Source organism: Passer montanus, unplaced genomic scaffold (genome assembly GCF_014805655.1).
Source record: "Passer montanus isolate IOZ18808 unplaced genomic scaffold, ASM1480565v1 scaffold97, whole genome shotgun sequence".
Classification (NCBI taxonomy): Eukaryota; Metazoa; Chordata; class Aves; order Passeriformes; family Passeridae; genus Passer; species Passer montanus.
The window spans coordinates 221517-293605 of record NW_024375145.1 but is presented as its reverse complement, the minus strand read 5'-3'; positions in this window follow the sequence as shown (position 1 = coordinate 293605).

Here is a 72089-nt window from a genome sequence, read left to right as displayed (position 1 = left end):
CCATTATGCAGCTGTGTAACAATAGGTCCACTTCTAAAATTATTATATTTTGCCCTCTGAATGTGAAGAGAAAAGCTAAAGATGAGGGGAGAAAATAAAATGTCATCTCAGCCCCATGTGGTAATCTGTATCAGTATGTTCTGGACTAGATGACAAAGCTGTTGTTAAAAATTCTTTCAAAATTGGACAAATCAGCAAAGCCAACGCCTTCCTGCTTCTTGGGCAAGGAAGGATTTCTGTGATAAAGCAGGTAAATTCCTGTTAGTTGTTTTATTTGACATCTATATGCACGTGATCTCCCAGACAGGCGTCTGCTTTCAGCTGCTCTAAAATACTTGATTCTGATCAACTGCTCTCCACTCTGCAGCTGAGTAGAGGCCCTAAAGAGGAACATTAGGTGGAGATAATCAATTCACAGGCCGTGCACATACTTGAAAAAGACACTCTTCACCACCAAAGCTGGGCTAGAATATTTATGAAATTGCGAGCGCTGTTGCCATGCTCAAGTAGATTTCCTTCTAATACTCAGTAATCCCTGATTCACACTTGGATTGTCAAACCCAGGAAGGTAAAAGCACCTTGAGGGCTGGGGAAATGTCCTCCCCGTGTCTCAGCTGCTTAAGTTTGGTGTCATGGTGCTCAGATTCAGTGAAACTACACACGACTTGGCTGGCTGGCTGTGAGATTTGGTTTTTTGTTTTGGTTTTGGTTTTGGTTTTGTGGTGGGTTTTTTTGGGGATTTTTTGGGGTATGTTTGTTTTGTTTTTCGTTTGCACCCGTGGGCCCAAAAAGAGCCTCTCTGCTTTTCAGAGGTTATTTCCAACAGGCACGTGTGTCATTCTGCTTTCTTTTCATAAAGCAATGCTCTCTTTCTTGGCTTCCTTCTGCCTTTGTCACACCAAAAACTGTCACCATCTCTCACTCATTTGAGCAGCTTCCTCTACTATTTGCTCCAGTGACCTTTTCCCTGAAGCTCTGAGTTCCTCTGTGTCACACCCACATGCTGCTTGTCCTTTCTTACTCCTTAAGCTGCAAAACAAGCAAGTGAACCTCACACTTCTGTCATTCAGATCATAAAAGTGTGAATAAGGCTTAGGGGGAAAAACTAAAAAAGCAATGTTAAGAGCTTGCTCTTAGAGAACAAGAATCTTGGGCTGAGGACAATCACTTTCGTGTCTCCCAGGCCTGAAATTTATTTGGGATTCCAAAAAAAGAGATCTTTAACATCACTGTGTAGCTCTTACGAAGTGTGGGGGCAAGTTTCACTTAAATGATGCTGTAATTCCCAATTCCCATGTGAAACATCTGAAGATCTGGGTTCCTCCTTGTCAAAAATGCAACTGCAACAGGGATGCTTTGGAGCTCTGCATAACTGGAAGACCAAGACAAAGACCAAGATGGGGAAGGACAAAAATAAGCATTCAGTAGGTGACTGGCAAACTGAGGTGGCTGCACAGAAGCCCAAATCAGCTGCCTGTGGGTGTTGTTGTATTCAGAACATGACAGATACCCACTGTTGGCATGACAATAAGGAGGGAGAGTCATTTTTGCTGAGTATGGAGGGAGATCTGAAGGTATTGTTGGTCATAATAATGCACTTGTTAGAAAAAGCCCTTGCAGGTGATTTGACATGAGGACACTTGATCTGTCTCCCATTTTATGTTCACTGTCATACTCAGAGGTTAAAACCCACAAATATGAGCCAGGTTTTGTGCACAGAGAGAGAGCTCCATTCTCTTTCAGGAACAGGGCCCAGGGTGAAGATATCCTGCGTTTACAGACAGATTTTGTGGATTTTGTGATGGAGGAAATAGGATGCCAAGTCTTAGGAATATTCGTATTATATTTTAAGGCAATCACTGGATTAAACCCTGAGAATTCAGCTCTGTTTCTTCTCAGAAGAGTGAGCAACTTTCTCTCACAAGATGTTCTGGTGGAACACAGCTCCTTGCAGCACCTCAGCAGGAAGGGTACAGTACTTATTCAACAATTCTCTCTTCTAATGAACAGCTTCTGCTCATTTAGTCATCTCCCACTGCAGGCAATCCAGCTGACCTGAAAACCTGGATCACAGGCTGCCATGGATGCCTACACAACAGGGCCTGGGGCAAGGCTGTGTCCCAGGATTTAATTTGAGCCTGTCTGCCTGGCTGCTAGCAGGTGTGAAAGCCAAGGTTTAGGCCTGTGGTGGGTGGAAGAGCTCTGGCTCCAGCACGACTGAAACTCTGACACAGCACAAGTGGAGCTCAGGCCTTCCAGCTGACTGTGTGAAAAAGCTCACACAGCTCACCCACCTGGCATGAAACATTTTTTAGGGGATGGATATTCACTTTTTGGATCAAGAGATAGTTAGATATTGCATGTTTGCACAAAGTATTTGAAACTGGATATCATGGAATGGTTTGGGCTGGAAGGGACCTGAAATCAGCAACACAAAAGCAATGTTTATTCTGCTCATAGGTGACTCCCAAAACTGCGTGTCACAGTTGTGGATGGTGGAACCCAGCAGAGAGTGCCCACTGCATGAACACACCATGTTTGTGGATCTTGTTAAGGGGGAAATTGCAATTTCCAGTTGAACAATGTCTATCTGGGTAGCAGCAGAGCATGGGGCATCTTGTGCAGTGTTTCTCCTATGCGAGAAACCTGGGATTCACTGGCAATTTTCCTCTTAGTGCAGCCTCTGGATTTACAGAATATAAACCAAAGCATTTAATTTTCTTGAGATGAAATTTTTTCACAGATGGAATCTGTTACAAGCAAACCAAAGTGAGTATCAGCTATGAAAAGAGAGAGGGAAAACTTTGAGATGGTTAAAGAATCTGAATTTGTTGTGGAGTACAATTGCTTATATACTTATTCTAGGAAGACTAGTAATGTTTTACTACAGTGATTGGGTTAATAATCACATAAACAAATTTACATATTTTAAACTTCTGTTGCTTGCAGAAGCCTGATGTAATTTTCTTTTTCCCTGATAAACCAGTCAGATTTGATCTTCTTGCACTCTTGATTTAATCCTCAAGGTTCTGTTTGCTATTGCCAAGGCATCCTGTTATCAAAACTCTTACATTGATAAGGTCCAAAGTACTCTCTGTTTTGTATACCCCAACAAGTGAGATCTCATCTCTTAATCACTACAGAACATCTGAATAATTTAGATTGGAAAAGACCCCTCAGATCAGTGAATCCAAGCTCAATTAACATTAGAATCAATGACCTTTAAGGTCTTTTTCAGCACAAATGACTCCAGGACTCCAAGGTTCTGTGAATTCTGGCTCTGCATGTGCACTGTGCTTGACTTGAAACATCCCAAGTGTTCCCTCCAAAAATTTTAGGCAATGGGCAATTTAAAGCCACAAAATTATCTGGCCACATGGGGTTTTATATTTGAAGGATCCTGGGTTGTTTCCTTACAAAAATAAAGGCACATTCAGAGGCAGTGGGTCACGCAGCCATTTCCTCCTCCAAGCAATCAAGAAGCAAAACTTAAACTCACCAAATTTTAGAGCATTCTTGTAAAAGCCGGGGAATTGCTTTCACTATTTCTAAATGCCACAGAAAATTTGTTTTAATAGTAGCTTTCCTGGCTGTAGTTTTGTCTCATCCCATTCCATCAGCCGAACAGGAAATCAGCCTAGGAATGGGATGCATTGTTTTGTGTTTTGAAATTCACAGCAAAATCCTATAAACCTGTGAATTATCTTTACATGTCATCCCATTGTGCAGCCAGACACACAGGATGAGTGCCCCTTACAGGTGTTTTGAGCAATGGCATTAATTAAGAGCAAAGGAATAAAATGTTATAACTGTGGGAAATGAGTAGATGCACAAATAAATAACACCTGTTTTTCATTACTGTATTGAATTATTTAAAAATCCCAGCAAAAAACAGAAGAGAATCAGGTGTTTATGACATCCTTTATTGTTAAATGAAAGTGGGAAAGAAAAAAAAAAAAAGGAAAAAAGAAAGGGTTTTCATCCTTCATCTTCAGAATTCATTACAAACATAGGAAGCAGTTCTGGGCTACACCCACTCTCTGTGTAATTTACTACTACAACCCTTTTCTCCCCATCTTAATTAAAGAACTGTTGTGACAATATTTGTTGTATTTCTGCTTCTAATAATGCTACCTCTCTGTACATGAGGCTTAACCCAATACTGATGCAAACAGAGGAACTCTCAGGAAAAAATTAACCAAGAAATTTGGAGGGGCATTTTGCATTTTAGCCTTGTGAAATCACCATGACTTAACTGAAATAAAATTAAACTGTGACATATATGAAAGTCCTAAAAGAAGTTATATTTTATGGTCTCACAAATTAAAAAATACTCTTCAGAGAAGCTTGAATCAGACATTCACATGCAGAACAGTTTACGCAGATGTTAAATAATAAATGCACTGTTGTACCTCAAGAAAACAGATAATAACTACTAATATTTATGGCAGCATACCAACTGCAGGTAAGCTCTTTCCCATTTACTGTTTATGAAGGGGTTTGGACCTTCCACCTCTGCCTGTGTTATTATCCCTGCTCTAAAAGATGGCAAATTGGAAGATGGAGTTTGTGCTTTGTACAGATCTCCCATTGCAACCTTCCAGGTGGCTTTGAAACCACTTTGATTCTGTCCCCTTGGCAAGATTGATTCACTCTCAGACCAAAAGAAAAAAAGTTTCTTGAAACTGCTTGTGTCTAAAAATGTAGGTCTGTATTTTATTAGCACCTCGAATCTAACACTTGAGTTCTTTATTTCCATTCATCCCTGTTGCTTTTTGCACAGGTATGTGAAAGTATTTGGCAACATCACAGTTTCACACCAAGTGAATTAATGTCCTGGAACAGCATGTCAGATCTTTTTTTGAGCTTTGTTATCTAAAAGAAAAAAAAAGAAATTGCCATATTTTTATATGCTTTGCTCCTTCTGCTTTTAGGGTGTTATCAGGACAACTTGTCAGCAGTCTGCTCTGTGGACAGGTGAGGGAAGAAGTCTGCTGATGTGAAGACAGCACTTGCTCTAAAATAGAAATGATATATAAATAGTTATAACCTGAGACACAGCTTGTGTTCAATGGCTCACATGCACGTCACTGTATTAAAATGATTTAGGAAAAATTATAGCATATTATGCCTCTAAGCTTCTAAAATTTTCCCAAGTGCTAAAATCTTAAATAGGGGAGATTAGCATTTTGTATTTTGCCATATACATGTATATAATTGCATGTCTACCCCTTGGCATGTATACCCAATCAGCATTTAAAGCTATAATTTCCCCTGAGAGGTATTGTACTTAGAAACTGCAGAAATAGAGGATGGTCAGCACATCACGAGCAGGAGAGCTGCAGGAAAAAAAAAACAAACCACCAGGTTTACCCAGAAACATCTTGCATACAGAAGAAAAGTCAAGTTTTTTCACATCTTTAAAATAAAAAAGTGACTATGTGGAGACAGAAGAAGGAATATGGACTGCTGGAGGTGGATCTACTGCTTTATTGGCCAATTTGGTGTGGTGTGTGGGCCAAACTGAAATGTGACAAATTAAATAAATGCAAATTAAATAAATTTATCCAGCAAGGATGACGAGAGCAATAAATTGATGCACAGGGCATGACTGAAAGCACTTGGACTTTAGCTGTAAAACCAAGGGGGGAAGGTAGATCTCATCACTGCAAGCACCTCATGGCAAATCAAAGATCAAATATCAGAATGTAGTGGGGAATATACACCTTAGGAGAGGGAAAAAAAGCCATTTGGAGGCATTATTGGGGCAGTTCTTAAGGGGAGTTGCTGAGCAATTCCTTTCACTGGAGTCATCACAAGACACAAGGAAGGCTGAGTCTGCCCCAGACAAAGAGCCAGCTGCCTTCCCTGCTTCCCTGAGTTTCCATAATAATCCTGGGTAGAAAGCCAAGAGGAACAGAGTCTCCTTCCTTGTGATAAATTCCTTAAATTAGCATATGCTCAAAATCATGCTGGATTGCCATATTGTGCAAAGTAAAAAATTATTCTGCAATTTTACAAGAAATAAGATAATTATTTTACTATATATGTGTCAGCATTTCTCTGTCACAGGCTTTCTTCCCAAGCAGTTTTCTTTTTAAAAACACAGTAAAATTTGAAATATATAATGGTAATACAGAAACTGTCAAATTCTGTTATCAAAGGAAGACATTTACACAGGGAAAGCAAAACAAAAATAAAAACCACAGAGCCTTTCTGCATTTGTCATTATAAGTTAGATAAGCTTGGGGTGTACTGTGGATAATCATACTAACCTATTGCATGTCATTATTTAGATAGTTTGGTTATAAATATCTATTTTGTTGTGTGAAAAGAGGCTGAGAAGTCCTAAACCATGTTGCTTTTATGCTTGGGGAGGAAGGAAAACCTTTAGCCTGTCCCCTAAACTGCTCCTGCATATCAGAGTCTGTGCTCTGGGGGTGGTGAATGAGGAGCACATGAGTGATGGACAGGATCCAGGAGAAGCCAACCATGCAAAGGCTGCTGCAAACTCCCACCAGCAATTAAAAAAAACCATAGAAACCACCAGTTATTGCAGATTTTTTTACTGGGAGGCATCAAAACACTCATTTGCCATGCAGATAATTTTCTCTAGAGGAATTTTCTGCCTGCCAGGGGGTTTGATGGTTCCTACAATTCCTAAAATTCCACACAAGGTCCAACAACGTGGCAGTTTAGCACAACTAGAACAGGTTTTGTGTCCCTTTGAGTAAAGTTTTAACAGGATGTGGAGCACTGGGGGTGCTGTCCTCTATCCTTCCAGTCAGAGTCAGGATTTAGGAAGGAGCAGGTGAAAGTGTGCCCAGTGACACACTCCAGGTTTTGCCTCCTACAGTGGTGGATAAACCTTTGGGAGTGATGGGATTCACCTGAGAAGCATTGCTGGGCCTGTTCCAACATGGAAGAATTACTTAGGGATGTCAGTGCTGGTGGCAGCATTTGCTACAGTGGCTGTGGCCAGGTGTAACACAAAATAATGAGGGATATGGTCCTGGAGTACAGTCAGGATCCTGAATTTTAGGGGAGCAAACTTGTTGACTAGTGGATGGCATTCCTTGGGAATCCACTGTCCTTGGTGAAAAAGGAGAAAAAACAAACCAGCAGTTTTTAAGGGCATTTTTTGTAAGTGCAAGAGGTCTCGATTCTGACATGTAAAAAACTGGGCAACAGAGGCAGAAACCAGCATGGCTCAGGAAGGACTTTGGGTCAAATTAAAGTGTAAGAAGGAAATATGCAAGTAATGAGACCAGGGATGTCTGTCCTGGGAAGAATACAGGGATGTGTAGAGATGGTTTCAGGAAAGGTAAAGCACAGCTGGAGCAGAATTTGGGAAGGAATTTGAAGAATAATGAGAGCTTTTACAGAGAACACTGGAGGGAAAATGAGTGTGAAATAAAAGGTGTCCCCCCTGGTGCCCTGTCAATAAGACAGGAAAGCTGGTGACAGCCAACATGAGGAAACACATGGGGAAACAAAGTGCTCAACAAACCTTTTTCCCTCAGTTTTCAACAGCAATCCACCTTCCCACATTGCTCAAGTCCCTGAAAATCAAGACCAGGGCTGGAGGAGTGAAGTTGGTCCCATCACAGGAGAAAGTCAGGCTTGACATGGACATGGACATGCACAAACCTGTGGATCCTAACAAGGTGCATCCTGGACTCCAGAGGGAATGATGCAGTGTCCCAGCCACTCCCCATGGAATCTGACAAGTCGTGACAGACAGGTGATGTCCTTGGTGGCTGGAGAAAGGGAAATGATGCACCCATTGTTGTAAAGGGTAGAAAGGAGATCTCTGGGAACCACAAACCCAAAATTACACATTTTTTACGTACCTCCAGAAATGGTGACTCAGCCACATCCCTGGACAGCCTGCTCCATGCCAAGAGCTCACACCAAAATATCTTCTCCCCCTTTGAGAAAGGTGTACCAGATGTTGATATGTTACTGTCCCCTTCCTCTTCTTGGGAACATGAAGCCTTTAGATACCTATGTAACTCAGGACTCTTCAAAAGTGATTAGAAATTGGGCTGGAATTGGTCTTTTCCTAAAGAAATTTGGAGCCCAGGATACTTGTCTCCATTCCAAAATACCTCTTTCAAAACACAGTCACAGATGTAAAAGTTGTCACTGGCCTGTCTGCCCCTGAAATTACCACATCAGGAGAATCCTTGATTGCCTTTAAGGGTGCCTTCCCATTAGCTTTGGATTGCCTTGCTTAAAAGATTTTTTAATTATTAAATTTTATATATTTATTTTCTACTACTTCTTCTTGCCCTGTTTATTACTGCAATGAAAGACTACAAAGGCTGAAATCATTGCCTTCAAGAAGAACTGGCAAAATCACAGCACTTCTTGAACAGCCTACATGAATGTCTGTAATTAATCACATTTTTTGATGGATCTCATAGTTCTGAGCACTTTGCAATTATGTGTTTAACAAAAAGAATGATACTTACAATTTGTACACAGTGACTAATGTGACGTTTCTCAGATATTTCATTTTACAGCTGATGTAGCTGATTTGAAAAGAAATATTCTTTTCAATATTCTTTTCTCCCAATAAGATTTCCTGCTTTTTGAATACTTTCATAGCTATGTGATTCGAAAGAAAACATCAGATTTCCATTCTTATTAAGTATAGAGCATAGAAAATAGAAAAGGAAAATAAAATAAGCTTCAATTGTCTTTTATATTTGTCTCCTTTGGATGACTATTCTTTTCTCCCAATAAGATTTCCTGCTTTTTGAATACTTTCATAGCTATGTGATTCGAAAGAAAACATCAGATTTCCATTCTTATTAAGTATAAAGCATAGAAAATAGAAAAAGGAAAATAAAATAAGCTTCAATTGTCTTTTATATTTGTCTCCTTTGGATAACTGGTCCAGGAAAAAAAAAAAAAACCCAAAAAAACCCCCAAAACAAAACAAACAAACAAGCAAACAACAAAACTGTGGGAAATACAATTTTTTTTCCTGCATAGTTATAAGGTTGTGAATTAAGATGCAAAATAAGCAATCACCTATTAACATTACTTTAAAATATTATTTTTGTCCACAAACTGTATAGTGTCTTTTTCATCATGGAGAGTAAAATGATCCTGTAGTGGAATGCAGATATTTTCTTCAGTGTCCTGCAATGAGGAAATATTTGAATTGTCAATATTATTTGGGGTAGAGCATCCTGCTTTTCATCCTGTTTTGTGATGGGAAGAGGAACCCACGATGGAGCAGGGTTGATCTCAGGATTTGTGACCTCCCATGAGGGAGCAGCCAGTTCTTGAAGGGGTGACACCACAGAAAGGGACCCACAGAGGGGCAGGATGTGCCTGAAGGACTGATTCCATGGGAGAACCACTCAGCAGCCTTTTCCTGAAGGACTGACCCCATGGAAGTGATCCACGCTGGAGAAATCCATCCCTGAAGGACTGACCCCATAAGAGGGACCCACATGAGGAGCTCAAAGAAAGTTTCTGAAGGACTGACCACATGGAAGTGATCCATGCTGGAGAAATCAGCTCCTGAAGTACCATTGTTGCTGCTTTTAATGAAGGGCTGGGACTATTTTCAGGCTAAGAATGATTTACTGCTCAGATAAATGTCAGTCTCAGAGGCTGTGAGATTTTAAAGGAGCAAGCCCTCAGCCACAGCTCAAGAGTAGTGACAAGTTTCTTCATTACAAGGGAATATAGAATTTTCTAACCCAATAGACAGCTGCCATGGGATTTATTTTGTATTTCTAACCTGTCTAATCTTTACTTACTTCTGCTGCAATGTGGGTACTTTTGTCCAATGGCTTCTGTCTCACATGCACACAGATGCTATTATTAGCTCTTCGCTAATTCTATACAATCACACCCCTACATTGTAAACCCTTCACTGTCTTACCCAATACAGTTTCTTGCTTAAGGCATATTCTTACTTACAACCATAGAAATATAAGCTTATGGTTTTTCTGCTGTGCGTTATACTTTTTTGTTTTCTGTCTATTATATTTTTACAACATTTTACATCATAATACAAACATTCATTTACATTTTTATTTTTTTTCTGTTTTCTGTGTGCTATATTTTTACATCAATCCAAGCTTCTTCCAAGGCTACAAATCAAGCCCTTCCATGTCTGCGGAAGTTTCTGTTTTTCTGATTCCCACACTGAAGGACTGACCCTGTGGAGAACCCTGTTGTGTCAGAACCCAGGGCATCCCTGTGGATGCCCTGGATGGCTCAAGATCCTGGCAGGAGCTCGGAGACCCTGGCAGGAAGCCAAAGACACCTGGAAATTCGATCTCAACCCATGGAGCAAATTGCCAACTTTATATGAAGCATTACAAGTTACAAAATTTTCAGTAGCATAACAGTGGTTGTCACAGGGTGAAAGGTGGAATTTTGAAGAGTTTTACTCTGGGGGTCTAGGGGACAAGACGGAGGGATCTGGGCGTTGTCCTGTTCTTCTCCCTTCTTCTTCCCAGCCTCCATCCTCTTGGTGATGGTGGCACTTTAGGATTGGTTTAGAGTAGAAAGTCACTGTCTAACACAGGTGATGGGTATTGGGACACAACTGTAAATATCAACATGTAGTTTATAGTATAAAAGACAACACCAGCCCCGTGGGAGGGCAGTGTGCCTCGGACTGACCTGCAGAACAGGCAAGCCAGACAGAAAATGTTTTAGATAAAAAATAATAAACAGCTTTGAGAACGACAGCCAAAAATTTCCGAGTTCTTCTTGGACAGCTGGGTTGGAAAAAATGACTTTTGACACACCTCTGAGGATCATGTCAACCAGAGAGAAAACCCCAAGACTGCTGGGCCAGGCTGCTCCTGGAGAGCTGCAGCTCCTGGACAAAGTTCCTGTTGGAGAAGTTCACGGAGCACTCTGTGCCCATGGGAGGGACCCCACAGTGGGGCAGGGCAGACAGTGAGGAGTCCAGCCCCTCAGGAGGAAGGAGCAGCAGGGACACCATGGACTGCCCCCATTCCCTGAAAAACTGCACCACTGCAGGGCAGGGAAAAAGGGAATTCAGCAGTGGGAAGAAGGAAGTGGTGGGAAAAAGGTGTTTTAAGGCTCAGGCTTTTTTCTCATTACTCTACTCTGATCTGATTGGTAAGGAATTAAACTGGTTTCCCAGAGTCCAGTCTGCTCTGCCAATGACAGCAACTGCTGAGGGATCTCTCCCTGCCCTTTTCTTCACCTTTTTGCTGTATATTTTGTCCCCTGTCCAGCTGAGGAATGAGAGAAGCTTTGGTGGGCACCAGGTGTCCAGATGCATTCAAATAATTACACTTTGCCCACTTCTCTCTCATGACCCAAAGCTTTCCTTGTTCAGTACAAATGAATGAAGTGAAACAGGATGACTGAAATTCAAGCATATAATGAAATTATTGAAATTCAAGTGGATATGGTAATTAAATGTTGGACATAATGTTATATATTTCATTTATAGCCTTTCCAGTAGTGATTAAGTAGCAATTTATGCAGCTGATTAACACCTTTCCTATCTCAGCTAAAAAAACTACAGTTTCTCTGTCATCCAGACCTCTCATCCTGTAAGTGAATCATACTAAGACCTTATTCCAAAATGTAACATTATTTCCTAGATTTTTCTTCGGGAAAAAATAAGTCACAATGAAACTTCGGAGTGACTCATGGCTGTGGTTGCTCAGCACTTTTAAGGCTAAAACTTAAGTAGACTAGACAAAATTTTCTACCACACCATTAAGTGTAATTTAACATCAGAAAGGACTGGATTTTCTTCAGAAGTGGGTATGTTCAAGCAATTCCAGGTCCATGACTGACCAGCAGGTTCAGTGGAAATTCCAGTTAAGGACATGACCTTGAGATTTGCTGAACTGCTGAAACAATGTTTTTTATTCTTTCCAAATCAGAAATACTAAATTCAAGACTCTTTGACCTGAGACATTGTTTTGACATCCCACACTTGTCTTTACAGAAATTACACTTTCAGTTCCCTGTGTAAATCTGGAGGCCCTTCTCCAGATAAGTGAAAATGGCTTTTTTTTCCCCTTTTTTTCAAAGAGAACCTCTAAATTTTGAAAAGAACATTTTTCTTCAGCTAGAAAAGATAGTGGCAAAATGATTGAAATGGATAGTGAAAATAATAGAGTAAAAAGGAATTTTTGCTTCACTTTGCTTTCTCCTCTAAAAGTTCTGCTATTCCCATCAATGTTTACATGTGTTAACTGCATAAATGTTCATGTGTTGATATTGCTCTTCACTCATATATCCATCCAAATAATTAATTGACTCTGATAAATTGTTGTAAATCAACTGCACCATCAGCACAGCACTCAAATACATGGCACAACCTTACTAAACCTGCACCTTGAAAACACAAATTGTTGTCTTTCAATATGCATGCTCATAAAGTAATAGGGGCAGTTCTGGGGTCCCAGAACTGATTATCAGCATTTCATTATCCTGAATTACCTCCTCAGAGGTTTTGTACAGTACTACAGACTGCAGACTTTTTTTTCTTAAGGCAACAAGTCAGTTTTCACTCGGTTTATGAACTCTGGGCCATGGAAATCACAGGATTTTGATTTATTTAAATGTCTGGCCACTGGTCTTTTCTTAGATGACTTTGCCACAGTTGTCTCAGTGCAATTCCCAAGGTGCAATTTCCATGCTTTCCTGCTGTCTGCTGTGGTGTGAAACACCCTTGATGCAAAGCTGGTTTGAAGACATTCCTTAATTTTCAAATCTAGATAAGAATTTTCAAATCTAGATAAGTACAGAGAAGTCATTGTTCCCTAAGGATCCACAGATCCTGATAAAACAGTTTGTTGTAAGATAAGTCCAGCTCATAATTTCCTCCCATGAAGCAAAGTAGATTTTTTCTTTTTCTTTGGAAAATAAAAAATTGGTTTTGTTTTCACCATGTTAATAGGAGAAATAAAATGCCTGAAATGTTTGCATGTAGCAGTTACTTTATATTTATGGAAACATGTTTTCTGTGAAGAGACAATATGTGCATATGTGCTGTCTTTTAAATTAGTTCCTTCAGTAAAGCTCTTTTTTCTCCTTTTGTCTCTTTTTTTTCTTAAGGCAACAACTCAGTTTTCACTCGGTTTAGGAACTCTGGGCCATGGAAATCACAGGATTTTGATTTATTTAAATGTCTGGCCACTGGTCTTTTCTTAGATGACTTTGCCACAGTTGTCTCAGTGCAATTCCCAAGGTGCAATTTCCATGCTTTCCTGCTGTCTGCTGTGGTGTCAAACACCCTTGATGCAAAACTGGTTGGAAGACATTCCTTAAGGTGCTGAATTTTCAAATCTAGATAAGTACAGAGAAGTCATTGTTCCCTAAGGATCCACAGATCCTGATAAAACAGTTTGTTGTAAGATAAGTCCAGCTCATAATTTCCTCCCATGAAGCAAAGTAGATTTTTTCTTTTTCTTTGGAAAATAAAAAATTGGTTTTGTTTTCACCATGTTAATAGGAGAAATAAAATGCCTGAAATGTTTGCATGTAGCAGTTACTTTATATTTATGGAAACATGTTTTCTGTGAAGAGACAATATGTGCATATGTGCTGTCTTTTAAATTAGTTCCTTCAGTAAAGCTCTTTTTTCTCCTTTTGTCTCTTTTTTTTATTTTTAGAAGCGATAATTTCTGTGAACTGTGTGATCTTGTGAACACTGCAATTCAGGCAACTACAATGCCATTCTTAATAGCTAAAGTATTGAAAGTGTTGCACTTTTTTCCCCTTTGTTTGGCTTTATTTCAGTGTCTTCATCAGCCAAAAACAAACAAACAAAAAATTACGACTTTGAATTATACATATATTGCAAACCCTATTCCTATTTTAAGCATAATAGCCATAGATAAGTTTTTGAGACTTTAAAACCCCATGAATTTTAAGTATTTAGATGGCAACCTCAAGATAATGCCTTTACTAACAAGACTTAGAGCTAGAAGTATTCAAAGCATAGAAATAAACAGCAATTCAGGCAACTACAATGCCATTCTTAATAGCTAAAGTATTGAAAGTGTTGCACTTTTTTCCCCTTTGTTTGGCTTTATTTCAGTGTCTTCACCAGCCAAAACCAAACAAACAAAAACTTACGACTTTGAATTATACATATATTGCAAACCCTATTCCTATTTTAAGCATAATAGCCATAGATAAGTTTTTGAGACTTTAAAACCCCATGAATTTTAAGTATTTAGATGGCAACCTCAAGATAATGCCTTTACTAACAAGAAAGACTTAGAGCTAGAAGTATTCAAAGCCTAGAAATAAACATGATGTCTTTGAAATAAAACTCTGTTTTAGTGAGGAAGACATTATGTCAAACATCTGTCTACACATTTTCTAGGCATCCATTTTGTGAATCATATAATGACTATCATATAATATATGTGATCATATAATCACTATTATATCCACAGAGGTTTTTTAAGTTTTGGTGGGTTTTTGTTTTTGGGTTTTTTTGCATGTAGTAAAATTAAGTTCTGGTAGATTGTCACCAAATTATTCACAGTCTGTTTTGGTCTGGTTTGCGGCTTTTTAGTTGTTTGTTTGGGGGTTTTGTGTGGTTTGTGGTTTTTTTTTACTTTTGTGAAGATCAGAGGCTTATCTTGATTTACAACCCATGCTAAAAGTCAGTAAAACATTTCTATCTCCATGCAGAGGAAGGGCAAGAGGCAATGGGGAAACAGGGTACAGAGGAACTTCCATTTGGATAGGGATAAAACTTAACTCTGAATGTGACAGAAAACAGAAACAGGCTGCCCAGGTTCCCTGTGGTTTCTTACTTCCCTGGAAATATTCAAAATGTGTCTGGGCCTGATCCTGTACATCCTGCTCTAGGTGAACCTCCTTGATCAGGGATGTTGGACAAGGTGATCTCCAGAGGTCCCTTCCAACCCCAGATGTCCTGGGATTCTGTGATTCAGATACCTCATCATGTTTAAACAAAACCCGCAAACAGAATGAATATAAAAGTGAACATTCATGCTGAAATATTAAAAATTAAAATCAAATTAAATTGCCATGAATATTATTGATACTCTATTTGAATAACAATCCTTCTTTAATCACTTGGATTTCATGGCAGACAGACTTATCATGAAACTTTTATATTCAAACTGCAAGGGGGTTTTTGTTCATTTTGTTTTGTTGGGGTTTTATGTCATTGTTGTTGTTTAAGTTGATCTCAAGTTTATTTCAAAATATTGAGATAGAATATATTGAGATATTTTAAATAGACTGAAGTTAGTCTAAGGAGAAGTGTAGTAAGCCCATCCTGTTATTTAACAGCCTCAGAAAGGCACCATTCCTCTTGTGCATGTTGGTAAAAAGGAGCAGAATTTTGGTAAAAAGGAGCATGTTGGTAAAAAGGAGCAATGTTTCTTGCTCAGGATTCACAAGTGTCATACAGAGAAAACTGGAAATCTTTGCCTTGTGCCCTTTTTACAGATTGTTGCTGACCTGTAGTAAAAAGAATTGATGTCTGTTGCTGAATTTGCATTTATGGCCTGATCCACCAGATTTTTTTCCATTGTCTTTTACTTTGAGTCAAGTTCCCATCATGTGCGTAGAACTCCCACACTAATCAACCCCTAAACTCTTTTATTTTAGCATTGAAATGTTGGATACACATGTTGCAGATAAAAATCTGACACTTGAGTGGATTAGAAGAATTCTGGAAATAAGGAGACAACAAATAAATAATCTTATTTTTTGTGATATTATTTTGTGTTCAACTCTCAGAAAATGAGGGCATTATAATAGAAGAACCTAATCATCCACATGATCTCTGTGTTAAAGACCAAATACTGATCTGCAAATAATTTGCCTAGGAAGTAGCAAAGCCAGAATCAATGTTTTAATTTCTTCCTAGGATGAAATATTTGCCTAGACAACTGTGAGGTAAATTTCTTTCCCTTTCAGAGATGCTTATGAAATTTTACACTGCTCCTTATCTTGCAGATAATGACATGAAAATTTTCTGCATACATTAAAAAAAATATACTGCACAAGACAACAAAGAATGGAAAGCATTAGAGGTGTTATTTGCTCAGCCTGGATCAGGTGGGATAGGAAGCTGTGACTGTTTTATATTACATTTTTATCTGTCATGGTTTAAAGTGCTTTGTGAAATAACATTTATAATTTCTACCCATAAAGAAATACATTGTGTAGAATGATGCCTTCAGAAGAAATGAAAGAGGCTTTTGCCTTCCTTCACAGACTCCTGTCTTTTCAAACCAAGACAGGCAGTTTTCAATTAAGACCAAGTGCCACCAAAGAACTCCTCAGAGACCTCACCAGAAATGTTCTCTTTGTCTTGCTGAGGCACTGCAGATGTCCTGCCCCAGCTGAGGAAAGGGTGTAAAGTGCAGAAAATGTCCAGTAGTGTTGCTATACTTTATTATTATTTTTATTTATTATTATTATTATTATTATTGTTATTGCAGCTGAGAGCCAATATTATCCTCCTAGTACCTGAATTTCCAATGAAGACATAGCGAATGTTTCAAGAGTCTTCTCTTAAGAAAGAAGAGAATACAGAGAGAAAACAAAATTTATCATAAGCAGAGAGGTTTGGTCCCAAGAGGACTTTTATATGTTAAAAGTGGCTGGTATTGCTTTTGAAGTGGATAAAGGCAGCACTGTATTTCAAACTTCATGGCTCATATTATCTCAAAATCCTGGCAAAGGGCAAAAATTCGAAATGAAAGGTCACCACAGAACCTCTGGGAAGAGAATATTTACATTTGTGAAATGGGTATTATGCCTGCTCTGCAGTGGACACCAAATTATTTTTGCAATATCTCCCAAAACAATTCCCTTTCAAAAGGACTGCAAGTGCTTCATCCTCACTCTGGAAACAGCTGCTCTCTACACTAAGCTACTCAAAATACTGTATTTTCTCATCAGAAACCCAAAGTAATCATATATTGGCTTCAAATTTGCCTCCTTCACTTGAGATCCTTGGTGATACATCATTCACAACAAAACCCTCAGCTTGAAAAGTGTAAACTCTCATCTAGACCAACCATTCTGATAAACAAACAAGATTAAATATCTGTTGGTATTTGCTTAGTTATTCAAGCCCAGACTTTGGCCAGTAATTTTATGGGACAAGAAAAATCATGTAGCTGTCCATGCCTCTACCACATAGCATTGAAACATTCCAGCTATTCCAGACTGCCATTAGTTTGGTCCAACAGTTTTTGGACTGTTCTCTCTGAACCCAAACACTTTTCATGGTGGTTGTAAAGACAATTCTCTTATTGCAGATTAAATTTTGTTTGAAGAGGTTCTACCTGCCATATATGTTTTCTTTTGTACATTATTTTTTCACTTTTTTATTTAAGCTTCTATGGTAACCTGTCAAAAGCTGCTGCTAAATTATTATTTTCTCCAAAGTCAGACTATAGAGGGTGTCCCAATCTCTCTGGGACTCTGATCCCAGCAATGCCATAATTATGGTGTGCCCAGGTTTGGCTTTTGCCAGCAGAGAGGTCGTTGATTTTTTGGCCACAGCCTAGAAAAGCTCTTTGAGGGCAATTTCCCTCAGCCCATGCCAGGCAGGGTAGCTCTGAGCTGGAAAAGCAGAGTTCAGACAGAGCCAAAACCAATGCTGTATGTCAGAGCTCACCGAAACAAACCCAGGAATTTCTGCTCCAAGGAAATGAGAGTTTAGGAATTCTGCTGGGTTTGATGGCAGTCGAGCATTCCCAGACACCTGACTGTCCAGATGGAGATGTTGGAACATGGATAATCCTGATAAATTAACCATAGGGGAAGCAGAGATGAGAGATGGATGAACACCTCCTACTGTCTTCAATAAAAAATTAAGGGAAATAAAACTTTAAATCTCTGAATTAAATTAAAAAAAAGAAGCAGAGAACATGAGTGCACCTAACTTTCATGAATATCATGAATGAAAGGAGTGGTGGAAACAGCATTTTCAGGGAAACATTAAACCCATCCTAATGAAGCTAATTCAGAAATTTTAATTTATTTTTGCCTCGGCACAGAAGGCAGAAATTAAATGCCACTTTATCTAATACTAGTTCTACAGTGTCACATTAACACGCAGCTCACTTTTTCTTCCTTTGATCTAACTTTCTTTCACATTTTCTTTCCGTTTTCTCTGTCCTGTGAACTCTTAAGAATCCATGCATTAACCCAAACCCTTTCTACAAAATCTGGGAAAAAACAGAAACCATGTGGCACTTTGAAAGGCAAAACCACAGCCAGATGAAAACTTTTCTCTGATTAGAAATTACATATTCAGGAGTAATGACTAGTGTTGGATTATTAGTTCAGGTAAATAATAAACTAAATAAAATTAATAAACAAGCAAACAAACAAATAAATAAATAAATTTGCTCATATATGTATACATGATACATACATACATACATATATATATAAAAGAGGACTTGGCATTATTTTGGTCTATATTTTATTTTCACAATGAAAATATGGAAAAGATGTTAAGAATTTTTTCATTTAAACCACAAAAAATTTCTTGCATAAGGAGTTTCAATCACCTTTTGAAATTTATTCCACCATCTTGTCCATGTTTTTAACTAAATTTATCCAGATTTTAACTAAACAGGAACACAAAATACAGTCAAAATATTTTACACGAATTTTGAGAAGACTTCATTTGGCCAAACATAAACAATTTACAGCTCGCCACAAACGCAGCTCCCAAGAGACAGAAACTGAGTGTCCAGGGTCAGCTGATGGATTTTATGTTGAGGAACATCCCAAAATGACCATTCCACAAAGACTGAGTGAAAGTTTAAAAATTTATTTTTAAATTTTTTTTTTTTTGATACATAAAGATCATCAAAGCAATGAATGCAGTTGAATGACAGTGACCCATTTACAGATGAGTATCTATATCTTAATTAGCATTTTTAATTAACAGGAAAAGCATAATTTTGATTACCCAGGCCATTCCCCTCTCCACAGGCGCTGCTGACAGATGCCAGAATGAGGACGGGAAGGTATTAGGTGGATTTTTCTTTCATAAGTGAATATAGTCACTTTTCCAGTCCATGCCTACTTCTTTCATCCACAATGTCTTCTTTCAAGGTGATGACCTCTGTACTACCTTAGATATCTCCTTTTTGTGTTCATTAAAAATGTCTATACCTGGTTCCATTTGATAACAATTTTCTAATTAAATAACAAACTAAATTGTAATTTTGTACCCAAAAAGAGGTTATGGATTTATTACTTTCACTAAGGACTTTGTAGAAATAAATTTCTATTTCAGACTGTCTCTTTTACTCTGTAGTGGATCTTTAAAAGTTAGATTTACATATTTGGATTTTTAAAGTACTAGAGTCTATATTAGTTGTGTTGATGGGTTGCTTTTTTCCTTTGACTTATGATAAATTCTTCAAATCAAGATTTAAATTAATTAATTTAAACAATAATAAATCCATGGTATGTTTTATTGTTGCTGTTATGGTTTAACCCAGATGACCCAGACAAGAACCATGCAGCCATTCTGTGTTTTTAGAATTCCCTAAAAATTCTGTTAAGAACAGGTTTTATTGTTGTTAGATTGAATGTGATTAAAGTAATACAACTAAGTATTTCCCTGCTTACTCTGATGTAAGTTATATGTTATATTTAAAACACCAGATAAAATAGAAATACCCGTATTTCCATCCATCAATCCATCCAATTCAACTCAGAAAAGGAAAAAGAAATTACAGAAGGACCCATTTTGATGGAATGATAAAAATTTGTGTCTTCCTTTCACCATTTGAGGAACACTGTGCATGACCTTCCAGCCTGAGGCCGTTCCCTCTGCTCCTGTCCCTGCTCCTGGGAGCACAGCCCGACCCTCTCCTTGTATAATCTCCACTCACTCGCAGAAAACAACATATCTAGGAAATTACAAATGTAGAATGTGATGATTACATGACTAGAAGTTGCCCACTGAGATTCAGAGGAGCCCAGAATGATGTAGAATCCTGGCTCATTTGATCACACGAACCAGATTCACACAGGTCTGGTCAGGCCCTTGGTAGGCTGAAGGCCCAAGTGAAAGAAAAGTCTGGAAAGGCTGAGGCCCTATGTTCATGAGTGAAATGCTCTACACCTTCAAGCAATAACACACCTTTTTCTCATTCCCTCTTCCATACAAAGTCAACAGGTTCATTGCATGCAAACCAGCGTGCAGCTTCCAATTTTTTAATCTCTTATTACCCACACTGCTGCCTGCATTGCCAAGCTGTAAATTATTTTTTCTGTCAAACAGTATTATTTTTGCAAAAGCTTAAAACAACTCTCTTCCTATGTTTCATCCTCCATTATTCCTGTAAGCAAGCATAATAAATGTTTACAATCTTCTTTCTTGAGGAAGAAAAAACCCGCCAAAACACAAATCCATATTCCTGGTGATAACCACACCAACTCGTGTACTCTGTTCCTGCCAATTCCTTGTAACAATATTAGAATCACACTCTTGAGCTCAATCCTACCAAAAATGATAAGATATGCACATAAAATCCCCTCAGTAAGTTTCTTTGATCAGATTTTAGATTATCATTCCTCATCTGAATTAAAATGTGATTATTGCAAATGGCTCCCTTGCCTTTCTGGGCAAAGCAGACAGTGTTTAAAACTTGATTCAGAGTGAAAACAACCGTGGATGCAAAACCTGCTGTAAAAAGGAGGCAGCTGTAAATGCTCAGTGAATATCACCAACAAAATGATGATGGTGCTGTTTTGACAACTTTTGAACTTGATTCAGAGTGAAAACAACCGTGGATGCAAAACCTGCTGTAAAAAGGAGGCAGAACAGCTGTAGATGCTCAGTGAATATCACCAACAAAAATGATGATGGGTGCTGTTTTGACAACTTTTCTTTAACCACCCTGATAACAAATTGTTATAAACTGGCAGTTGGGTCTTTTATAATAGGGGAAATCTTTATTCACACCTTATGTTCATTTTTGGTTTGTTTAAGTTTTACTAGCCATTTGTTACATTTTATTGTATTCCATGTCCACTTTTCAATGGGTTTAGTGAAAAAAAGTGTTGAAAACAGCATTTTATAATGTTTCTAGCAGCAATTCTGAGAAAACATCTAGGGAAGATGGACTGTTAGAAATGCTGGTGGGTTATATTTTAATTTTGTCCTGCTGTCAATGAAAACTGGGCTACCCATGGAAGCAGAAATGCCCTGTGCTCTTGCAGATTATTTAAGTGCAGGAGTGCTCTATATGGTAATGACACAGTTGGTAACTTTGGTCTGGTGAGAGGGAAGGTGTAGTAGGACCCCACATTTATTTTAGAATAGATATATGCTATCATCTTCAAAAGGAAAAAGAAACATTTAAGCATGTGTATATGTGCACTTAATAGTAATTTATATGACTACCTAAAAACCAACATATTAGCCAAAAATCTGTTACCTTTAACATGAAAGCAAAATCTTGCAGGAAAGTTTAAACTGCCTCATACAGAAGTGAGGAAATTCAGCCCATGCTGCAACAACTTATTTTACTCTTCATGAAAAGTCTGTTGAAAAAAAAAATCTTTTAGCATCAGGCTACTCTCTATTTATTGCTGTTCATATTAATATTGCTGGTATTGATATGTAATTAAAAGTGTCTTGCTTCAGTTTAGGCTAAAAATGTAACGCTTGCTTTCTTTCTTAAAGGTTAATATCCACACTTTTTCTTTACTGTTTTATTTTAAAAGTTCACTTCAATAAAACCTGTGAAGTGTTGAAGTGTAACCTAGACTTTTTTTTTTTTTTAATTTTTTTCTTTTTTTACTTTTTCCCTGGAGGAAAGGAAAATATTTTACTCCTCTACTAAATTGAATTGAAAGTGGTTGTATCAAATATATCAGTGAAGGTAATGTCAAGCAACATTCCTCTGTTATATTCACTGAAATCTGTTTAATTGACAGATATTTCAATGTGACCAACCTTCCTGAAGAATCTGACAAAGTTCTTATACAGAGAGGGAACTGGAGATTAGGGTTAGGGTTAGGGTTAGGGTTAGGGTTAGGGTTAGGGGTAGGGTTAGGGTTAGGGTGAGGGTTAGGGTTAGGGTTAGGGGTAGGGTTAGGGTTAGGGGTAGGGTTAGGGTGAGGGTTAGGGTTAGGGTTAGGGTTAGGGTTAGGGTTAGGGTGAGGGTAAGGTGTCTATGAACTGACAGAGGGTGCTGGGGTCAGGAGGGCCAGGGGGAGCCTGGGGTGCCCCGAGAGTGGGAGCAGTGAGGGAGGGGACGCTGCCCCTCTGCCCTGCCCAGCTGAGGCTCCTGAGCACAGCAGACACCAGGAGCTGCTGCAGAGGCTCCAGGGCAGCCCCAGAGAGGATTTGGGCTCTGCAGCAGCTCTGGGCTGGGCTGGGCAGGCTGCAGAAGGGAACACCGAGGGGGATCCCTCCATCCACCCAGCCAGACATCTGCCAGGGCTGCCAGAGCACGGGCAGGCTCTGCTCAGGGCTGCCAGGGGCAGCAGCAGCAGCAGTGGCCATCCCAGGCAGGGCAGGCAGGGGCAGCAGCAGGAGGAAGAACTTGTGTCCATGGAGGGGCAGAGGCCTGGAGCAGCTGCCCAGGGAGGGCCTGGAGTGTCCCTGTGTGGAGCCATGGCAGCCCCAGCTGGGCACGGGGCTGGGCCCCTGCCCAGGGCACCCTGCCTGCCCAGGGCTGGGCTGGGGGAGCTCCAGGGGAACTTTCCAGCCCCCAATATTGTGGGATTCTTTGAAACTGACCTTTGGCTTTTGCCTGTGTCTGAACCCAGGAGATTATTACGCAAAGCTTTATTGGCTGGGTCAAGTTCATCACTCTTCATTCACAGCCAAATTGAATCTGGATTTGTCTCCTCTATATGACATGCCAAGAAATCCAGCTGCTTCACAGGGCCTTAACCTGATGCTGTGGGAGATCTGTAGTTTCATCCTCTGGAGGTTTGTCCTTTTTATGAACTTAAATTATTACTTTAAATGCTAACATTTTTTTGCCTGGAAATGAAAGCCTCTTGAATGTGGCTCTATATGTTCAGTAATATTTTTCAACATACCACAAGGACTACAATGCCAAAGACCTGCACTGTGAATTAAATAAACTCAGCTTTTTCCACGGTGTTTGTTGCATTTTGTGCATGTACACGTGACTCAGACAACTCTCCATGGCTTTAGAAAGGACAGGCTGCTTCAGCAGTACATCAGATCACTGATGTGGGAAGAATTGCTTTGCTAAATTACCTGCAGAACAAATACAGCCTTTCCAAGCATAACTTAGCCTTTGGGTACACTTTAAACATTCAGATGTCACACAAGAATTCCCACTGAAATTTCATTTTTGGTAAAACAAATCAGGAATAAATAAGTAGTGCCCGTGTGGATGTTTAGAAAAGCCAAATTTAAAACAATTGTGTGTTTCTTGTTTTTTTTTTTCTTTTCTATTTATTTTCTCCATCAGCAAAATAAATAAAAATATTTTTGCCTGATTGCATCCGGAACAATTATTTGGGGTTTTTTTTTTTTTTTTTTCTTTTCTATTTATTTTCTCCATCAGCAAAATAAATAAAAATATTTTTGCCTGATTGCATCAGGAACAATTATTTGGGTTTTTTTTTTTAATTTTTTTTTTTTTTTACATATTAAGTTTTTTCAAAATATTTGCTATATATTATTACATGCATTATAGAAAAAAAAATAAAAAACAAAAATTAGGTACTGATGTTGTAAATCTTCCCATCATTATTAACCTGCTTTATATTCCTTTTCATTCTTGAAAGAATTCAAAAGCTGACATATAGGTTACAAAATGGGAAACAGAAAAGTGCTGAGGGATTACATCTGCCCTCGGCAATTTAAAAAAAGATATTTTGAGGCTGGACAGTGCCTGTGGAAAGGTAAAGATCTGGATAAAGTATTGACAATCCTGAGTGTGTTTCTTATATTCCTACCAAGAGAGTCCATCCAGGCAGCAACACGATCAAGATTGCACAAACTGGATCCTCTCATCTCTGGGTGATGTATTTTCTATTCACCATATATCAAATATTGTCAAAAAAAAAGCCTCATGACAGCATTTGAGCACCTCTCAGCATTCAGCACATTACCAGTGACAAAATGACAGCTTTTGGCTTTGTTCACTGAAAGCACTGCAGAAATTTTTTTGTAGAAGGGAGAGTACAGGCGAGAGGAGCACAGAACAAAAAAGATAGAGATAAAGAGGTCATTTATGCTTCCCAGTCAAATATACCCAGGAAGCTAAAACCACATCACCTTTTGTGATAAAAATTCTGCAATATCACAAGCATCCCTTTCTCTGCTCAGACAGGTTCAGCTTAGACAAAGCCACCCTGTGATGGCACTTTCTCTGCCTTAACTTTGAGCATAAAAGAAAATATGTGACAATCATTCCACTTTGAAGGCAGGCACAAAGGAGAAGTTTCTAGGACTGGTGGAAATAAACTGTCTACTCCTTAAAGAAAAATTTTTAAATGTAATTTTAAGTTTCTAGGACTGGTGGAAAGAAACTGTCTCCTTCTTAAAGAAATTTTTTAATTTAAGGAAATATCAAAGCTTAGCCTATAAATGTGCGTATATACATTTTTTATTATTTATTTCTATTTATATATAAAAGTTCTTCAGGTACTCAAAAAAAATCACAGTTTCTTATCTAATTATTAAGACGGGGGTGTTTGTTTCATTTCTGCCAGGCATTTTCACCCTGTCTCTTAATATTCCTTCAAAACCACATTTTTTCTTCTTAATAAAAGCAGGGGGGGAAGAAAACACTGCAGCTATACAAATGGATTCTGTGCTAGAAACTGATGGAAATGGCGCTCAGAGGAAGCTCATGTTGCTCCAGATGTTGAACAGCTGGGATTTACTCTTGAAAATCAAGCAGTGCTTTGGGTGGCATCACAAGCAGTTGGGGCACGGTGACAAAATACTTGTTTTCAGACTCCAGAGATCCCCAGAACCCACTGCAAAGGAGCTTTATAATTTCTTTGATTCACTCCCAGTTCTCCATAAAGGTGTCTGAGAATACCCAAAGGAGCAGCAGGATTAATTTTTCCTGGTGTGAGGCCCAATAATTCACAGCTGATAGGCTGAGCCCACCAGGAAACACATTCTGAAAAGTGTCACTGACTTCAGCTTTGAAAATATGATGGACTTGATGAAGGTGTGCCAGGTGAATTAGAGACATATTAAATAGGAAATTATCTCCATAAATTACATTCTTTCTCAGGAAACTTCACGTACTTTGGGTTTATCTGTGAACATTTGCAGTAAATCTTGGGCCTTTATTAAAGGAAATGTGTTTCAGTTTTAAAATTTAATAAAGAAAGAGTTCTAGAAAGGATTTCTGGGAATTCATTTGGGCCCTAGAAACTACATCATACAAGAGATTTTGCTGAAACAGAAGAAGATCATTAATTAAGATATAAGCATGGGAAAACAAAAAAGTAACAAATTTGTTAGGCTTTTCAAAACAAAACAAAACAAAGGAAATTTAAAAAAAAGAAAAGCCAAGTAAATTCCACAAATAAGTGAACTTATCCAAACTGGAGAGAATGGGAAGATTATTTTTTTTTTTAATCCGTGATGATTGCTGCAGCTTTCATGCAGTCACTCTGTATTGTTCAAAAGCTTTTGGAACACAAAACCTTCATTTCTTGGTATGAGGTATGTAAAGGCATCTGAAACACCTCGTGAAGGCAGTCAAATGTCAGAGAAATTTGACAACCCAGAATCTGGGCTTTGCATAAGTAAAAATATACAAAGAAACACATCTTAAACTATGTTATGTAATAAAAAACTCAGGCTGAAATGCAAAGCAGGCAAATGAAAGTCACAAAAAAACCACCCCCCCCAAAAAAAAAACCAAACCAAACAAACAAACAAACAGACAAAAGCCTCAGCCCTGATTTCTGTCTAAATTTATACCTGTATAACCAGCAAATAATGCTTATATTCAATTGTCTAGTAGTCATTCATTCCCACACTCAGTGAAAGACCAAAGCACTTGATAGAACTTAGAAACTTTATTGTTATGATTTAGCTCATTTGGTTATTTATGTCTATTCAACTATTCCATTAATGGCTTACTAATTTTCATTGCCCTTGAGCCATTTTAGAAATAAAACCATGCTGAGATAGACACATGAACTAACACACATTATCCTGAAAACCAGAATTTATAAACAAATATCTAAAGATCTTCACACAACATGTGAATGGTGGTAGGTAAAGATGGTCAAATAATAAGTGAAATATATAATTATTCTAATATTTACTGTGGTTTGAAGCTATGAGTATCTTCTTTGGTTCATTTGGGGTCTTGTTTTTTGGTTTTGGGTTTTTTTTTTTCACTTAAAATTTAAAGAGAGCAACGTGCTCCAGAATGAAATGGGAAAAAATATCATAACTGTTTCTGTTAGAGTTTAAAGAATTGTGTCAGCATGGGAGGTAGAGCAGAAAAAAGCATCTTTATAACAGATTATGTCTTCTGTAATAATACTTACTATGCATTTTCTTAGCTTAGAGGACTTTGATTGCTATAAAAATATCAGGAAAAATCATTCAACAAGTTTCTGTAGGTGGGTCTTATGCTTGTAAATAGGAGTGAAAAAAAAAAAGAAGAAATAAATTTTTAACCCTGAGTTACTTAAAAGGTATTTTTAACTACATTAGGTTAACAAACATTGTTAAAATTTCCCCTTCCCCACTGCTAGAATTAATGATTCATTAAATGTGTTCCTCAGCAAGAATAATATTAAACAACCAGGGAAACAGAATTTTCTGTAAGAACAAACTGCTTTCATTATTTTTATTGAGAACAGAAACAAATAGGAATTCTTTGAAAATGCCTATATTTAAAATGAAAAAAAAAGTTTAATATTTCTCTGGTGGAACACCTGAAGACATAAATGTATCACTCTGAACCAGTTAAATGTTCAGCACAATGAAAGTTCATATTTTCACAAAATCCTTGGTTTTGCATGCAACATTTTGTGTTCCCAAGCCTTTACCATAAAATTTACATATTTAAGCCCTGGATTGGTAGTTCCACATTATACCCCAGGTATTAAAACCTCCTATGTTTGATGCATTTATTTTATATTCTGAGAGAGTCGGGGCATCTTCTCAGTGACTGTTTTAAAACATTCATTTCTAACTCTAATTCTAATTCCTATGGAAACTGATACATGTAATGACCAAGGGAAAAAATCTTTATTTTTTCTCACTTCCATTGTGAAAGGTATAAGGAGATTTCTGTTTTAATTTCTGGGGTTTTTTGCTTATTTTTTGCCTTTTTTTTTAACGACAAAATCTCCAAAGATCAGTGTCATTTCTTGCTTGACAGATCTGATTTTAAATGCAATTGACTATTACTCAGAGCAATGCAATAGTGTAAGGGATTCACATATTCCATAAAAAAAGTAGCTTGTCTTTCCTCTCCCTTGTTGCTTTGCTGCTGCAATTTTAATGATAATATCTACAGCATTAAGAGTTTCATAGTTTTTTTTTGGTTTTGGAGGGGGTTTTTTGGGTTAATGATAATATCTACAGCATTAAGAGTTTCATAGGTTTTTTTTTGTTTTGGAGGGTTTTTTTTGGGTTTTTTGTTGGGTTTTGTTTGTTTGTTTGTTTGTTTGTTTGTTTGTTTGTGTTTTTTGGGGATTTTTTGTGGCAAATTAAACAGCTGGCTTGCTATAAATATTTCCTTCATTGTTCTTCTGAACAGGAGAACGCATAATTTCTGGAAGTGAACATGCTGCACATTAAAAAAAAAAAAAACCAAAACAACACCAAAACAAAATAGTGGAATTGGTGGAAAAGTAGCTATTGAGATTTCTCACTTTCACCTACACTTACACTCGTCCAGAGGGGAACATTTCCCTGGTTATTTACCTAAATGAAATCCTTGTCTTAGGTCAAAATCACAACGGAACGGGAAAAAAATAAACTTTCAGGTGTGCAGTCATGCCACAGGGCTGACTATGGCTCTGTGAGTTGAACTGCCCCTTTTTTACTCTCTCTGTAGATGGGATCATTAATGTATATCCAATTTCTCATGAACTGGGTAGAAATCTAGACTCCCATGTATCTGCTTTATTCAGTGAAGATAAATTTAAATTACAGCTTTCATGAGAAATTTTGTGCAGGGGAAATGTTCATGTGGTGATGAGCATAAGAGGGATTATGTTCCATGACATGAAATTTTGGAGAAAATTCTGTAAATTAATCCATTTGTTTAAGTCATTGGACTTTCTTAACCTATCTAATATACAGGATTCAAGTTCAAAAATTGACTTTAGAATCCTGAATGTTATATCTGAGAAGCTGTGGCAATCCAGTGAAGGTCCCACTGACTGGAAAAAGGGAAACAAACCCTCCACTTTTAATGGGAAAAAAGGAATAGCCTTGAGACATAATTTTTGCTATCAACAGTGGCAAATAGTCAGGGCTGTACAATCCCAAAAGAATTACTAGAATTTTGAGTCTTGTTATATTATAATAATCCTTGTTATATTTAAAATACATTGAAGTCAAAAGATCTATATCTATTTTGTATTTCAAATTTCTGATTTTTTTTTTTTAACATCACTTTCATTTTGTTCCTTGCCAAAGAAAACCATCTTATAGACAAAAATACTGGCAGGGAGACTACAATAAATGGTTTTATTTATTGTGAATTCAAGAATCTAAGTCAGGACAGAAGTGTGATCAATTCACCATTTGACATTAAAAGTAATCCTAATTATTTTAAAACAAAATAATTACATTTTAAAGGGAATAGAGACATAACTGTGATTGTGTCTTTTGATGGCAAGTATACTCGTTGGTACTCTCTAAACAAAATCACTTGCAAAGGACACTAAATAAATGTATCAAAATCCTTTAGAGATTAAGTATATAAAATGGAATATTAGATAGGAATTACTTTTCCAAAGAATGCAATTTTTTGCACCTAATGGATCTGCCAATTTAGATATTCAAGTCACCATTTCTATTTCCAAGTAAATGAACCTTTAAAGCAGGGAAAAGTCTTTGGTGGACTCTGGGAGGTCGCACAAGTCTCAGTGATAAGTCATTTTTCTCGGGGTCATAACAAGTTGTTGGCATTTATTCTGTATTTTACACGCTGTCCCAGGGAGTATGTGCATACTGTGCATTGAAAGAACGCCCAAAATATTCTGTGAAACTGAAGACAGCAACACAGTGGAAGCAAATAAACACAAAAATATGTAAATGATTTAAGGTATTCCTGTAAAACTATATAGCATTACAATAAGGAAATTGTCAAACTCCAAAACAGTGCAGAGCATTAAAAACAGAAACAAAAAACAACAGTGACAAAAGCAGCAAGAAAGTGCAGAAGAAAGTTAATAATTTTCAGTGCTCCATTTTAATAGCCACAGACTGGATGGCAGGAAAATGGATACCTGTTAGAAATAACAGAGATAAGAAGGTTTAAACTTAACTCAGAAAGCTACAACCTGTATGAGAAATTAGGTTAAAATACACATAAAGGAGATTTATACAAGAATAGGAAATTAGTGCCTGGATCCTTGTCTTAAAGATATCTTTATCTACATTGCAATTACCTGAAAAATCAGGATATACTGAGAAGTGAAACAACATCATGCAGTCCAGCCAATCTGTCAGCAGTTGTACCAATACTTTAAAGCTCAAAAAAACCCCCAAAAATAGGGAAACAGAAGGCAGACTGTGAAGCAACACAGCAAGAAGCAAATTCTCATCAGGTTAAAGGTTCAAGCTGAAAAGTCAAAAATGTATTTGGACTCCTAAGATCTGGTTTACATCTTCTCATGGACTAACTGAAGGTAATTGTAAAAACATTTTGATATTCATTTTATAAAATAAACCTAATTCAACTTTCTCCTTCCATAATTACGAAGTAAAGTAATAAATAATTTTGGTTTGTGTTTTTGTTTTTTTAAAGCAACAGAAAATATATTAAACTGAGGGGGACAATGCTGCTTAAATATATGAACTCCTCTGAACTTCTAAAAACAGTGTTGATCTAACACCTTCAAAGTGCAAAAGCCTTGAATTTGTAAGGAAATATTTCCACTCTTACCATTGTTTTTGAACTGGGTCCAGAGACACCAGTTCTAGGATCTGTCAAACTGGAGGTGTCCAAAATTTCTGAAAAATAGAGTTGTTTCTCCAGGCACTTTTGAACATTCAAGCCATCATTTTTCTGCACTTTTTCTTGGCAGTTTGGAAACTTACATAATTCCAAATTGTCTTGGCAAGCAGGAGACTGCAGAAGGACAGCTCCTTGCTGAGATCCTCTCTCTGCACCACAGGTTTATTTCAGAGTTCTTGGGCTGTTTGCGCACTTGCAAAAATCTGCTCATGTACATTTATTTCCACCATTAAACCCGCTTCCCAATTGATATTTAGCTCCCATAATAGGCATTTTTCAAAGATCATAGTGTGAACAGAACATAATCATATTCTTTCATTGCATTATATAACTTCAATTTCAGGCCTTCTGGCTTTCCTAATTCCTGAGCTATGGAAATTGCTGAGTGAAATTATTTCTTCCATGACCCCATTGCTGAAAGGGAAAGCAGTGCTCCTGCTGCAGACTTTTTCTTGCTAAAATGAAGAATTGGTGGCTAATTTGTTCCTTTATTCTTAGAAATGTTTTATTTACAGGCTAGTTACCTGAAGTATCTCTAAAGAAAGAATAGCTGTAGAAAGAATAATAGTATTTTAAGCTTGCACTTAGAAGAAAAAAAACAAAGGCTAGAGGTTTAAAGGAATGCCTGGAAGCATTTTATTTATATATTTATTAATTCACTCACTCATGTCTTCCTGAGTTGCAGTTTAGAAACATGGAGCTTATATTGGGCCTCCCATAGTTTTCTTCCCAGCGAAAAAAAACAAAGGCTAGAGGTTTAAAGGAATGCCTGGAAGCATTTTATTTATATATTTATTAATTCACTCACTCATTTTTTCCTGAGTTGCAGTTTAGAAACATGGAGCTTATATTGGGCCTCCCATAGTTTTCTTTACAATATTTTACTTATTTTAGTATTACCCTCTGCTCATCTCTTTGTAAGGAATTATGTCTTCAACAACCACAAAAACCACATATTCTGCATATTTATGTATGCCTTGACATGACCACAAATTTTACAAGAATTCATCAAACCATAGCAAAGAAAAAAAAAAACAACCTACTTTTGAAGACCCCACTAACATTTTGTGGCATAAAGTATAGGAAATATAGGAACAGACAAGGCAAAACAATTACTTAGGTGAGCTCAGGGAAGGGCCAGATTAAGTGAGCAGTAAGCATAGCAAAGAGCATAAAAAAAAAAAAAAGAAAAAAAAAAAAAAAAAAAAAAAAAAAAGAAAAAAAGAAAAGAAATGTTTTTAAAAAGTGGATTCTCTAACACAAGTGGTTTGAGCTGCTGGGATAGTATATGGGAGTGCTGTAGCAAAAGATATCTGTTCCAATAAGATTTGATTGATATTCACATCTCAGGAGGCCCAGAAAAGGAGCTAAATTTAGAAGATGTGTATGGAACAGCACTGCTGATGAAAGTGCATGGTTCTGAAGCCTCCAGATTGTGTCTGTCAATGTTTAACCAGCTCAAGTCAGTCAGCCTGGGACTGTCTTTAAGAAGCAGAGAAGTTGAGAACTTGGAGAGATGTCTGCCTTTGGAGTGAACCAACACTTCAAACTTGGTTTGGCACCAAATCGTTAGTGAATGTATTTCAACAGCAATAAAACAGCAGGGAGAAAAATGGCTTTATCCACATGTCCTGAGTACTTGCCTTCAGCATTAATATCTATATCACTGTCACATGTTTCCACAGGAATGTTAGAGATAATCAGTTAGAAAGTCCTGCTGACAGCACACTTGGAAACATGAACCTTGAGCTGCATAAAGCGAGATTAGGATGCCTCAAGTTTTTTGTAGCATATTCAAAAAGATCTAGGACCATGTTCTTGTATATATAAAAAATAAAAATAGATATTTACCAACCCTCCCAAGCAGGAGTAGCCTCTGCACAGCAGGCAGTTTTTTCACCTTGCTCCTGAAAATGCCAATGCAGAGATTATATAAAAGAGAACAAGATGCCCCCCTCTCAGAACACAAAGAGATGTGAGAAGCACACGAGACAGAGAAACTTTTCCACACCAGATAGAATTTTAAAGAATGATTTTGAAATCACAAAATTGTGAAATCACAGAATCTGTGAGGTTGTAAAAGACCTCCAAGATGGTCAATTCCAATTTTGACCAATCTCCACCTTGTCAACAAGAGCAGGGCACCAAATGACAATTTGTTGAACACCTCCAGGTGATCCATCACCTCCCTGAGCCCTCTGCAATCCTTGACATTTATTTCACTGAAGAAATTTCTTCTCCCTTTATCCCCTGCTAAGAGAACTGCAGCTAAGAGGGGAGATAAACCAAAACAGATTTAGATTAGCAAAAAAAGGCACCATTTGATTTTTTGCTAGTGAGCAAACAAATCATATCTATTCAACATGCATCCAGTTTGTGCCTGTCATCTGCAAAAGTAATTACTGGTAGTGGCCACACTGCTGCTTTGAAATGCTACAGTGCACAGGAGCTCCTGTAGGAAAACTCCAGAATATTTTACCTGTCTGCTTCTTGCTCACCTCTTGGGCAGAGTCTCTAAACATAGTTCCAGAGCAATGCAAACAGCAGTATATCAAAGGATTGGAGGAGACTGTGCTGCACATAAAACACAGCTTGGAACTGACAGAGAGAAAAATTGGAAACAACGATTCTCTGAGCAAATAATCTCAACTCATGTTGTTTTCCACCCCTGCAGTTCTCATTTGTGGAGAAGCCAAACAAGCTACTCTAACAGATGTCTGTGCCACTGATTTAAAGTCAAAGGTAGGACACTTTCAATATCCATCTAATTCAAACAGGAAAGCTTTCTCCTGATAGCCACAGAGCAGCACTGAGCCAGTGCTCTCCCTCTATACAGGCAGGTTGGTGTTTATTGCTGTTACTCAGCACTGACTTGTGTGATTCTGAGTGACTGATGATTATTGCCCTCAGCAAAAAAATCCCACTATTAGGGAAAAGCTACAGTTTAATATACAAATATATATATATTTTTTTTTTATGGTTTAAATTTCCATTTTACAAATAAATGGAAACAATAAATGAATATTAATTTTGGTAATCAGCAATTCAGCATTCAGCAAGACTCCTTCAGAGATCGTTTCAGATAGAGTGATATTCATGGTTTAGAGATTCAACACTGGTACAAAAGGATATGCTGACTAAACCTGTCTAGATTTATGGGGGAAAAATAAAGAAAAAACACAAACAACAAACCATATTTTGGTCATATGGCTATGGTTTAAATAAGGTTACCTGGCCAGGTCCTGGCAAACCCTTTCTCTGAATCAAAACTTTCTATTAAAATAGCATAACACTGCAGCACTTCGCTTCTGAGCAAAGCCTTTGGGATGTGAATTAAATATAAACTCACAACTGAGCATGCCCTGGTGACTTCTGTAGCTTGAAATCACAGCTCTGAGGAAAGTGCTCATGTTCACTTTGAAGTGCTACGACTTGAAACGAGGGATAACAATCTAAATAAGATAACCTTTGCTTTCTTGATCAAGGCACACAAGGAAGAAGAAAGATAAATCTGACACAAAGAGAGGAGAACCATTTGATTTTCACTTTGGAATTAGCCACGGCTAAAACAGGCATTCTTTCTGGAGACAGAAGCCACTACTTTCTTACTTATATTCCTCCTCCCCTAGGCACACTGGAAATCCCATTTCTTTGTTTGCCTTGTGTCCTTGATACTCTTATTTATTTAGCCTATTTTTTGGGAGCTCTTTATGCTACACCACTATGTATTTGTCCAGCAGGGATTCTTGCATGGATTTTTTTTTTTTCTCCTCTAGAGTAACTCTTAGGATTTCTATGGGTACTTGATTTTGTGGTTTTGGTTGATTTTCGTTGTTTGGTTTTTTTGGCTTTTTATTATTTCTTCCTTCTTCTGACAGTTAAATTGGGTGGATGTTAATTAGTATCATTTGGGAACTGTAAAATTATAAACATGCTGTTCCTAGAAAGGAAGACACTGTTCAAAAATGGGAAGTTCCATTTATTAAAAAAACATTGAATTGTCTGGGTAATAATAACAAAAAAGTCTCTGGCATTGTATATGGAACAAAAAAAGAACCCATGGCAAATTGAGGCGTTACATGTCTCTAATGCTTTTTTCTTTGCCTATATAAACTTTCATTTGTTTTTTTCTCCTCTAGAGTAACTCTTAGGATTTCTATGGGTACTTGATTGTGTGGTTTTGGTTGATTTTCGTTGTTTGGTTTTTTTGGTTTTTTATTTCTTCCTTCTTCTGACAGTGAAATTGGGTGGATGTTAATTAGTATCATTTGGGAACTGTAAAATTATAAACATGCTGTTCCTAGAAAGGAAGACACTGTTCAAAAATGGGAAGTTCCATTTATTAAAAAAACATTGAATTGTCTGGGTAATAATAACAAAAAAATCTCTGGCATTGTATATGGAACAAAAAAAGAACCCATGGCAAATTGAGGCGTTACATGTCTCTAATGCTTTTTTCTTTGCCTATATAAACTTTCATTTGTTTATAGGCTTTTTTTTAATGTATACCATGTTCAATGTGAAAGAATGTAATTAAAAGAAAAGAAACTTAAGGAGAAAAGAAAATAATAGCATGACCTTTAAAAGACATTTCTGCCTCAGATGCTGATCGACAAAATGTTCTCACATTCTTATATATTTACATGGCCTCAGGCAGCTCCAATACAGAATTTTCTGTGCTGTGTGCTTTCCTACAAATTAGTAATTGAGGGTTGTTGCAGTGTACAAAGTCACAGTAATTTAACATTTTCTGTAAATGCCAGCAGGGGGTTATTCAGTTTCTGCAGGTTCCAAAGCTTTTTACACACCATCTACCCCAAAACTGTGAGGCTATAGGAAACCACCAGGAAAAGCAACAGAAAGCCTCCTACTTGTTCCAAAATTGAGGAAATCTGCTTTAATATGTATTTACACAACAAATGCTGACAAATATCAATAGCATGAAATTAGCCAATGATGAATGACATTTTTTAGCAGGTTTGACAAAAGCAAGGGAGCATGTGAGGATATAGACACTTATACAGCTGAATCACTCAGCCATGATTTAAATCCTGTTCCTGAGAGGAACAGTTAGGTGACCCAGAATTTGTCTTCACCTCCTGAAGAAACAATTATTCAAGATTTCACAAAAAAAAAAAAAAAAAAAGTGTTAATTGAGAACATAACAGCATAACTGTGTGTTTCTTATTTTGGGGTTTTTTTTTGTTTCCAGAAAGAGTGACACTTAGTTTTAAAATTAAGTGAGAGAGGACACTTATTCTCCGAAAGGTATAATGGAGACAACTTGCATGATGGTTGTTTTCCCTTCTTCCCTTGATGTGTTGCATCATTTTCTAATTACCTGTTCAGACTGCATTTTTATTCCAGAGGTTTAATTGTTTTCTGCACCTGAGACATGCTGTTTTGTGCATTTTTGACTGATTTCTGAAAAATATTTTCCCTAAACAGCCCTTTATGTGTTGTGTTTCTCATGAAATTTGAAAGATGCCTACTTCTGTGCTTCTCTGTTGAGGGATATTTCATAATGACAGATATTTTTGACAGAATAGATGAGCAATAAATTACTCAAACTGTTACAGTCTCAGCTGCCAGGTTTGTATTTGTTTTCACAGTAGGTTAGTGGTAAAGATCTTGATCCATTACCCAGCAGCAGCTCATGGAGCCTAGGGGAGTGTCACTTGCAGATTTGGGAATCTGGCTAAGCCACTAAATGTTTATTTCTGTTAAAGAAAAATGCTTCAAAACACATTGCTCCTTTTTTCTCTGAACCATCATTCTTCATTCATCAGTGGTTTTGAGTTTGCTTTACTTTCACTTCTTATATGTATCCAATGGCACTCAGGCTAATGTTTATGCTATTAAATATAATTACTTAAATATTTAAACAGTGATAGACACATTTATTCTAGTAGCAAACCCCTTCAAATAGTCAAGAGAACATTACAATCTGAGTCAAGCATTATTTGGTTTCCATCTCTCTTAAGAGAGACTGTGAAAGTAAATGAAAGGAAAATCCATTTCTATGTTGCTGTTTGAACAGAGCAGTATCCTCCACAGGTTAAATCAGTATTTAATGACTATATTTCACTTATTCTTCACCTTCCTGTACAGTTCATGTGTGAACCTTAGGTATTTCTGTCCTTTGCAGTGCTGTTGGGTGTTTCCCAAAGTGAAAGATCTCCCAGCCTTCAGGCTTAATTTTCATTTTAATCCTATAGCATCATAGCATTAAAGATTTTGAAAACTTTTCACCTAAAAAATTCTATTTGTATCTTAGGATTGTTACACAAGACAAAGATATTGATGCTTGTTTGGATCTCCTGCAACTTTGATCACTACACCTATTTGTAGTGTAACATGTCTAACATACAATTCAATGAATAAAGAATATTTTTTTGCAGAATTAAAACTACTCGCAAACACAATTTAGCAGCATCTGAACAGACTTCCTCTTGCATGACTCGTTAAAAGTTTGTGGTGCTAGAGGGAAGGCTCATTTCTAAAAACCAGGAGCTGTTCCTAAAGCCGTAATCTTCCTTTAAATTGGTGTTACATAAACTTATATAGCCTAGACTCAAAAATCATGGCAACAGGGAAAATTGCATACAAATCAAAATCAAATGCAATTTCCATGATTAAAAACACAATCTTTTTTTAATTCATTCAAATACAGATAAGTATTTGAAAACCCAATTTAAATGTTTGGTTGCATTGAGGACAGGTACTTGACCCAATATTTTGCTGAAGATAGTTAGATCCCAGAAAAACAAAGCTGGAAAAGAGCTTGTCAAGGACTTAACATTTTCCTGCTTTTTGACCTCTTTCTCCCTCATTTTCTGCTTCCCTGACTGTTGATGCAAGGATTTGTTATGGCAGAAATAAAATGACACACAAGTCCCAGGCCAGGAGGTTTACACTCCTGCTCCTGCAGCTCTGCCCCACAGGAGCACTTCCACTGTGGCAGTTTAGTTCAAAGTCTTGAAGGACAGAAAACGCTTTCATTATTAGTTTGCCCTGCTGCACAGCACAGTGGAGTTACAATCAGGAATTATTTTTTTAAACTCTCCTCCTCGGTGTTGGGCCTATCGTGTGGGGCTGTGCAGTCGGTCGCACACAGGCCTCTACAAGGCCTGGACTTCTCGTGAACCCAGTACCTGGGCTAACAAACTCACCCAAACAGTTTGAATGTAATATCTGGGGCTTGTAACTTGTAGCAAATTGGTTGCTAGTTGTATTTTGTTAGCTGAGAGTTTGGGCAGAATGAAGAAAATTGCTCACAATGGAGCTCATAAATAGGCTTTCAGTCCTTAATGTCGTAAGTACATACAAAATTTTCAAAATTTAGGTCTTAAGCCACACCACCTAACACAGAACAAATTCAGCCATCTCAGCATACAAAATCTAAGTGTCTCTCACTCCTAAATCTTTCTTCCTTTAGAATTGCATGAGTTAAGATGGACAGGTTTAAATGAGCGCAACAAGAAAATTTCTATGAACTACCATGACACCATGTACGTATATTTATTTCCATAGATGTAGATAGATAAACAAACTTTCTACAGGCTTAATGATTCTTTTTTTCAGAACCAGGCAGGTAAGAAACCTGGATCTGAAAACTTTATCAAAACTTTTAAAATTATTCTCTCTTCTGGAGAGGGAATCTTGTGTGGATTTGGGGTGAAGTCTTTGCCAAAGTAGTAGGTGTGAAGGAGTTTTGTTTGCTTGATTTTGCTTTGTTTTTTTTTGAATAAAAATTAACAAGAAAGCTATACCACACAATTATAACAATATACAAATATAGTATCATTATTAAACATGTTAATTGAATATCTTGATTGAAATGTTGGATTGTTGAAGCTGGTAGTAGAACTAAAACTCCTGTATTTTCCTTGAAGTTGAATTGCAAGAGGAGTTGAAGTCAGCTAATAAAATGCTTTGCTCTTTGCATACATTTCAACTAAGATTTTAATGCTCCCACTCTGCAAATAAACCAACAGGAGTAATCTCAGGCATTTCCATAAAATCAGGAAAGTGTGCTACTAATTTACTACATTTCATTTATAAGAAAATATGATCCTCTACTTAATAATCTGTTGGTTTAATTTGCATTATAAAGTAGGTACTGTTTTTCAGAGGCTGACTTCCGAGAATTTCCCCTATTGGAGAACATTTAGAATTTTGGGCAATTTTTAGCTGGAAAATGTCAGTCTTTCTGAGATTATCTGAGCTCCACAGACCCACACACCCAGAAAGCCTGTGCAGGTACCCAGTCAGGAATGGGTTTTGTAGTTCTCAGCTGTGGTTTTGATGTCGCTTTGCTTTCTCCAGAGGCTGAGGATATGTTCCTTTTTATATGACCTCCTTCACAGTTGAAACAGTCAGATATTTACTTTTTTTGGGGTTTTTTTGTTTTGGTGGGGGTTTTTTGTTGTTTTTGTTTTTGGTTTTTTGGTTTTTTTAGTGTGTGTGTGTTTGTTTGGTTTTGGGGTTTTTTTCAGAAATTTACAGAATAAACAGTGTTTGCTTTTGCTGAGGTTGTCCTGTCACTCGTCAGGACATATACTTACAGCTTAACCTCCAATGCAATTTTTTACCTTTCCATACCAGCAGATGTTACTCAGCACCCTACCTGAGATTTTGAAACAAGTACCCCACAGGCATATTTATACCTGAGGACCTTCCAAAATTAGCTTGAAATGTTTCTGACAGAAGAGTGTGGAATATGTGAGCAATTCACTCTAAGTGTGGCTGTGTAGTAGCTCTTGTGTTGGGCAGAAGGCAAAATAAAGTCCTTAAGGCCTGTGCCCTATTTTGACACCCCCTCTTCAACATATTTTAAGTGCCTCCATGTGAAAAAGAGCATCTTTTATGCCTGCGTCATGTTTGCTGGAAGAGAGAAAGGCTGCAAGCCTTTTTAGAGGAATTCAATTAATTAATGTAAGATAATCTATTTTTGTGTGGTGGTTAGCATGTATTATGTGATGCCACCACCAGATTCATATCTAATAATAGCTGTTCTTTCCAAGCCTGTAAGTGCAGAGTACTGCAATTATCATACTAATAGGTAGTTTAAGAACCGTGTGCATTTTAATGTGCACTATTCAAATTAGACTCTTGGGATTTTTTTTTATAGGATAACTACAAAGATCTAATTGTCCAGGAGCTGAAAAGTACTGTTCAAAAATCTAGAAAAATGTTATGAAGAATGGAGGGATATATAAAAATTAAACATATTTGTACCACAGCAATAACCAAGGCAGGAGTGATAGACAATATTATCTATTATCTATATTTGCTCTGCTAAAAGTCTCACTCTTGATCTTGCAGAATGCTTCAGTAGACATGAATTTATATTTATTAAAGTTCAATTCCAAGGTACTTCTTCTTAAAATTCATCTCACCAAAGGCAAGTAAAGTGTATGGACAACCACCACAGAATGAGCAATATTTGCACAAAGGAACAAAGGTACAAAACTTCTGCTTTGTACTGAAATCAACTTGTCTAATCAGGAACTTTTATTTAAGACAAAGTTATCTAGATTCCCCTGTCTTTCAACCACTCACTCTACCTGACAGTCCTGAGGCTTTCTTTGGAGAAAATTTTGTTAACCAAAATGCAATTTTAAGAGATGCTTCTTGTAAAAGAGGATTTCTCCAGTTCTCCTCACTAAATGTGTTTCATTTTTATGAAATCTCTTTCTTTCCATGTATAACAAATACAACAAAGTCAGCACGTCAGTCATAAACAAAAAAATGTTAGAGTAATCACCATGCCCTTCACTGACTAAAAAATCTAGATAAGCTGGATTTTTGTTTTCAATCAGCACAAAGTACACCTATATGAACATAAATATGTTTGCTTTATGGGATTGGCTTTTATATATCCTTGTGCATTACTTGCCTTTTTCCAAACTTTCATTTTGTCCTCCAACATGACAATTATGCAGAAACATCTTTTCATTATTTGTCCCCACATTTTGTTTTGATCAGTCAGAAAGAATTTCTACTCTTCTTCAATTAGAGCAGCAAGAGAGGCTGGAATTGCCTTGATCTCCCACCCAGACAACAGTTTGAAACATTAGGAATAGAACTAAAATGAAAATCATCATTAATGACTCTTCTCCATCTACATGAGCAAAAGAGGTGTGAAAAGCTTTTTGGACTTTTGGATTTTTTTTTTGTTTGGTTGAGGTTTTTGTTTTGTTTAAGTATTTTTTTCTAATTTTGTTTTTTTTGGTGTTTGCTTGTGGGTTCTTAAGGGTTTTTGTTTGTTTGTTTGTTTTTGTTTTGGGGGGCTTTTTTGTTTTGGGTTGGGCTGAGTTTGGGACTTTTTTTGTAATTTATTTTAAGTTGAGGTTTTTGTTTTGTTTAAGTATTTTTTTCTAATTTTGTTTTTTTTTAGTGTTTGGTTGTGGGTTCTTAAGGGTTTTTGTTTGTTCGTTTGTTTTTGTTTTGGGGGGATTTTTTGTTTTGGGTTGGGCTGGGTTTGGGACTTCTTTTGTAATTTATTTTATTTTATTTAATTTTATTTATTTTATTTTATTAGGCGAGTTTGTTCCAAAAACTTCTAAGTCTTTCTGGTCACATAACCTCAGCTTTTGTGCAGTGCCAAACAAAAACACTAACCAAAATGCTCACACTGATGGAAAATTACTTGAAATATATATTTAAAAAGTCAATCATTTTCACATGGTGTTGATTTTTGGGCACAAGAATGCTCAAGAATGTGAACTCAATAGTGTTTATGAAGATTTGGGATGGAAACTTGTTTTGACACATTTAATTTTTTCACAGAATGGTAAAATTCTTCCTGCCTAGAGCTTAAAGCAAGGTATCAAGGCTTCTGTTTCTGGAGCTCTGTGTGTGTAAGTATTAAATACTAAATACATATCAGATGCCAGTAGTTTGTGGCACATTCAATATCCTTTGCATTTCTGTTTTTCAGGTCAGTAAAGAAGATTTTTTCACAGCAGGGAAAAAATCTTCTTGAGCAGAACTCAAGGCTCCACATATTCACCACCTCTGTTGCAGTCACTCACCTGGTTCCTGTCAAGCAGCAGTTCCTAAAATTTGAGTATTTTACACCTCTGTAATTGGAAAAACATTACAGTCCTCTTCAAATAAAAATCACCTTGTTTCAAGAGATCACCAAAACACCAAACTGGCACATGTCACTGTAAAATCTTCAGGAATACAGAAAAACAATATTTCTATAATATCATAAAATTTAGAAATTCCTGTGGGTTTTGCTGTTATTAATTTTACAAGAGACAAGACCTATAGAAGGCTTTTTTTTTTTTGGAGTGTTTATGTTTTAAAGGAAGACCTGTACACAAAGATGTCATCAATGACATTTAGTCACAATAGGCTCATCTAAGCCATCTGTCACCCTCTCAAGAGTGGAATTTAACAGAAATTTACCCAGAAATTCAGTAAACCTGGATGACTGGTTAACTTAAATTCATTTCAAAAATCACAGCAATAATATAATATTTTCTTCTTTTGGGTGAACCATTTTTTTTTTATTTAGAAACAACAACAACCACAAAACCCAACCAAAAAAACCAAATGAAACAAAAACAAAAACAAACCAAACCCCCAAAACCAAAATATAACTCAGAGTTGCACTAAGTCTAAATTAAGTTTCTTCAATGGAACAGAAATAAAGAGTACCTAATTTTTGAAAGCTGGGCTCTTAAGATACTCTCTGCATTAAATCTATCTGTGTATTTCACTCCTACTTTGGGAGAATAAATAATTCTTAGGGCTGAAGGCTGCTAAAATGCAGTCTGTTTTTCAGACTGTAGCTACAGGTACTGCCACAGGTCTCCACTGAACATAAAAAGCTTCCAGTCACTAAAGGTTTAAATTCAAGTGAATTTTCATCTCTTCTAACTATAATTATTTCATGCAGATACATTTTCCATCCAGGCTAAATATATATTCAGTCAAAATTATTTCAGGACTTCAATTTCCTTTTTACCATGAACATCCTCTTTTCTAATTTTCATTTCTTTGCTTTTTTCTTTCCTGTCCAAATATAAAACGTTGTGTGTTTTTTTTAAACAAAGGACCTATAAGTGAGATGAGTTCTCCTCACCTTCCTAGTTTATTATAATTTCCACCCATGAGAAACCAGTTGTAAAATTCTGCCTTTCTGAATAAGGAGTGTTTATAAATTTCTTTCTGGATAAAATGGTGGACAAAGCCCAGTGGGGCTGAAAACCAGTTCCAATACCTATCTGAAATACTCTATTCTATATTGATAGAAATCCTTCATCTTCTTCTATGCTTTGCTATAAATAAAATATATTAATGAGTGCTGAATAATTTCCTGAATAGTTTGGACAAGGAGTTTCACTGTTTGCTATACTTGGCATAAATAATATTACAGATCTGTGCCAGTCTTTTCATTTAAATTAAAAATTTCCCAGCAATTTTTAAGCAGAGATGCTCATCCTCAAAGTGAGCACATTAAAGCTTTTCGAAATGTTTTCACTGTGAGCAAGAAAATTTAGGCAATTGCTTCAGGAGGAGCAGGAGTAATGGAGAGGATGAAGTGGATAAAGTGGTAGCAAATTAAATGTCTTCAGCTGCATCAGTATTTTACAGACTTTTCTAGACTTACCTTTCATTTGTGAATAATCAAGAAGAGATCTGTACATGTGTGTTTCCATACTAATTTTCTAAGTTCGCATTTCAGAAGTCTATTGAAATTACAATAATTCCAGCAATTTTTTAGAAGCTCTATGATTAAAAAAAAAAAAAGAAAATTTCAGGAAAAGAAACATGACCTTCTATGTTTAATGTATGGGTTGCTACAGAAAAAGAATATCATGTAGGTAGAAACTGGTCTCTTTTAATTAATGCCAGCATGAATAATGAACAAATGCCAAAAAATGAGCTTATCCAATCAATTACTTTGCCAGTCTACTCTGTAAAAGGAATGAAGGATGAAGCTGAAAGCTGAAAATGCTACCAATAGATATTACTTTTTCCTAATATCACAGCTAATTCTAGTACAGTCATATTCAACAGGATTAATATCTGTAACACACTGCATTTGATCCTGTAGTCATGACACTGCTTAATAACTAGACTGATAGCTGAAATGTGTGCTTTATATTTGGCATAATTTCATACCTTTTTTTCGGTACTTTTTCACATTATTTTACAGTAAGACTTCTGTTACTATATACAAATTTCCTGACTAACAATTTCCTCTCCAGAAGGAAACAGAAATACTCCTGTGAATTACCTCAACAAATAACAAACAATATCAGAAAGATTTGAATTCATCACCCCTTGTGATAAAACTTAATTTTGTTATGAGGCAGGGACAATGAAAACAGTGGTATTTTGAATCCCAGTCTCTTACTGAACTGATCATTTTGGATCTGATGTCTGATGTTTGCAGACTCAATCCATAGAGAGATTTTTGTATTTTCAGCTGAGTGTAACATAATGGTTTGCTGGAAGGTGTAGAAATAATTTTGGCAACTGAAAAGAGAACATATGGTGAAAAAATATTTAATTTTGCCATCCAGTATTTTTAAAAACATATTGTGCAGATTTCAAATGTATTTGGCATGAAGAACAAATTTCAGAAACATCATGTGAGACAATTTTTTTTGTTTATAAGCAGATAAAAAAAAGAGATAGATATCATCTATGCTAGCCAGTTAACTTTTTCTGGGACTATTTCATGGCAAAGAGATTAAAGACCATAAAATAACCTGTGTTTGTTCTATTATACATCAGGCAGCTGATGTATAATATAATATTTCTTATTTGCTTTTGCTAATTTCTCAGCTTGATTGTTATTTTTGACGTGCTAATTGTTCCAGAACAGTAAGAAATCACAGGAAAAGACTGAGGGACTTCAGTCCTTTGCAGTGCCTTTGGTGCCTTTTTTTTCCTACTGTTACAATTCCTGGTACTCTCCAAGACACCAGAAAATCCAGCCATGGGACATATCACCATGAAAAGTCACATTTCATTTACTTGACTACTTAGAGAACTATTGTCTTTATTTTAAATTTTAAATAAACTGTTTAAAATTAGATCATTAAAAAAAAAAGAAGAAAAAGAAGACACTATACAATTCATCTGCCCAAAGCATTTCCATGAGGCAGCAACAATTTCTGTGATCAAAACAGAAGGAGGTACCTACCTTTCCATATCAACTAAATCAAAATTGCATCTAATATCAAACACTTCCAGAGAGGTAAATTTATCTATGAAGAATAAAATTTCTCATGTAGAATATCTAAAAGAAACAGCTCCATCAGCTTTGGACTCACTGGAAGGCAATATAAAAGAAGAAGTGTGTAGATAGATATAAAAATAGTAACAGTATTTAAGAACAAAAAAAAAAGGTTAATTCAGGTAAAAATTTAAATTAAAAATATGTTTATCAGTCTTAATTTTCATATTGTATCTACTTATTTGGTAATTTTATTTACCTTGTTTTCATGTTTGTTTCATAACTATGAGTAAGTGAAGAAGCAGATTTCCAAATGGCAAAGCTGTCGTTATTAATTACAAGAGATGTATAAAGTTAGGTATTCCCCAGACACAAACCTCATTAACCTATGCACCATCCCATTAACCTAAACTCAGAAACACTCATGAGGCAGCCAACAAAAAATGGTGTTTTGCCTTTGGGCAAAAAACATCTTAAACAGATGAATGTTAATATTTTATTACAAATTTCCAGACGGATATCTTATATTACCATAAATGCTGAGGAAAAAAGAATTACAGAATATTATTTTTGTGAAAATGGTGTTTTCAGGACCGTAGCTTGAACAAATCTTTTTGACCACATTCTTTTGGATGCCCAAAAACTGATCCACCATGAGCAATTTTACCTATATAAATATCAATGGAATTGTCTCCATCTTCACTCAGAATCAGAATATTCACTCAATAGGCTCCACCAGGAGGTATGGATGCATCATTTTTAGATATGCAACTACAGGCCCCTGGGTGGAAAATCAAACCATCATTAGCATCCTCTTTTTTCTTTAATAGCCAGTTATACCTGCACCGTACATGATGTTCTGCTTGTAAATCTATTTAGTACAGATCCATGACACAGCTTTTAATGACTACAACAGCAACTGAAAAGATAAAGAATGTGTAGCAACAACCCAGGATATTAACAAGCATATTATTGCTGAGAAAATCAACTTGAATTTCAGTAGGATTCCAAGTCAAAGGAAGTGCAGCTCACAAAAAAAAAAAAAATTTAAGGGTCTTCTTTTCTTACGTGACTGAGAAAACAAAGCAAACAGTTAGCAAATTTGGTTCTGGCAGGATTTAGGGATGAATAACAATAGAATCATGGAATCATAGAATGGTTTGGGTTTGAAGGAACCTTAAAGATCACCCAGTGCCACCCCACCATGGCAGGGACACCTTCCCCTGTGCCAGGCTGCTCCAGCCCCAGTGTCCAGCCTGGCCTTGGGCACTGCCAGGGATCCAGGGGCAGCCCCAGCTGCTCTGGGCACCCTGTGCCAGCCCTGCCCACCCCCACACTGCCAGGGAACAATTGCCGTTGCCAAGATCCCAGCCAGCCCTGCCCTCTGGCCCTGGCAGCCATTCCCTGTGTCCCATCACTCCAGGTCCTTGTAAGTTGTGTTTGTCCATCCTTCTTGTCATGTGCAAGCTGCACTAAGGTCACACCAGATCTAAGTCATGAGATGTTCTTAAATTACTTTAAAAAGAGTAAAATAATATTGGTAATGTCACATTTTGTGTCACATGGTAAATGTTCAATTTAAATGGATTTTTTTTCTAAATTTCAGAGCTGTATGGAGGTTTGGGTATGCACAGAGGCTCTTGGTGTTCTCCTGCACTTCCTCCTGGTGGGAAATACTAATTTGAACAGACAGATCAACAGTGGAACCAGGCAAGGAAAGACTCCTGGGTCACCTGGTGGGAAAACAACACCTTGGATCTTCTAGAAAGGAGGGAACTGGGAGCTGAAGGAGTTTCCAGGAAATTTAACCTCTCTTTTTTCAACATCCAGGGAGAGAACAGAGAGAAAACATTTAATTATCACACACCACCCCATCCTGGGCTCCAGCACACACTACCCTTTCAACATGAAAGCTATAATGTCTAAAATACAAATTGTTTTACTTGAGAAATATCTCTAAGTAGGTTGCTTGCCATCCAGAAAAGCAGGTAGGAAAAGGACTATTTTCAGTGAGGTTATTTATGTTCTGCAGGTCAAAGACATACTCAAAATTTAATAGGTCATGAAGTACTCAACATTTTTCAAACTATATATATAGGAAAGACTATTTTTTTACAGCTAGATCTTAGGAAAGGTCTCTAAGCTTTTATCCAGGATGTCAGAAGAAAGAAATAAACTAAACAAAACAAAAACAAAACAAAACAAAAAAAAAAAGACGGGGGTTCAGCAGGAGGAGCTGAGGAGATGCTCTCAGCTGGAAGGTAAATGGACACGGTTCATTGCTATGCAAAGGCTCGAATTCCTTTACAGGGTAGGAGTCTAAATCAGGAAATTTTTCTCCACAAAACCCATCTGGACCAATTAGGCTCATTCCAGAGTGAACATATCAAAGAAGCTTTGGGAGCAGAGCTGTTTCACTGTCTCAGGGGAATTCCAGGGCTTGGGAGTGCTGTGAGTACCTGGTTCTGAAGCCACATTCATAGCCTGTTCCTAGATGTGCTTATCAAAAAAATGTTATTCTGACAATATTCTGACAGACACTGCTGGATGAAAGCAAAGATCAATGTGCACCTTAAAACTTATTTTGCAGTTATGTTTTAGTATTTAGTATTTAGTATTATTTATTTTTAGTATTTAGTATATACTATTGTTTATTTAAGTATGCGCACATGTATATTTCAGTGTATTTCAGCTGCCTAGGTTTGCAGTTGTGCCTGCTGTCTGACTTAAAACCAAAATTAAATAAAATAGTCCAGGGAAAAAGAAGAGAAAATTAGAGCAGATTTTTTTCTTTCAGCTTGCAAAAATGATTTTTTCATGGTCTTGCATACCCTCCATTCTCAACTTTTACTTTGAACATCTTTGATTATTGAGGTTACAGTAGACCATTTTAGGATTTAAATGCAGTTAGTTAAATAATGCAATATTAAGTACTTCCAGAGCTTTACAATGCAGAAGCTTATCACAGTTAGAATAATTGAAAGATTAAGGTACAGTCACCAATGACAATTCTCTGTGATTACATGTCAGCTTGCTTGAAGGACAATGCAGAATTATGGGAAGAAGAAACTTTTCAAATATATACATTTTGTAGCCAACTTCTTAATTCACCAGCTAAGCAAAACAGATTTTTAAACAATGCCTAGACTGCTTGTAATTTTTCCTAATGTTAACATTGAAAAAAATGTCTTGCAGCCATTTCTGCCATTTGTGTTTCTATCATGACACGGAGCTGTAGAGAAAAACCAGGAGGATTAAAAAAAAAAAAATTCTGAGGAAGTGAGGAAATCACCCAATCTGGGTGTATTTTGGCAAATATGTGCCCAGCTGAAACACTTGCACTGACATGTTGCTGGTGCTGCACAACCCATGGGAGACCATGCACTGTTTCTTGGCATAGACCACTCACAACAATTCAATAAAATCTCCTGGTTTCCAGCTAGCTTCCATTACACAGTTGATTTGCTTAAATTGATAGAAAAAAAAACTCACTTTAATTTTTTTTGGGTCAGTGTATGAAAACTGTGGTGAGCACCCCATGTGTGCGGACATGAGGCTAGACTCCATTTTGATCAGCAGGCTGATTTATTATGTTATATATTAAAATACTATATTAAAACTATACTAAAAGAACAGAGAGAGAGGAAGAATCAGAAAGCTACAGAGAACAAGAATAGCATAGAATGCATAACAAAATCCTGTGACTGCTCACAACCTTAGCACAAGTGGCTGTGTTGGTCACTAATTGAAAACAATCCACATGGACCAATGGAAGATGCACCTGTGGCATTCCACAGCAGCAGAGAGTTATTGTTTACATTGCTTTCCTGAGGTTCTCAGCTCCTCAGGACAAGAAAAATCCTAAAAAAGCATTTTTCATAAAATATCATGGCTACAGAAAACCAAACCAGAATGTCCATCAAACTTTTTTAAAAAAAAGGCTCATTTAGCAGAGAGTTATTGTTTACATTGCTTTCCTGAGGTTCTCAGCTCCTCAGGACAAGAAAAATCCTAAAAAAGCATTTTTCATAAAATATCATGGCTACAGAAAACCAAACCAGAATGTCCATCAAACTTTAAAAAAAAAAGGCTCATTTACCAACTTCAACATACAGAAATGTATTTGATTCTGACTACCTAATATTGATTAAATTGTTAGGCACTGCCAGAGGCCTGGCCTGGTTCAACCTCCTGAGATCCCCACGGGATCCCCTGGGGGTGTCCACGTCCCTCTGGATGACATCCCGTGCAGCGGCGGTGGCTGACCTCTAAAGTCTCTGGATGACCCGGCAAGCTGCGGCCAGCACCGCCGACAGCACTGGGGGGAACTCTCTCACTGGAGGGCTTCCCTGAGAGAGCGCCTAAGGCTTTCGCCTTTAGATGCGAGGTAGAAGGTTCTGGATAGAAAGGTGTGGGCACCGAGTGACGGACAGGCAACCAGGGAGGGGTTTGGAGAGATACAATGTATGGAAAGGGAGGGGAAAGGTATAACTGACAGGGTGATCCAGGAGGGAGAGAGAGGGAGTCTGGGCAGAACCATTAACAGAAAATAGGGGATACAGGAATGAACCAATATAACAAAACGCACCCCCTTTTCCCGAACAATCCCGTCCCTCAGGGGTGTCACTGCACCTCAGCTTAATGCCGCCTGCAAGCCTGCTGAGGGTGCTTCAATCCCTCTGTGTTACTGTTCAGATATTAAATAATGCTGGTCCCAATACATCAGCTCAGTAGTTTTGTGAAAAATTACTTTGAGAGCTGGTTCAAATACAGGCTTTGCCCTTCAGACACAGGCACTTTGAAAAGCTACCCTTAAACAAGTTACACAAGGATAATGAAGTTTTTGTTACCTACGTTTGAAGTTTCAGAACTGCACTTTTCACACATATCTCAGAACTATATTCTGCTACACTGTCTGTGTAAAATTATTGTACCTGATTTGGGTGCAAGGGAAAAAAAATGTTCTTTTCCAGTAGATGACAAGTGTTGTGCATCATATTATGATGACAAGTGTTGTGCATCATATTATGCTGCTGCTTTTCTTGGTGAGCTGGACAATATTTTTCTGTTCTGATGCTTCAGTTTGTCTGGCTGCAAACTCTAAATTAAGATGGAAAATGCTTTCATTAATCAGATAAAAATCTACATATTAAAACCAAAGCAAGCTCCACTGTAAGACACAGGTGCCTACCAGTCAGGACTATAAAGAGTTGAATAATTAACTTCTGATTTCACTGAAGCTAAGGTAGAGGTTAAACAGGGGCACCACAGGTACAAAGGAGAAACGCAGCCTTACAAAGAAACTTTCTAGTCAAAGTCTGACAGGGAAAAGAGTGTCTGGGAAGGTTTGAGATCACAGTTTTAGACGACATGCCTCATATCCCACACTTGTGCATTAGGCTTTAATTTTCCTTTTTGGATGAGGTCCTAATGACTATTAATTTATATTGTGGTTCAATATACTCTCTAAAAGCTGTGCCTTCATTTTCTTAAACCAATTTCTGAATAGTATGATATGCTATGATAGAGTATGATTAGATATTGCATTCCATTGGCAATTGCATATTTGTATCAAGGTTAGAATGTTTAAAAGGTAAAACTTTAAATTCTTGGTCAAATTTTAGCAACTCTACCTGAACAAAGACAGACACACCCATGAATTTACAAATATTATGCCACTTTATGAAATAGGAGCCATAAGACACTTAATGAGAAAATTTGTTCCTTAAACTCTGTATTTCACCTAATAAACTCAGCTGCAGGTATTCTTCCTTTAGATCCATCATACTGGAGAGATTAAATAAGAGATGAGTAATTTTACAGAGCTCTGGTATATAAGTATTGAAGTGTGAGGGTTTTTTTCAGAAATAATTTTGTTTCTTCAACTTTTCAATTTGTGCAGCAGAATGAGCCAGGCTGATAAGCAGCCCATAAAACCAGGAAGAATTTAATACTGCTTTCTCAATGCAACATAAAGTCATATTTCCATATGTGCTGTCAGTACTTGAAACTCATTACTGGAATGAAAATCAGACTGCCTTCTACAAAGACAGGTGTTACAGGTAGAAAATTAAATAAATAGATTATTTTCTGCTTTAAAAATATGACAGTGGTCCCATATCAATCACACACTAGTTTGGAGATCATGTAAAATAGCAGAAATTGTTTTCCTAATATATAGGATTCCATTTTTTTTCCCCTAGACATACTTTGAGGCATTCAGTATATAGTATATTTCCAGGTCAATATTAGTAAATTTAAGAAAAATACCCATATTGAACAATAGAAGGAAAAATTAAGATCAGAATTTGAATTGATGCACATATGTATTTATCAGTTTATTTATTAGATTCCTACAAAGGAAAAACAAAAAAAAGAAAAAGAAAAAAAAAAAAGCCAGCCATGGTTATTCCACTTCACAAAGGTTAGGATATATCTTTTCTTCCCAAGCCAGCAGAAAATTTTCAAGATTCACAAAATCAAAGAAGAGAAACGTGATGGCTACAAAAGCAGATAATGTGCTGAGCTTTTTTTTTAGGACTCACTTCAAGACATGGTGCCACAGCACAATCCACAGGCCCCTCTATCCCATTTGCAGAGAAGGGGCCAAAAAAATTAGTGTTACATCAAGGAGCCACCTATATGGATAATTTAAAGATTCAGAGCAATTGAGAAGGGGTTCTGATCATGTGAGTATCAAAAAAAATCTACCAAAGCAAGGTTAATGCAAGTACGCCCCTCCTTTTGAATCCTATGCTAATTTTCTTTTCAAAAATGGCAGGTTAAGAGGATAAATGCTGACAAGGGCACTCAGAAAGTTTCATCCACGTCCAGAAAAACACTCAGCTGGAAAAAGCCTTAAGAAAGCCTGAATGGCACCCGGAAAAAAAATTATCTGATGTGAACATAAAGTCTTCTCAAGGTGGCTTAAAAGTTGACCACAAGAGATTACAATTATCCAGGTATTATACCTAGCACAGAGGAAAATAGGCTTTCAGGAGTTGTCACCTTGAGGAAGTTCAGCTCCAGCTTTCTGATTAATATATCTGTAGTGCAGCCAATGCATGGGCCTTTAATAAATCTGATTATTACTGTATCAAATAAAAGGCTCATTTATCAGCCTTTTTTGTAGCTTGGCTGAGCTCACACGCATGCCCATGGAAGTTAATCACACACAGAGCTTGAAACAAAACAAATTGGTTTGTTCTTGCTGGCGTAGTAATTAGGGCAAGCTGGGACAAAGGAAAAACAAGGGTTCAGAGTGTAAGCACTGATCCACAAAGGAAAAATGAAACCAAAATTGTCGTTGGTGAAGAACATTATTCAAGTTAAAAGCTTGCAATTGAGCAGAAGTTAGTTTCTTGACAGGCAGTCAGAAAAACCTAAAATATATTTAAAAGGCATGGATATTTCCTGGCCATTTACAAAAAGTAGAAGTAAGACGTTAGTTTTTCAGATGGGGTTTGTAGGCATTTTGTTACAGGTGTCCAGCACGCAACAAATCTCCCAGACTGTGCTTAGCTGACATTTGAATGTGTTTGTACAAAGAAATGCCAACATATGGCCTCCTGATTGCTCTGCCCCTCATGGATTGTGTGCTGTGTTTTCACACTAGCTTCGAGTCTTTTTCATCTATGCTCTCTAAAGTTCTGAGCACCACAAAAACCTGAATTGGGAAACTTCAGCTAAGGCAAAATGAGAGAAGATGAAACAAGACCTCCAGGACAGAGCAGCAAAATCAAATGGGATGAGATACGGCTGCAGGCTGGGTGCCAGAAGTCACCCTTCACTGATTTTGAGATAAAACCACTTCGCTTTCCTCAGCTGATTTCCACTGCTATCCACAATCACTTTTTAAATTTTCTGCTGTATCAAGGCATTTTCTGTGCCAGGAGTTTTGGGAGAGCCCACAGGCCACTCCATCTCCAGCAGAATCTTGCTTTTGTGGTAGCCAGTCCTCATTCCTCCTTACCTTATTTTTCACTCCAGCAAAATATTTCATCAAATTGTGCTCATTCAACTGGACATCTCAAATTCTTCCACCAGCAACCCATTCACTTTGTTTTTTATTACTGCAACATGGAAAAATTACCAGCAAAGAACTGAAGCTGTGCTCAGCTTTTGGGAGCTTCCACAACACAGAGAAGGTAATGCTGGCTCAGAAAAGAAGCAGGTAGAAAACTGGCAAAATGTTTTCCTTTTTTCTGTAGAGACTGCCTTTCTTCATTCCTTTTCCATCACTGAGCTCAGGTTATCATATTGATTATCAAGTTTTTTCTTAATATTTGAAAAAATAACCAATACCACCCAATAACTATTTTTATTACAATTGATTGATTATCAAGTTTTTTTCTTAATATTTGAAAAAATAACCAATACCACCCAATAACTATTATTATTGCAATTGTTAGTAGTAGTAGTAGTAGTAGTAGTATTAATAGTATTATTAATATTATTTATACTTTCCATACTCACACTTGCCTTATAATTAATTCTTTCTACAGTTTTTTGTGATTGATAAACATTGCCATCCAATACCATCTTTTATGCATTTTTTTACTGCCTTAACAGTAATCTGCTAAAAGATTTTCCTATATATGAAGTTTGTTTTTTAAAAGTAAATCCCAGTTCTTGTGCACAACATACCTAAAATTTCAAAAATCATTGAAATCATAAATGCAACTGTAAAGTTACCAGTCAGCCTCTGCTTTATTCATCTCTCCTTCTCTAATTGTGTATAAAGGTGGTGCACAGAGTCCTAAGTGATGAAGTACAACATTGTGCACTGATGTGAGGCAATTGAAGGATCCAGAATAAACTTCTGGAGTTGATCCAGCCCATCCTTTGACCCAAAGCAGGTAACTCATAGTAAAATTGTTACTATGACTGCTCATAACACTTTATTTTTGGCTCTTTTACTGCATAAAGGAGAGATGCAGCATTCCAAGGTGAGTTATAACTGTGTTATAATAAACAGCTCAGTGGTCCTTCTCTGATCACTTCAGCCTCCCTCTGTTTCAGGTTCCCTGCCATCTGTTGACTGCAAATTTCTGAAACAACCTTCCTCCCTTTCAGAACTTTAAAAGAACCAAGTAAAGAGAGATCCCACAAATTATCCCCAAATGAAAAGAGTCCACCAGTCTGAAGAAAACTTGCAAAAACAAAAAGAAATTCTGGTCTGCTCCTTGGAGGTGAATGATTTAGGAGTAATTTTTGTTTAGATGCTGTGCTAATACATTCCCTGGTGCCAGGAAGAGGTGTTCACAAGAAGCAGCACACCAGCACACATATTTATGTTCAGAAACACCTGGGGGATTGCTGCACCTTTTGACAACCACACACAACCCAAAGGCAGTGAGATATCATGGTGCCAAGCACATGCAGAGCACCTGGTTTATAAAGCTAATAAATAATGTGATTTTAAAATTGTGATAACAAACAGTCCATAAGCAATGTGGCAGAGCTGACAAGCACAGCACAGAAAGCAGCTTGTTTTGAGTAGGACTTATGCAGAAATAATCGTTCACTCCCTGCCTGAATTTTTCCCCTCACCTACTCAATTCTCAAACTCATAGTGTGGTTAAATATTTAACTGTACAGGCACTTTAGCAGTGTTGGGAAATGAAGATAAATTGCAGGCACTGGCAGCTATTTTGTCCATTCACAGGGCCTGTGATGGAGAATATTCAGCTTTAATTGCACCTGCACGAGGACAGAACAGCAGCCAGCCCTAAGCACAGGAGATGTCCTCGATGCACATTGCCAGCAATAAGCAAATAACATATCTGTGGGATAAAAAACCTCATTTAGGCAATACTAATCACCAGCTGTGTGCTTGCAGGTAGTGAAAGCCCTCTGAAATAATGGGCAATCACAACATGTTGCCAGGTGTGGAATAATAAAGTTCAAAAGCTACTTTGACGCCAACATTTTTATTTTTATTTTTTCTGAAATGTACTGTGTCTTACTTCCTTGACATCCTGCAAAAAAACCACAATGATCCAGCAAATTAGCTGGTGCCACTTTTGTCTTACACTGATAGTTTGTCATAGTATAGGTCTTTCTTTTCTTTTTTCCTTTCCTTTCCTTTCCTTTCCTTTCCTTTCCTTTCCTTTCCTTTCCTTTCCTTTCCTTTCCTTTCCTTTCCTTTCCTTTCCTTTCCTTTCCTTTCCTTTCCTTGAATAATTTCTTAACTTCCTCTCCTCTCCTCTCCTCTCCTCGTCTATGAACAGCTTTACAAGACAAAAACAGAAATATTAACCTTTGGAGTGAGTTTAGTACCTATTTAAACAATGGAAATATTATATTTTCCTTCACTTTTTCACATTATATGCATTGTCTGGGCTTTATGGTCTCTGTTCAGGCTCAAATTGATCAGCAGCTTTAAAAAATTTGCCAATAATCGTGACTGCATTGTGCAACATTTTCACTTTTTTCCACTGCCTACATATGCAGTGTAAAAATCTTGTTATATGAGTGAAGTGGAAAAATAACAACCCTGTGATTCTGTGGTGGTTTTTATTTGGCAGACTAAACTGTTTATGGTAGGTTTAATTATTATCTGTCTATCTATCTGTCTGTCTGTCTATTTTTCTCCAGAATTTTCAGATTTTCACTGTAGTTTATAGCTACCCACTTCTCTAAAATTATCAATAACCTGAGAAAATTGAAAAGTTCTCTGGTGTGACCTGGGTGATAAAACTGCTCTCTTGCCCTCTGATCTGAAGAAACTGGGAACAAACTACAAAGTTTGGAGTGACTTTGTTAAGTCATATTGTACATACAGGAGTTTTAAGGGTTGTATCACTGGTTTTAAGTAGTTAGAATCTGTGACAATATCTACCAAGACAAAATATTGACTTTTATATTATTTTATTTTTTAAGGTATAGATGCTGGGAAAAATACACAAGGAACACATGAGGTGATTCATGCATTGCTGCACCAGTGATTGTCTCTACTGTAAGGTACTCCCCATCTTAAATCCTGAAGAAAAGCACATTTCAGCTGCATTTCACAATGACCACAGTAGATCTGACGTGGCATAAAGCAATAATTTCACAGATCAAATATCACCTACGTACTAGCTAACAGTTTCTTTTCATTTTCTCTTTTTTTTTTTTTTTAAGGAAATACTTTCAATTATATTTATTTTATTTCTAAAGGCAAATAAAATTTCTGAACTAGCCATTATAACTAAAAGAAATGTTGAAAGAATAAATGTTTTTCCCTCTTACATTAAAGAGCTCTTAAGGATTAGCTCTTTGATCTTCAAACATTCTCCCTTCAAAATAACTCTGTAAATTATATCTCTTGTCTCCTGAAATTCATCATCCTGTAATTATTTTTATTTTCCACAGAAGCTGGCTGTAGGTTCCTGACACCAAACTGCCTGTGACACATTGCAAAACCGATTTTACATATTCTTTGTGTTTCATAACTTTCCACCCAGCATTAATGAATTGGCTCCAAAAGAGAAAAGTAATTAGGCAGTGTAGGTGAATGTTCAAAGGTGATAAAGGTTCAGTGCTGTTTGTTAAGGGATGAATCCACAAAAAAACTAAGAAAGGCACAGAATGAGGTATCTAAATAAAAGAGAGAAAAAAAAAAAAGGTCACTAAATTCCTAAAGGCTTTTTTTGGCTGTGCATTAACTGTTATTTCTTTTTGCTGTATGGGAACACCTTTAGTCTGAGATGAAAAACACAGGGAACTGGTCACAGACTGGCAGGGGTTTAAAGGCTCTTTTTGAGAGATTAATCACAGAGTAAGACTGAGCCACGTTGGCTGGCAAAATGTCATTTCCCATGGTTTCCTGAAAGCTTTTTTATCAGGTTAGGAAGAAGGGGGTTCAACCTCTGCTCTGCTGGAGCCTTGGGCAGCACCACAGGACACTCCTGCTGGAGCTGCTCTGAGCTGGGGCAGGATTAAATGGTCAGAGGGGTTGGGATATTTGTGTGCCCTTCTCCTCACCCAGTGGTAATGTCAGCAAGTTAAAACTTACTTCTCTATCACTTCTTTTTATTTTGGGCTGAATAAAAGGTTTCTGTGGTTTTTACAGGTAGCTTACACACTTCTTTCATGCTGAAATTCCACTAAGTCCAGGATTCTCACTGGCAGGTTTATCCACAAGCTGCTTTATGTTTTACCAGCCCAAATCCACCTGTTTTCCACCTGAGCTGAGATTCCTGGTGCATCAAAGGAAAATAAGCACAAAAGAAAGAGCAAAAAACCTTCTCTGAATTTCCATACCAATAAAGCTGCGTTTACTCATTCCATTGCTTTTGGAACTGTAAATTGAATATTGGTATCATCTTTAAGACTCATGGCAACATTATTTAAGCATCTCTGTAGCAGTTTGTACTCTTTCCTCACCAGAAGGAATTGACTGTATAACTGTATTGTCTCTATGTCTAGATTTCTCTGAGACAACACTTAAGGGACAGAATGTCTATTAGTTCCAGCACATTCACAAAATGGGTTAATATTTGGTATTTTTGGGAAAAGGCTGACATTATTTTAACACACACTAATCAAAGGGTGATAACTAGAGTCTGGAAAACTGTTTGTGGAAATAACTTAGCCACTTACATGGGCTGCAGTATTGGAAGTGTGCATATGCTGTAGCAAGCTTTGTACAATGTGGACATAAAAGGGGAGGATCTACTTTAAAAAATAACTTTGGAAGATTTTTGCTAAGCAAAATCCATACACAGAATGGACAGTAAGGACAGAGCACTGAGTGAGAAGGGGTGTATGAACATTTTCATATTTTCTCATTTTTTATTATTTGTCTGTTATTTTAAGCACTTATTTCTGAGCTCTCTTTAGCACCATGTTGACAGCTCACCTATTCCTCTGCAGTCCTTAAAGAAAATAGTGTTGACCCTCCAAGGAGAAAAGGAGAAATGCTCAACATCTTTTTCTTCTGATATTTTCAGATCACAGGAAATGGTAGAAACTCAAATTAACCTTAAAAAAAAAAATTGTTCCCGGCTCTCGTCAAGTAAAATGAAATTTTGTGGTATCATCATGGAGCACAGACTGCAAAAATCTGTGCAAGGACAAAGAGGCAAAGAGACTTTGCAATGTTCTCATGACTTCAGCAAATTAGTCCTGACTATTGTAAAATTGGAGGTGTCTTAATCCTAACAGCTTCTTCCCTCACAGGTAAAGATAAAGCAGATTCCAATTTCTTAGAGAAAATCACAAGTTTTTCCATTAGGGTAGATGGATTTGTCATATCTGATTCCATCCAAACAGGAGTTCTGTTCAAACACCTCTCCAGGTTACCAATTAGGCACCACTCTCTTTTTTGAGAGCAGCAAAATCAACAGTTCCTTGATTGCATCACTCCTTTGCTAAAATATACAGATTTTTTTTGTATTAATACTAAGAAATAAATATAATTTGGCTGATTCAGAGCATGCAAAACCCAAGAAAAACTGCTAAAAACCCCCATGACTTAGAAAGGATAAATTAGAAGATCACTCATGTAATATTTATTTTATCTATATCAGTAAGAAATATATTTGTTATTCTACCTTTGCAAAGGTGTTCGAAATAGCTGAGAATGAAAACAAGTTTGTTTCTCATTTGGGGATTAAAATATTCTCAGACATTTAGGGTCAGTTTGTGATCTCTGGAGGTTTTCTTGTGCTCTAACCTGCGAGAGGCTGAAATATTAATGGTTAATGATTCAAATAATCAGCCCTTTGCCAGGGCTGCTTTGCTGAGGTTGCGTTTGCATCCGGAAGCTGAATGGCAGGAGGGGAATTTTTGGGTGTGATATGGTAAAAACTCTGATCTGCATAAGAAGAGACCAGGGCTGAGCATCCACAGAAGCCCACAACTACCTGGGGTTTGAAATCTTTCCAGTTTTCTGTTGCCGTGTTTTTGTAGATAATAACCAAAGTGGCTACATACCTCCTTTCCATTGTAAACAAATTGTTCTACAATAAATTACCACACATATAAATATATACACTCACACCTGCCATTAAATATCATTTCAATCCAATCCAACCCATGTGATTTTTAAACAACAACCTCATTTACCCCACCTCCAGGTTTGGGTTGCAACAACCTTCTCCCACTGTTTAGGGGGAACTTCACAGCAGAAATATTCACAGTTTTGGTGCTTTGGATGTGGAAAAACCTTTTCCATGAGATTGTCTCCAGAAGTTCTTGTTAATCCAGTCATGGGTTGTATTGTAATTATTTTCTCTGTGTTCTTAGTGATCTCTCTTCTGCTTTCACTATTTTTTGTGAGCTGTTTGAGGGAGTTTGATAGTTTTTGTTCCATAGACTGGCTGCTGGATATCCTTGCTATCTCCCCCTGCCCCAACACCCTTCAAATCAAGACAGAGATGTCTGACTTCACCTTGTGAAACACTGAAGTGGCTCGTCCACTTCTGTCCTTCATTTCTCTCACTCAGCTTAAGTCACGAGTGGGTGTAAGGGAAAAAAGGGAAAAGAAAGAACATTACTAAAAATCATAAGCAGAAATAATCCTTGCACTGATTCTCTTTAGATCTCCTCCTGATTTCTCACTGACCTCTGCAGATTGTTACTGTATTCTGACCTATTGACCACGGAAGAAAATGCTCACCTCTGTTGTCTTGTGTTCTAATGTCCATTTAAAAAAACCCAACAAAACAAGCAAATGAAAAAAACCAACACCAACCAACCAACCAACCAACCAACCAACCAACCAACCAACCAACCAAAAAAAAGAGGCAGAAACAACCACTAAAAACACCCCACCAAAAAAAAAAAAAAAAAAAAAGAAAACAACAACATCAACAACTAAATAAAACAGCAACAAAATAACCAAGAAAACCAAACACAAACTGCAAGAAAAATTAAAAAACCCACACCAAACTGTCAGGAATTCACACACTCTCTTTTAATATTTAGATGCTACAAGTTGGCTGCAAATGGATTTATTGATGTGAAAAGCACTGTATTTTTTTTACCTGCAGGCACAAATGGTGGCAGCTAGTCCTCAAAAAAGGGCAAGAATTTTTTCTACAAGAGTTCATTTAAATCCTATTTTTTTCCACTATTAAGGAGCTGTCTTTCTCTCTCCCCTTTTTTTTTTCTTTATTTTTCTTTTTTTTTAATAAATCACTTTTATTTTTCCTCACCAGGAAGTTTAGATTCACTAAGACAAAAAAGCATTACTAATGCACTTTCAAAAATTAAGTGGCAAGAAAATGAGCTGGGTTTCCAAAGGTAGATTCTATTAGAGCTGTCAAGAGGGTATAACAATGCAACTGCTATTATCCTGGTATTGTAAGTAATATGTTATTCTTAAAAATTATGTCTAATTGTGGATGTTTTGAATATCAGCATCATTACTTTTGCCTTTCTAGCTAGCACAGAGAAAATTGAGATTAAGAAAAATATTAATTTGAGGGTATTTTTCCCCTGGTTTAGTCTTTGTTGAAGAATCACACACATTTCAGATAATTATTCATTTCCATTATAAGTTTATGGGTGAAATTCTTTCAAGTGGGACCCTATTTCTAGAGTAGCTTTGTCTTCATAAAAAATTAAGTGAATTATGAAGTGGGGAGTCTGATCATTTGCAAATCGAGGCTGTGAATGCAGAGATTCTGCCCTAAAAGGTGTTTTTGAAATATTTTCCTGCTTACGTTTGTCCTCTTAATTTAAAAGGAAAAAAAAACCCCTCAAACAAATAAGAGTTCCACATTGTAAGATACAGAATAAATTAGCATTATGCTTAGAGAAAAAACTTCATCTCTGACAAGGAAGGTCTTGAGAGAAAATTAGATGGCCATTAGTGTGTGAATTCTGTTTTCAGAGGCTTAAATCATATTTGCAACAAATTGATGCCTCCCACCTTTATTTACCAGTTCCTAAAAGTGCATAAAACACTGGAGATCTTTTAGGCTAATGTTGCTTCCCACTTCAAACTACTCACATGGTCAACCATTTATTTGGAGAATATTAAATTTAAAAAAATTTAAATCCCATAAATATTTTTTACAAGATAAATGCAAATATGTAATTTCAATATAAAATTTTCATACTCCCCCCCACAAAAAAAAAACCCAAAGAACAAACTAAAAAAAGAATCAGCAAAAATTAAAGGTATTCGAATGTTATGTGCATTTGACTATGATGGAATATAATGAATTGGTGTCCCCAGATTAAAGTCTGGAGAACATTAGTGCATGTTTATTGATTTCTTCTGATGTACATGAGAAATATTCTATCAGGTAATACCTTTAATCTTTCATTTTTGCTATTCTATCAAATGGAAAGCCTTCCTTCCAAGAAGACATTTTCTTTTTTGGCATAAATTAAACTTTATACAGTTAAGAGCAAAAAGTTAAAAATTACTTTATATTTAGATAATTACCTGGATGAAATAAAAAAAAAATTCAAAATTCTAAAAAAGAAATAAAAAGGAGGGAACTACATGATTCACCTGTTATTGTTTTATTTTAAGGCAAACTTTAAGAAAATCAAAACTTCTTTACAAAGCCTTTCATTTCTTGATTTGTCTGTAGGCCTAGTTAGAAACTTTCTGTCAAGAAGGATTTCTATTTTCTGCAGTTAGCAGAGGGAATATTTCAAATGCCACTGTTCCCTTTTTAGATCAGTTTTCATGGTTTTGGAAGTAATTTTTTAAAACTACAGTGATTTCCATTTTAACATTTCTGCATTAATTAGATGAGATGGTGACCATCATGAGCCTGACTGGACTTCTTCCTCAGCACTTTCAAATCTGAATCCTAAAGATTTCTGTGAACTTGGGTTTCTGTCCTCTGATAACTCTTCACTCTCGTGACTCCAGATTCCAGATCTCTGAATTTCACTTTCCCATTTTGAATGAAAGAGAAAATTTTAAACACTCTAATTTTTTAATATATTGCCAGGACTTATTTTCATATTGTATCAATCAGAAGATAAATTTAAAACCATAATAACAATAATAAATTTCAAATATCATTGTAGTGAAGGAGGACCTGTTTCATGAGGGTGGGGAGCATCTGCTCTGTGGTGATGGCATCCAAATTTTAGCTGTAGTAGGTTAGACAGAACACAAATAATTAATTGAAATTAACCTTTGGTTATTGTACGCAGTGCTTGTATAATTAACAGAAGCTGAACTATAAACTCTCTATGACAGCAGCTGAGTTTAACTGGTTATAAAAGCTCAACTCTAAGCAGCATTTTTTGTTTTTCATTAATGCACATACTTTATTACAGGTCCTTTCTACATTGTTTGCTGCACAGGTTTTCACACTTCACAGTATGAATATTCTTGCTGTACACATTCTAATTAGGAAGGATGCTTAAGACATCTGATTATAAGTCAAAATCTCCATGGCTTTGAGTAATTTGGGTCCACATTTCACTGGTGCTCTCCTGGAATGAGTAACATTTGAGGCAGAAAAGGGAATAAATGGGACAATGTCCTTTTTTCAGGTCAATTCAATAATGATATAGCAATGAAAAGACCCAAAAGAACCTGAAGGGAATTCTAATATAAATATGTGGAAGATAAAACTGAAACAACAGCATATACAAGATTCATTCTGCTGAAGCCATCATCCACTTAAAAATGGAGCTGGGAAGGTCATCACCTGTATAACAGTACACTTAATTTTAACAATTGAAGCAGATACATGGAACCATGGAAGAAATGAGAGCTTGAAAGGCAAATCCACAGAATGTAGCTCTTCAAGGAAATCAAATCTTACTATTACCATATTCAAGTGCTTGAAAAATGTCAGAAATCAGGATGCTCTGTAAGTTCTAACTTTTGAATCCATACCAAGCAATTATGAATAATAGCTTCCTCTTAGAAGTAAAATGAAGCCGTTTCTGAGTCAAAATTGTGAAAGGATTTGCTGAAGTATACACAAAAAGTAATATTTTAGTGATAGTTCAACAGCATTCAATAAAATTATTTCCATTTCCCACTCACAGCACTGTAACCTAATGTTAGGAAATTCTGTCAGGAGCTGCACAATTACTCTTGTGATAAGATGTGAAAAATCCATCCCAGTGTTAACAATTGATGCTAGAAAAGAATTTCCAAGAAAGATTTCTGACATAGTAATAGTTTTGGACGTAACATTTCTGCTCATATTACTGGTGTTGACTAACGTAAAATATCATTTTATAGTTCTTTTGTATGGAGCCTTTGCTCTGATGTGTTGTTAGGAAAATAAAATAGAATAAGTACATAAAGTAAATGTTTTAACTTTTCTGTACATTTCTTAGACCACACTGGAAAACTTCTATTTTTTTTTTCTATCACATGCTTGATGCTAAAAAACAAAGCAGTAAACAAACAAATAAACCACTCTTCAAACATCCCCTGATTCTTAGAATAAAATAGAGTGGAAATATATTTCCGTCTTTGCTGAATTATGTGTTTAGCTCAGTGAGAATCTCCAGCACCTTAATGAAATGGGAAAGATATAACCTTCATGTTTTAAGTGTAATTTCCTTAATGACATGAAGATGTGCTCAGATTTGGCTAAATTATGAATTTCCGGAACTCACATAATCAAAAAGTTTGGCAAATGCACTCAGCTGCTACAGATTTCTGAGGTATGACAGGGGACTGCTGTTCATCTTTGTTCAGCCACCCTTTAAATTCATTCAAGTGCCAATTTATGACTCCCAGTTTGTAAATAGAGCTTTCATTCCAATTATATAAAGTTCTCCTCTTTAAAAGAAGCCACATGCAGTACAACCTGTGGCACATTCTACCTGAATAATTTTCATAAATTGTGGAAACACCTGCGTGTGGTTAGCCAAAATAACCTTTTTCTTTTTGGTGGCAATAAGCAGTTTCAGGAAACAGAAGTGTGGGGGAATTTGTGAAACACAGATTGACCTTTCTGCTGTTTGGTTTCCACCTGTGATAAATCAGAGAGTGTCAAGTCATTCTGAAAGAGGCAAATAAACACAGGACACAGGGAAAATGGAAAATAACTCCAGAAAGAACAAAAATGCATTTTTATTAACCTAAAGGGCTAAAGTACTCAGATTCAGTTTTAGGGTTTTAAGGATATGTGGTTTGGTGCAACTCAGAGTGTAAAAAGGAAAAGAATTTCAGTAATTTCTATCCCATTGAGGTTTTGATCCAAGGATCTGGCATCCTGATAATTTTGACCAAAAGCCAAAATATGCTTGTTTAAAATATTTTATTGTAATTTTTCCAATTACATTATATTTAATTTGGGCTTCCAAAATCCCTGAGGATAGGTTTCATTTTTCCCACAGAACTGATACCAAACCCTTTTCTTTGGATATCAGCTGAAGCAGGAAAACACTGTTAGAGCTGAATCATGAGTCAGAGAAACCAAATTAAATGCTGACTTCCTTCAGGGGTTATGGTATCAGAGAATTACCTATTGACTTGGACAGCCTCATGTGTTTTCAACTGAATTTACCTTACTTTATGCCCTGTAGAACAGAAAATTCTCCAGGAGATTGTGCCTGTTTCTGATCTGACTGGATATACTACTTTTTTTCTTTATAAAACTGTGTGGAATATGAATAATAACTTAGATAGACTTCTACGTGTTCAAGAAATTGTATATGTATTTGCCTGAATATGCTGTTTCTTCAGTTTTATCTTCTAAATATTTATATTAAAAATCTTTTGGGCCTTTTCACTGGTATAACGTTATGGAATCAACTTGAAAATTCATTAAATTAGAAATGGTTGCATAATATTTTTTTTTTAATTAGGAATTTTTTCCTTAACTTCCTTGCCTGGGAAGAATTGTTAAAGAAAAAGTTTTCTTCAGAAGTATCTTTCTACTGAAACGGGAACTACTGTTGATAGAATTGAGTTTAAAAGGGAGTTTCTGTGACTGAGACATCCCTGGTGTGAGCAGCTCTGTGCTTAAAATGAAGTTGAACTAATTTTCTATTTTAAGCTGGTAATTTCCCTTACGTGTTAAGATTATACTTCAGGAAATATAATTTTTTTTCCATGAACCCTTGAAAAGATATAAACCCACACAAAACAACAGAAATGCATTCTCCATCCCTAACAGCATAGGTACTAATTAATTTCTGTGTAGAACAATTTCAAACTTAGGATGTAAAACAATCTTACACAAGGAGAGGTCTGCATCGTGGTTAACAGGAGAAAGCCTTGGCCTGTCTGAGCTGGGATAACTCCTGGCAAAGACCTGGATTTAAAATATAAGAATCACTATTTGCTGTTTAGCAGCCTAAGATCTCAACAGAAACAGCTAGACTTGCTGTTTTACAAAATTGTGGGTAATAATACAGAAAATAAGCAAATTTCAAAACAAGCAACAGAAAAATCGCTGCCATTTAAACAGGAAGATGCTGCCTTAAAACAAGGAGTGGCAATGCTCCCCCTAAATGAAATCCTTATTTAATCAAAATGGTATCAAGTATAATGTGGGGTTTTTGTCTTATCAATTCTGACTCTGAGAATGGAAAAAGCCCAGCTACAGCTGAAGCATTCAGTGCCCAAATTTAGTGAAAATATTTTCAACTTCTGGACTGTAGAAGTCCCCATCTCTGCAGGTCAGCCCAGCATTTTTGTTCCTCCAGCTCTGTTCCTCCAGCTTCTTTTGGAAATCAACATGCAGATGAAACTCAGCCTGCATTAAAAGCAGATTTCAGTGTTTTCTCATGAACAGAGTGTAGGTAAATACCTGAAGTGGAGACGCCCGTGTGAATCCTGCCAGGAATGTCAGGACACCACACAAAAATGTTATTTAAGGGAGGGTTTGCAGCTCACAGAACAAATTTAAATGAATGATGACATCCCTTGCATAGATTTATTGTCTCTGTGGGGTTTTTATTTTACTTTTTATAACCATTCTACTGTAAGTAATTTGTAGGAATCCATCTCACTGCTGTGTGTGTACTTTTGTATGATTCTGCAACTCAAAAAAAACTCCTGAAATCATTTAGTGTCTGCCCCAGAAATTTAAATTGAAGACTAAGTTCCCACAAGAAAACAAAGACCAAACTGCATTTTTAGTCAGGGCATTTTCCAGCGGAACAAGAAGCACTGTTTGATGTGAGATAAACTGTGATCATTTGCATGAATAAAAACAGTGTGAGTGCGATTATTGCTCCTGGATGTAGAGATTGATCCATTACAAATAATAAGGTCTCTTGGTTAGAAATGCATTTTTTAAAGCTCTTTTCCTTTTTAGTAGGGTTTTTTTTTTTTCCCCAGCAAAAACCTTACCTGAGTATTGTTTAGCAATTGCAGGAGCAGTAAATATGATCATATGCTGGCAGAATTATTGGTTATCAGTCATTATTTTCTGATGGGTTAATTTTCACTCCATTCCCCCTGCTCACTGATGAGAGTTTTCACTTACTAACAATTCAACCCCTGATTTTACTGACCTACTGAGATTTCTATTAAGTTGCTGTGAGTACAATTCCTTCTAGAAATGACCATATGCTGACTTAATATTATCATTATTAGCTTGCAGATATAGTGGAGCTTACATTCCTTCATTGCCATGGCCTCTCTAATTTTATGTATCCGCCCTTGACTTACCTCATACAAGACTCTAAATCAAAGCTATTGTTTGTTCTACCTTTTTTTTTCCTCAAAAAAGAAAAAAAGTTACATAAAAGGCAGTGTTTTAAAAAGAATCCAAGAAACAGTCAGACTTTAGTCTTCACAAGGCTCAGAAATGTCATGTATAATGCTCCTCATATAATATAAATCTTCCAATCCTCTTTCTGCAATAGCCATTTAAATTCAGAAACAAAATGGAATGTTGAATGATGAACTCTGCTTTGACCAACTCCTCAGATTTGTCTTTTCTACAATGTTAAAGCACAACAATGAAATAAGGAAGGGAAATAATTTTGGACCAATATGCAGACTTTGGATTGGTAATGTCTGCTGATTCAAAACACTTTTCTGTTTACAATCAGTACAAAGTTGCAATAGAGAACAGATTATTTGTGATATTAGGTAAGATCTGTTCATGCTTCAATAATTGAGAGAAGAGATTTAAAGTTCTGTAGTAGTAAATTACTGAAACCATTTTATTTTAGAGCACCTTTTCCAGTACCTAGTCTTTTCCTTCACTTTGTAGCTCCAAATGTACTTTAAAGTTACTGTACTCAAGAACCAAAAAAAAAACCCCCAACCATTATATGTCGTATTTGGCCTTAGGGAATAATCAAAATACAAATAAATAAAGCATTTTTACACCTCCTGGTTTTCATAAATGTTGAATTCATTGAGCTGTGAAAATCAGACCTGGTATTCTGAAGTCCAAAATTAATTTAGGAGTCATATTTGAGGCCTTATGATTCAAGTAAGTTTAAATCGTTGGGATTTGGGGTTTTTATAATCATTGGGATTTGGGGTTTTTATAATCAGGCCATATTCATTGCTCAAGATTCAGCTTCTGCAAATACTGAGCATTCACATTATTTAACTTCCAGAATTCCAATAGAATTGTTTCTATTAATAGAGCTGTGTGAGTAGATAAACATCTTCAGAACTATGACATAACATCCAAAGACCTGTAAGTATACTAACAAGTTTGGAATTTTAATAGTTGCCTTTCAAACTTCAATAGATATTAGTCACAAATGTCTTTGTATAACTCAGACCTCTGTTAACCTTCATTTCTGTAGGCAAATAAAACCCCGAAATTAAATCACATTAAAGCTGTAAAGATTTTAGGGGAAAGTTTCCTGTTGTCCTTTCCATGAAACTGAAAATCATTGATATGTCTGCTTTGGGAAATCTAATTCCATTGATATATTAACAGAATTCAGTTCCACTTTTTTTTTTTTTTTTTTTTTTTTTTTTTTAGTTGCTTATCTGTTTAGATTCACGTGTACATTATATTGGCACACATCTATATTTTTAATGTGTTTTAACACACATTCTTGTTACACTGGTTTGGAAACCACCATTAATTGAATCTGATGAGGTAGTGCTAAATATTTGGTTTTCTTTTCTTAAATGGCATTTCTACTTGTCTTTTAGATATTTGAAAGTTTCCTGCCATTTTACAAGAGGAAAACCACAAAATTTTGTGATTTCTTTAACAAATCCTGTTTTTCATTTCAGTATTTGTCTGGGAGAGGAAAACTGCACCTGCACTTTCTTCTTCTCAGAAATTTGCTGATATTTTGCTACAAGGTCTCAGCATCTCAGGCTTCTACAGATCAAATCCTGGTTTTCATTTCAGTATTTGTCTGGGAGAGGAAAACTGCACCTGCACTTTCTTCTTCTCAGAAATTTGCTAATATTTCTGCTACCAGGTGTCAGCATCTCAGGCTTCTACACAAGGATTTGAAAGTTTTTAAGGCCCCATCTAAAATTTGCTTTTCAAAGAAATACTTCCCCGTGGTCTAAAAACCTCAATATTAGACTTCCACTGTAAAAGAGTAAGAGAACAACTTCAAGCAAATCAGGGATTTTGGTGTTAATAAGAAACTGAAGAAATTAAAACATAAAAGAGCAAGAAAAAAATTAAAGAAAAATTTAGGCTGTTCATGGAGAAATATCATATCAAAGAACTCTTTTCAGACACTTCCCAAATGGAAATTTCAAATGTGTAGAACTTTTTAAATTTACTTTAGAGAGAGCAAAATGTAATGAGTATATAAAAAGAATAATTTTGCAGTGACAGAATTTTATACAATTCCCTCTAATAGAGTTGATTTTTTTACTAATATGTTTTTTAAAAAATTTCTAAAATTAGGAAATGGTTTATTTATTTATTATTTTTTGTCTGCATGGGTTTGACATGAATATGCAAGAAGTTATGTAAAGATGTTATTTACAGACAGCCAGTAGCTTTCAAGAGAAATTTAAAATAAGAAATAAAATAGATATAATATGGAGACATCTTTAAAGATTAACACCTAGATTTAGATGGAAGAGAAAATAGTATTCTGATACTGGTTTTATTTTAAAATGTCCAATTTAATGTGCAAAAAAGAGAAGTTCAGATCTCTAAAGTGTGGTTATTTGAGTTTTAGAGTTTTATTAATTGATACTGCAATCTATGTCTCCTTTATGTATATTTCTTATTCTTCTGATAAATTAAAACCATCAAAAGTTCTTCAGAGCCTCTTGAGGTTTTTTCTTGGTTTGAGTCTTTTTAGTCAAAATTTCAAATTGGAATGCACGTATATAACAGAGGTGCAATTATTTGAAGGAGGAAAATATATCACAAAATAATAATTTTTTAAAATTATAATTTCTTTCCTTATCTCTAAAAAGGAAAACTCCACAGCCCATTTCTGGCAGTATTTCATGCCACTTGAAACAGGAAGAATTTTATGAGGGGAAGGAGGAGCTGGGAGGGCAGCCTCTGGTAGATTATCTCTCTTGTAAACTCATATATTCTTTCTCAAAAAGGAGAAATGCCTTACAGAAATACCTGAGTGTCTCCAAGTATCAGGACCTCAGGATAAGTAATGCAGAAAAGAAAATATCTGATTTGGCAGTTATCTCATTTTCTAATTGCAAGTTCTATATCTACTTTGATTTTGCCAGGGTGGTTTTGTCTGGGGTTTTGGTTGTTTTGTTTTATGATTTTTTTGCTTGTTTGCGTGTTTATTTTTGTGGTTTTTTTAGTTCTGGGGGGTTTGGGGCTTTTGAGGGTTCAGTTTTGTTTTGTTTTTTCTTTGGTGCTTTTATTTGGTTTTGGTTTTGGGGGGTTTTTGGTGGTTGGTTTGTTTTGGGTTTTGGGTTGGGGGTTTTTTTGGTTTTTTGTTGTTTTTTTTTTTTAGGTTGGTTGGGGTTTTTTAACTGTTGTTTAAAAATCACATTGTTCACTCAGAATAAGATGAGCTGAGCCTGGGTGATGATGGGAACCATTGACCCAAACAAACTGTCTGGGCTGAATTTCCTATTCCATCCTACCAACTCTGCTGTCTGTTACCACAGGTGAAGAAAAAAAAAATGAGAAAATATGAAAAAACTAAAAAATATGGGAGATGTACAACAGCTAGAATTTGGTTCTTAAATTAAAACTGTGTTTTATTTCAGGTAAAATCCACATTCCCATTGCAGCACAGCTTTGTCAGAAACAATGGAGGTGAAAGTTTCTGTGAAAAGGACTAAGGTAGAGAGGACAGTTATATATGTACTTTCAATATTTAAAAAAAAAAAGTATTGTACCTATATATTTATACAAACTTATATAAAAATTTATATCAATGCATAAATTAAAAACTTTACCTTGGAGATGAAGCTATTCAAAATATTAATATATATTGGAAATTCACTATATTTCCCATCTAGAATTACTCTGTAGTAAATTTTAAGAAATATGGTGAGAAAACTATGAATATAAATTAATTTCACATCCAAATGCATTTATTTTTGGGGGAACATATGTTGCAGAAGCAAGGGATTATGCAAAGAGGCACTGCACATATGTTTTGAGAATACAAAATTTTACCATATTTACCAAAACATGGTTGGCATATATCCCTTCTTAGCTCTGCAAGGTAGCCTGCCATGAGTCTATTAGAAAACCTTTTATTTTTGTAACAATTGAAACTTTTTATTTTTAAATTATTTAGAAATGTGGTAATAGGAGATACTTACTCAAAGCTACCATGATTACTTAAATAAAATTAATTGCGCAGTGGTAGAAATCTCCTTTATCTGTAAGAGGTGCTTGCTTTGAAACAAAATATATATCTCTGATTTTCTTTTGGGGTTTTTTTGTTTGGGTTTTTTGTTGTTTGTTTTTTTTGGGGTTTTTTTTTTTTTTTTTTTTTTGGGGTTTTTTTTTTTGGTTTTTTTTTTTTTTGTTCTGGTTTTTTTTTCTCAAGTAAGCAGGAAATTTTCTCTTTTTGTTTTGTGGCATTTACAATGAAAAACGCATAGCATAATAAAATTGTGGGGTTTTTGTTTGGTTTTGGGTTTTTTGGGGGGGTTTGTTTTGTTCTTGTTTTTTGAGTGCTTTTTTATTTTTTTTTTTTTGGGATTTTTTTTTTTTTTTTTTTTTTTTTTTTGTTCTTTTTTTTTCAAGTAAGCAGAAAATTTTCTATTTTTGTTTTGTGGAATTTACAATGAAAAACGCATAGCATAATAAAATAATAAATAAATAAATAAAATAATAATTATGTGGATTTCTTTTCTTTTATCAAAGAAAACATGTATCTTCAGTCACCTCTGGTTAGATGTGATATTAGGAAGAAATTCCTCCCCCTGAGGGTGGTGAGGGATTGGCACAGGGTGCCCAGAGAGCCTTGAACAGTTCCCATTTTTCAACTTATTCATCTTCCAGTTTTCTGTGTCTGTCAGCATATCTATCCCAGCTTCAAGAAAACATTTTAGCAATGGTACTGATCCCTCAAAAAACAGCATAAGAAAGACATTCTGACAAATTTGCGTCATAAAATTATTATTATTATTATTATTGTTATTAACAATAATATTAATAATAATAATATTATTACTGCTAATAATAATAAGTTAAACTTATTCATCTTCCAGTTTTCCGTGTCTGTCAGCATATCTATCCCAGCTTCAAGAAAACATTTTAGCAATGGTACTGATCCCTCAAAAAACAGCATAAGAAAGACATTCTGACAAATTTGCGTCATAAAAGAGGTATAAAAGTGCCTAAATTGCTTTGAAATACATAATTCTGGCTTTTCCCAGTTTTCCTATTCCTACGTTTTATTCTGTTTACAAATATTTTGCAGAATAGTCCGGGCATATTAACTTACAGGTTATTTAATTTTGGGAATGTCATTAAAAATAAGGACTAAAACACCCATACTTGTGGTTACTCAGTATTATAGCTTCATGTAATTTTGTGCAAATTTGTGATACGAGCTAGGGAAAAAGACTTAGAATGTGCATGCTGCTATCCAGAATTAGGTTAAGATCACAATATCATGAATAATAAATCAATAATGGTGAAAGTCTTTGGATACTTTTGGATACGTTGGATACCAAGCATACTTTGAAAGTATGCTTGGATTCTAGAGCTTTACTAAGGAAAATAAGTTTTTTTGAGGTCCAGCCTGGTCTTTTTACAACAAACACTTGGGAAAATCATTTTGCAAAGGTGTGGTCATGAACTGACTTGAAAATATTTCGGATTTTTGTGTTGGATTTCTCCACGTGACTTTGTCTTGCACAAAAAAAAAAAAAAAAACCTACCCTGATACTTCCACCAGGTGTCTAAATAGCAAACAGCACAGAGACACATCTGCATCTTCAAATAAAGCCTTTTTTTTAACAAAAGCTGCATCTTAAAATAAAAATTACCTTCTCTATGCATTTTTCTTAGATCAATCACACAAAAAATCAGAGAAACCTAACTACTGAACCAACCAAAAAAACATCAAGGGGAAAATAAAATAAATAAATAACAAATTATTAGGGGTTTTTTGTTTAGTGTGAAATACAGATCAGTGCTGTGGCACTTGACCCAGAGAATTTAAAACCAGTAAAGCTAAAGGTCTTGCAATATGAATATGGAAAATGATGGAATTACTGGAAGGACACAGAAGAAAGAAAACAGTGTTAGATGCTCCAAGGAACACAAAGAATTTTTCCTTTCCGAAATTGCTCAGGTATTGGTGGAAATAATTACCTGCAAACTTAAAATCTCTTTTAGATGGAGTGAGTTGCTTCTATTACAATCCTCATTTTTATCTTGCCTACAAACAGATATTTGGCTGGGAGGTCATGC